Source organism: Corythoichthys intestinalis, chromosome 1, assembly GCF_030265065.1.
Source record: "Corythoichthys intestinalis isolate RoL2023-P3 chromosome 1, ASM3026506v1, whole genome shotgun sequence".
Taxonomy (NCBI): Eukaryota; Metazoa; Chordata; class Actinopteri; order Syngnathiformes; family Syngnathidae; genus Corythoichthys; species Corythoichthys intestinalis.
The window spans coordinates 27,256,858-27,328,946 of record NC_080395.1 but is presented as its reverse complement, the minus strand read 5'-3'; the positions used below and the strand labels follow the sequence as shown (position 1 = coordinate 27,328,946).

The 72,089-nt window shown below is 39.7% G+C and overlaps 1 long non-coding RNA gene across 1 annotated transcript; it reads left to right on the top strand.

The window, feature by feature from the left end:
- Positions 1-40,006: 40,006 nt before the first annotated feature.
- LOC130916034 (uncharacterized) lies at positions 40,007-64,899 on the top strand. The gene is made up of 3 exons (XR_009063221.1): positions 40,007-40,540; positions 43,026-43,254; positions 64,821-64,899. It is a non-coding gene; the product is annotated as an uncharacterized LOC130916034 (long non-coding RNA).
- The last annotated feature ends 7,190 nt before the right edge of the window (positions 64,900-72,089 follow it).

Sequence of the window (72,089 nt, the reverse complement as noted above, 5' to 3'; positions counted from 1 at the left end):
TCGAATGCAGCAACAGTCTGCAGAGTTAAGGCTGGTTTATACTTCTGCGGTGGACCTACGCCGTCAAGGCAGACCCGATTTACGACCCTCCGCCATAGTCTGACATGTACCTCCACAAAATCTTGACTATGCGTCACATCAACACGTGGTGACGTGACGCAAATGGACTGTGATTGGTCCGCTCAGACTGTTTTTTCTTGTTCAGTGCGAAACCACCACCATTTACAAACATTCCTGCACCTACACTCAAAAATGGACCAATCTGATGAAAGGATCATCAAAGAAGTCCGCAAGTACGAGCACCAGTACGGTGTTTCATCAAGGCATTATAAACATTTCCAAATGGCAAGCAATTCGTAGAAGGAGATTGCTGAAAATACGGGGCTGGAGGTCAGCGATTCCATAAAAAAATGGAAGAACCTCCGAGAAAGGTATTGTGTGTTCGGAACCGAATAGCCGCATGAAGCGGTGACCCAGGCGGCTAAAAACTGCCAGCTTTTTATCACTTTATGTCTTATTTTTGGTTGGTGCACGATATCATTTATTTTGTACATATGTTCGCTGTGAGTCTGTGAGCTTTTTACATTTTACACTTCAAGTTTATGAATAATAAAGCACGGGTTTGGTGTCAAAAGAGTTGTTTTGATGTTTAATTTTCAACAACAGACAGTTCACACACTTGATACATCATCACTGATTGAGAGTGCCTCGGTGCTTTTATGATAACGTGTTTACCATCAAGGCTTCAAACACAGTTTGGGAAGTTCCATAACTGCCAAAAATCTGCTATGGCTTCCCACTGGCTAGTTGTAGGCAACGGCAAAGAAATTGGACAAAACGCTGGACAACAAGCTTGCTGGCTTCTACCCGATGCTAGAATTTGTAATTTGACTGCCAGTCTCTGTGCGGCAGCAACAGTCGGACAGACCACCTTCGCAACCGTCTTCTGCATTGCCTCCGCCTCAACATTAGTATAATCAACATTTGTTGTTCAATGTTGATGAGCTGAAGATCAACATTCAAGTGTTCCGTCTGCGTTGCCTTTGTTGTCTAACCGGAAGAAAACTCAAGGAATTCGACAGGAGACCTCCAAAATCGCACAACCACAATGCAATTCCCCTATAGTGGCTTGGCGGTGAATTACAGAGCAACGCGTTCCCTTGACGCAGAACTTCGAATGCTCGTTGATGATGTAGGGTCTACACAGAAGCATAACTTAGGCTTTAACTGACGGCCGGCAACATGGTGAAATGTGCATTTAGAGGCTGTGGAAGCAGAAAAAAGAAATGGGCAAAAGAAAGTCTCCACAAATTCCCTAGAAGAACGAAGAACAATATGGAACTGGTTACTTGCTGCTGGCTATGACATAAATGATCAGCGGAGAAAAAAAACAATGTGATATCACTCCGCTCTGCTCCTCTGCAGAGCTGCTGGATTACAAATGTTGCTGTTCATACTTCAATTAGTGACATGTAATGGTAAATTTTAATAACTTTATTCTGAAAACATGGCCAACAGAATTGATTGCATGGGTCATCAATGATTTTAATGCGTGCATATGTTGTTTTTTATTGGCATGCTAAGACGGGACCTTTGACTTGAAGCTAGTTTAGCCTTTCCGGGGCCCTGAAACTCACAAATAACTAACAAACTACACGGAATTTGTTGAAATCAACTCTACTGACGAATTAAACCCTCGCTAACTCGAAGATTAAGCCTGATGTAAAAAATTATGAACTTCCTATTTAACTCTCTGTAAATGAATTACTTTTACATAAACGTCTACATTGTCTGCATAACATTTGAAGTTGGGCTGTAAAAATGATCGCGTTAACGGGCGGTAATTTTTTTATTTTTATTAATCATGTTAAAATATTTGACGCAATTAACGCACATGCCCCGCTCAAATAGATAAAAATGACAGCACAGTGCAATGTCCACTTGTTACTTCTGTTTTTTGGAGTTTTGTTGCCCTCTGCTGGGTGCGACTGATTTTATGGGCTTCAGCACTCATGAGCATTGTGTTATTATTGACATCATCAATGGCGGGCTACTAGTTTATTTTTTGATTAAAAATTTTACAAATTTTATTAAAACGAAAACATTAAGAGGGGTTTTAATATAAAATTTCTATAACTTGTACTAACATTCGTCTTTTAAGAACTACAAGTCTTTCTATCCATGGATCGCTTTAACAGAATGTTAATGATGTTAATGCCATCTTGTTGATTTATTGTTATAATAAACAAATACAGTTCTTGTGTTCCGTATGTTGAATGTATAAATCCATCTTGTGTCTTATTTTTCCATTCCAACAATAATTTACAGAAAAATATGGCATATTTTATCGATGGTTTGAATTGTGATTAATTAAGATTAATTAATTTTTAAGCTGTAATTAACTCGATTAAAAAAATGTAATCGTTTGACAGCCCTAATTTGAACAAATAGATGTATATTCCTGTAAATGTCATTAAAATGAATGTAAGAGTGTGTTTGAGTGTGTTATACACGCACGCAAGGCTTCACGGCCACAAGCGTGTGCACGCCAACTTGCTCGAGGGAGCGTGGCTGGCTCGCGATAGGCCCTTACGCACGGTGCACTGAAGCCTTTCGCATATATATGGAATTTTTGAATATCTAAACCATTATTTAGCATCCGAATCAGTTCTGCTTGTCTGACTGATGGACAATTTCGGCGTGACCCGGCTCTTTTTTGCATGTGACCTATACAGTGGGGCTGCCTTGCATATATTGTTTGGTGCGTTCAACACGGACGCCGCTCCTCTCCTCTTCTGCCCCCCGACCATTTCTCCTTTTTGATCCTTTTAGCATGCTCTTTGTGTCGGAATTCATGCAATATTCATGGCAGGACCGCGGCTTCTCCGTATCTTTATGTACAATTATTGGCAGGCGTCCCGTTATGTCGAGCCATCTTAATAGTCACTATTGGGTGCGCTTAAGTGTGACTTGAGATTTTTGTGACAGTTTAGCTGGCTGGGGCCTGTGCTATGAATTGATAAGGCAGGGGGCATTATATTTGCAGATTGTGCCAGCGCGACTTCCTTCTTAGCCTGACATTAATATTGATAAAGGTAAATAGCGTGTGTCACGTCACAGACGGAAGATCAGCTCTGGAAAATGACATACTGTATGAAGCATTTATTGTTGGTTTTATTTGGGACAAAAAAGAAGCTTCTTTTCTTGAAATATCATTTTCACATTTCTTCCAGCTTGGAAATGTGGGCTACCAAGGTAAAAACAAGAGCAACTAGCTACAGCTTTTAGGGGAAAAAAATCATGGAAGGATGTATTGACAAGTTTCCGAGGTATAGTGTATCACAAAAGTGAGTACACCCCTCGCATTTCTACAGATATTTGAGTATATCTTTTCATGGGACAACACTGACAATATGACACTTTGACACAATGAAAAGTGGTATGTGTGCAGCTTCCCCTCAAAATAACTAAAAATATAACCATTAATATCTAAACCCCTGGCAACAAAAGTGAGAACACCGCATAGAAACTACGTACATCCCTAAATGTCCAAATTGAGTATTGCTTGTCATTTTCCCTCCAAAATGTCATGTAACTTGTTACAGGAGTGGTATCAGCATTGCTGTAGAGATTGAAGAGGTGGGGGGTCAGCCTATTAGTGCTCAGACTATATGCCGCACTCTACATCAAATTGGTGTGCATGGCTGTCACCTCAGAAGGAAGCCTCTTCTGAAGACGGTACACAAGAAAGCCCACCCGTCTCATCAGACCATAGCACATGGTTCCAGTAATCCATGTGCTTTTTTGACATGTCTTCAGCAAACTGTTTGCAGGCTTTCTTGTGTACCATCTTCAGAAGAGGCTTCCTCCTGGGGTGACAGCCATGCACACACCATGTCATTTTGTCAGTGTTGCCCCATTAAAAGATATACTTAGATATCTGCAGAAATGCGAGGGGTGTACTCACTTTTGTGATACACTGTACATCCGCATTTCCAATCATGACTTCCGTTTTCTACTTTTTCTAACCAATAAACAATGGAGCTGGTGGCATTCCTCATCAAAAATCCTCAAAAAAGACAATTTGGAAATATCACATCCATCTGCCATCATCAAAACATGGGAGGACAACATGAAGGAATGGTTAAGAGTCACCACAACCAAAATATTTTCGTAATTTATTGATTTAATGGCAGTGGATGGAAACGCAATAAGAAACCTGAAAAGCTCTGAGGCATCCAGTACCTACCTGCACAGCAACAAAGTTGAATGTGTCCTGACTCCTGATACATGAATGCGGAAAATTTGTGTTCAGGTAGGCAGATGTGGAACCAAGGCAGTGCCACAAAAAAGTAATAAAAGGTACAGTTATGTTCATTTTGACTACAATTCTGTTTGTTGCGTCACAGCTGACACATCTATAGCTTTGCTAGTTATTCAACGATGATGAAATGGAAAACAAACACTCATCTACTACAAGTCATAAACAGGCTTTTTACCCTAAATGCATAAATGCAAGTGTAACCCGTTCTTTGTTCGTTTGTTAACAGGTGAAAAATTCTGTTAGGGAAGGGAAGACACCTTGATGTGTCTCACAACAACGCTTTTGTTGATGGACATACTGGACTGTCTCAGAAAATTAGAATACACAATATTCTAATTTTCTGAGACAGTCCTGTACATTAATCCACCATTTAAAGCAGGGGTGTCCAAACTTTTTGCAAAGGGGACCAGATTTGGCGTGGTAAAAATGTGGGGGGCCGACCTTGGCTGACGTCCTTTACATAGAACAATATACAGGACTGTCTCAGAAAATTAGAATATTGTGTATTCTAATTTTCTGAGACAGTCCAGTATATCGAGACTACGTGCATTCTACCTTGATTAAAGGCTCAATTTATGCTCCATCTTCGTTAATATTTTTCTAATAATTTTATAAATTGTGATTTATTGACCTGTCTTGCGCATGCACTAATTGTTTTGAATTAGAGATGGAATCATGTTGTCCAAAGTTTTATTGCGATCAATATTGAAGAAGATAGTACCTTTTCACGTAGGCACCATCTATCTGTTTGCATTATTGTAATAAGAATTAAAATATAAGTCATAATACACAGACAAACGCCTTACAAAGCAGGAGGCCAGCGCCGAGTCACCAGTACATTCCATATCAGCCCCTGCCTGATAAGCAAAGGAAAAGACACCATCGGCATTTCTTTGGTGGGGCCAAAACACCCCGGTCTACCAAAGCAACACCCAAGAACAATAAGAACTAAGTTTGATAGCGCGGCGCCTCTCAGACGTCAAGGCAGGCCCAACCTACCACCTTAGTTGCCTTAGCAACCACAACCCAGCAACGAAAGGTGACGCACGAACTTGACCGCCCAAACCCGCAACAGAAGAATTATTCTAAAACAACACCCTTCGCCTGGCCCACCCCACCGCAGCCTGCAAAAGACTGAATGTTTACCTAAGGGTTGCCATTTTTCTTGGAAACCTTTTGTTGACGTGTGATAGGGTGACCTTGTCTCCCCGCCTGAGTGTTTCTGTTTCGCCTTGCCATTTTGATCGCTGTCGACCTGAATAAATTGTTAAGTTGTTTTCGGTGAGCCGCCTTTAAACCTTTCAAAATGGAGTCGGTACAAAGGGTTAAGGCTAAGGTGAATGCGCGGAGTTTGGCCTTCTGGCCGGATTGTTGAGTCCTCGCCGGCCCGGGTCGTTGGAGCTGTGCCAGCACGGGTCCGGCGGTTCAGCTGGAGCGATTCCGGCAGTCTGGCTAGAAGGTCAGATTCCTTTGATATCTGGAATAAAAAAGAATGACAAGCAATTTGTGTTTATACTGTATATACATGTGTAATGACCAGTGTTGGGAATAACGCCATTATAAATAATGCCGTTACATAAGGGCGTTATTTTTTTGAGTAACGGGGTAATCTAACTAATTATTTTTTCCGCCGTTACAATGCCGTCACCGTTAGTGCCGGCAAAAGCGGTGCGTTACTTACTTTGAATAAATTGAAGAAAGTACCAGCCGTAGCGAGTCTACTCTGCTCTGTTTATTTGACATCCAAGACTTTGAGTGCGTTCAGGTTCATGGGAATGAAAATAGTGAACACACATAGCCTACCTTTGCAAGAACGATGGAGTTGTCGTTTGATACGGTCATAATGTGCAGGTCCTGCACCCATCCGCAGCAAAACTGTCCGTAGCTTTGTAGCGATTTGTAATTTCGGAATCACTGATGAGTTTAGTAACATACTCCAAACAATAAATACGGCAGAATGTCCATTTTGCGTAATTGTGGAAGCTCCTCGACATCTTTACTCCATGGTCTTCGGCTTGCTCGTAAGGGTCAACATTGTTCACTTCCTTAAGTTTGATCACCTATCTGTTCTTCGCCTTAGTAACGAGTTTGTCTCTTTATCGAATTGGCAAGTTAAAGTTTAATGTCCCACGAGCCAGACCTGCTTCCAATATGGCTGCGTTGTTGTCAAATCTCACGTGATCCCCCATTCCGGTACGTAAACGCTCGAGCCTAATAGTGCACGTACTTCAGAGCCGGTTATTTATATGTGAATTGTCTCGCCCTATGTTTGTATATGTGTATATGTTGTTAATAAAGTTTGTTAAAAACAAACAAACAAACAAACAACAACAACAAAAAACTTTAGAGCCGATGTTTTCACACACAAACCAGAACAGCTCGTGCGGCAAACACACACACGCAAAACAGATGCAGAGGGATATGATGGCAGAGCATTCAGAGGAAAATTTGTCCTTTACGAGGTGGAGATATAAACACTATTTCAAGTTGGTCGAAATTAAATTAAAGAACGTGCATGTAAAGTGTAATTTATGTCCCGGGGCAAAGCTTTTGTCGACATCTGTGGTAAGCAATTCAAATCTGTTTATTTTTGTTGCACTTCAAGTGTTGGATAAATCTGTTGCTGGTGAGGTGCAATAAATATTACAAGGTTCTATAACACAACTACCTGTCTGTTCTCTTTTCAACTGACTCGAGTAATGCTCAGAAAATTTCAATTTCTTTGACATACAACAACTTCTTTTTAAAGTAACGGAAATAGGTACTTTCCCTGGTAACTAGTTACTTTTACCATAGAGTATTTCATTTACTAACTCAGTTACTTTTTGGAAGAGGTAGTGAGTAACTATAACTAATTACTTATTTAAAGTAACGTGCCCAACACTGGTGATGAGCTCATAAAAAAGTTTCTTTGGGCAAACCAGTCAAGAAAGATTATTTCACAAAAAAAGTAACTTACAGAAAATACAGTATAATGTTACTTCAGTTTCCTACATCAACTTGTTTCCAATTGACTTTCTTCGCATTTGCATTTTCAGGATCAGTCTTGTTTTTGACTTAATTGGTAAAAAAATGAAAAAGAAAAAAAAAGCTAGTCAAACCACATCTGAAAAACACATTACCTTTACATCTACCATTGATTCTGACAGCCTGACTCAACTGCATTTGATACGGATCCATTTATAACACACCACGCTTACTCAAAGGTTCAATAAACAAGGACATGCACTACTGAAATTGTGATGTGGTCGAAAGCAAAGGGTACCATGAGGCCCCACCCTGAAACTGATGAACTATTCAATTGAATTCTGATTCTACAACCACAATATTAATCAGAGTGTTCTTATGGGAGAAAAATACAGGTTTAGTTCCCCTTTAAGTAAAGTAGCATCTATATTTTTTCCTCCCAACTGATAGGAGCCTTTATGTGTTGAACACGATTCTTGAAAGTATGTTTGCGAGGGAGGGAAAAGTGCATTTCAGAAAGCGACCTGTTTGTGCTTCAACGTCTTTGGGATGCCTGTCACCGTCACACGACTTCACCTGGAATGCAACACCGTTGTGCTCCGACGAGCCGGGGAAACATCACAACAAGATCGGGGCGGGGGTAAGAAATGCGTCTCTTTTAACTTCCTGAACTCCTCAAGTTCTCCAAGCGACGTCTTTGCGCCTGCAGCTTTTTTTTTTTTTTTAACGACGGCGCCCCCACCTGCCGCGAAGGAAGAAGAGCTGGCGAGAGAGGAACAATGTAGTCATTACCAGTCATTTTTGTGTCATTTTTGCAGGCGGCAGTCTTCCCTGCTGCTCCGTTTGTGATGTGTACTCTGGATTGCGCCTCCGCTGCACGGCCTTCGTGGCTGCTCTGCGAGATGCGTAAACAAAACAAAAAAACAGAACACAGGTGTCAATTTAGTCTACAACACATGAGTTACGTATTTCAATGTGTTCGTATTTTGAGATGACAAAGTGTGACGATGAGCCATCAAAGGTTTCGTGCTTCTCAGATGGATACACAACAATAAGCTGCGACAACAACACCTGCATAATGTTGGAGTGTAGCTATTTTTCTGCTACGCCCTCAAAATGTGGATTGGCCACTCACAGGGCGACACAAAGTAACAGTCTGAAGCTTTTTAAAGTGTTTGGTGATTTATTCCTTCTCTGAGACAGTTATGGTTAAAAAGGCTTGCTCTGCATGAAGCTAAAAAACTGCCATGCAGGCATTTTGTTATGTTCTAAGGTAGGGATATGAAACTCTTTTTTTGTTGAAGGCCAAGACTGCCTGCCTCGTCCTAACACCCAGGAATGTGGTGAGCAGTGACTTATCTGCATGTCACAGGACCGCCTAGACAAAACAGGCTTAATTCAACCAGGCAAGCAAATCAGTCGTAAGTGTCCAATAATACTTGAATCTAGGTGTGTTTTGCTAAAAGCAATTGAATTTTAAGCCCATACCTGTCAACTGTTATGAACTGTTGTGAAAAAGGTATAAAGCACCTCTTTAAAATTTCCAATCTAACAGTGTCGTCCATTGTGGAAGCATGGCTGAAAAGGCAAAAAAAAAAAAAATCATCAATGATTTCCACTACAAGGGACTTGAACATTTCCATGATTATACACTTTGCGGAAAAAAAAAAAGCATAACAACCAATTACAGTACTAACAGGCTGTTTTAATGCTGTACCTACGGGGACTATAAATAAACATGCCCAAGTGTCTTTGCTGTGAGCCATTTTTGCCTTGATTAACTGCTGAAAGCTCGAGTCATTGGAGGCATTCAAAATGAAATTACACCACATCTCGTGCAGATATTTGTGTTAAAGAGTGACTGGTCTGCGGCTACAATAATCCCCTGTTAATCCTGACCTAATGAGACCAAGCAGAAGAGGAGGTTTAAAAGTTACATGAGCGAGTGGAGGGCAATACAATACAGTACAGTGCACCTGCCCAATCTAATCATCCAACAAAAGAGCTCCCTCAGAAAAATCTGCTATTATGAAAAGTAAGTAATATCAATGCAATGATTTTAGTAATGTATACTAAATTGCTATGCTACTAGATGACAGTTACATTGATGAAGCCCTAATCACAATTAAAAGCGGACAATATGCTGTGTAATTTAATGGAAAGCTTCATACTTTTGCACCAATCTTGTATCCATTTCATCCAGTTGTGCCTCAATCTTACCCACTCAAAGTAAGGTCTAATTCAAACAGTTGCCTCAAACCAAATTACTTCATATAAAGACGTCTTTTTCATTTACAAGCATGGGTTCATAAGGCTAGGCTAATAGGTAATATTTACTAAGTAAAATTGGTTAACTTTACACTATCAAACTGAGTGTAAATTGGAACACTGAGTAAATTATATACAGTGCCCTCCATAATTATTGGCACCCCTGGAAAAGATGTGTTTTTTAGCTTCTAATATTTTTTTTTAATTCAAATAATATGGGACCTTAATGGAAAAAAAGAGAAAAATCCAACCTTCAATACAAGGACATTCATTCAGTGGGGAAAAAATCCCACATAAAGAAAAAATGATTTGACATCAAATAATGTGTGTCACAATTATTAGCACCCCTGGTGTTAATACTTTGTACAACCCCCTTTTGCCAACAAAACAAGGTCTGGGGACTGAGATGGCCATGGGAGGAGCTTGATTTTGTTTCTGGTGAACCATTTCTGTGTAGATTTGGCCATATGTTTAGGGTCATTGTTTTGCTGAAAGACCCAGTGACGACCCATCTTCAGCTTTCAGGCATAGGGCAACAGATTTTGATTTAAAATGTTTGGTCTCATCTGACCAAAGCACACGATCCCAGTTGAAGCCTGGGACCATGTGTATTTTTGTGTGAGACCAAGATTGAGCTTTTTGGCAACAAACACTCTAAGTGGGTCTGGCGTGCCACGAAAGATGCGCATGCTGAAAAGCACCTCATACCCACTGTGAAGTATGGGGGTGGGTCAGTGATGCTGTGGGGCTGTTTTGCTTCCAAAGGCCCTTGGAACCTTGTTAGGGTACATGGCATCATGAATGCTTTGAAATACCAGGACATTTTAAATCAAAATCTGTTGCCCTCTGCCCGTAAGCTGATGATGGGTTGTTACTGGGTCTTTCATCAAGACAATGACCGTAAACATATGGTCAAATCTACACAGAAATGGTTCACCAGACACAAAATCAAGCTCCTCCCATGGCCATCGCAGTCCCCAGGCCTTGTTTTGTTGGAAAAAGGGGGTTGTACAAAGTACTAACACCAGGGGTGCTAATAATTGTGACACACATTATTTGATGTGAAATATTTTTTTTTTCTTTATGTGGGATTTTTTCCCCCACTGAATGAATGCACTTGTATTGAAGGTTGGATTTTTCTCTTTTTTTCCATTAAGGTCCCATATTATTTGAATTTTTTTTTTTTTTTAATTAAACGCTAAAAAACACATCTTTTTCAGGGGTGCCAATAATTATGGAGGGCACTGTAGGTTGTTTTTTTGCAGTGGACATACCCATTCTCTAAACCCCTTATCTTCAATGGGTCACGAGTAAACTGGAGCCTCTTTCAACTGAATTTGTCATTTAGTTTGTAATATATTAATCTTTATTTTATTCCTGGTGACTTTTAAACAGATTTGAAAAAAAAAAATGCAGTTTAGCTAAAACGCAGAGCATGAATACAGTAACGTATTTGTTACTTACTTAAGGTTTACTAAATGCCTGCCCTTGTTGCTGACAATTGGGCCAAATCTTTTACCAATTTTTTCCACAGTGATGATCTCCTCACGTCTTAGACACCGGTCCAAATATAACACAGAGATCAGCATGCTACGTCCTGCTTCCTTCTCTGTTCTTTCACAGACACAGGCTCTGGAGAGAATTATTTCAAATCAGGAAAAATACTTGCATTTTTGTTCTATGTCTTTGAGACGCTGCTAAGATTAAGGGGTATATAAATAAATATGAGTTGAATTGACTTATCATTAATGACCAGGATGAAAGCAATGTTCTTAAAATGTGTGTGTAAGTGTGCATGTGTGTGATCCTGTGTGAATGTGCTCATCTATAGGAAGAGGTGTGTTATCAGACTGGTAATTAAGGTTGGAGTGCTACACGTGCACACACATAAAGTACACAGACACACACGATTTCCAGGACTGTCAGATTATAGCAGTTCCCTAATTTGTGTGACTTTCTGGAGTTTCACTAGCTAATGAGATGGGGCTAATTGCCATCGTTACTGTAATCTCCTGAGGCATACGCAAGAGGGGAGGGCAACACGTTTAAAACATACACTCAAGTGATCACACTTAAAAGATGCCAACACAGCTAAAGGTCATTAGCAGCTATGTGATGGTGAGGCGAGTGTGTTCAACGCCGCCGGGGTTCACCGAGGTTAAAACTTTCATTTGCTAATTCTAGGTATGCACATTGTGAAAAGAAAACACACTGTAATTACAAGAGAGAGAGGAAGAGGCGGGGGGAAAAAGCTTAAGAGGAACACAATGAACAAGAATACAATGGATTTTTACATGGAAACAATTTTCCTGGCAATTTAATAATACTGCATGTCATACTTTTTTAATAAGCTATCTACCATAAATTATACTTACTACTGCTAATAAAATGAATAATATACTATGAACATCATATACAATAGAACTATTACTATTACCATTACTAATGGTGGTCATGATAGTTTTAGTAGTAGTGGTTGGATTATAAATATATCAGTAAAAGGTACATTTAAATTATCACTGCTATGTATAGTATATATATATCTTTATTTACATTCCTTGTTATTTTTGTTAAATTATATTTTGTTTATACTTTTGTCAGTGTCAACATGTCTAAGGCCACAAACAGCCAAAATGTAACTCTCGAGAAATCCTCTTGTCAGCTGTTTACGATACTGCACATTCTGCAATTAACATAATACAGTCACTCATATCACACTAAGCTGGGTCATCATCATGAGAATGCTATCGTCTCTCAAGTCTGGCTGTGTTCCGACATGATGGAATGAGAACAGTAGCTAATGTTAGCGCTAATGTTAGCATTAGTGTTAGTATTCACGACGAAGACGAACGGATTGCGCACACGGCAGCCGGCGCTCATTTGTCCACGTCGAGAGACAGGTGGAACTGCTGAGGTGCCGGCATCAGGTTACACGGGGGGTGCATCCATGTGCGTCAAGCCAACATTAAAACACACACACAAACATATGATTGAAGGTGCTTGGAATGACCTGTTTTCCTCAAGGCTACGTCAATACAATAATATTGCCTCTGTTGCTATTACAACACATGTAAACAAAATATTGTGTTCCTGTTTTCACCAACATTTAGAGGCAGCCAAATCTGTTACACTCCGCACTTAAGCAGATGTACAGAGACGTATCCATAACCTTATAAGGGCCCAAGATCTCAATCAATATTGACTTCACCTCTTTATCTTACTGTGTATGATACATCTATTTACATAGTTGGGTTTGGTGAAGCCGTGACATAGTAGGTAGAACTTACAAGTCATCCAGTGACTGAACTTCATTTTAAACAAGCCCAGCCAGGGTGTGCTTGTCATTACACAGCAAAAAAAGTCATGCATTTTTTTTGGCATGAGATTTTGCTTTGTGATGCAAAAATTTGGTGGGGGAAGTTTGCTTTAGAAAGCTAAGCCCTGCCACCTGTTCACCAGATCCACAGGCTTTATTAAATATTCGTATAAAAGCTTCTTTTTCAAGAAAAGAAAAGAAAGGAAACAAAGCATTTCCTGTGCGCCTGTGGCACAGCATCTGAAGACCTGTCCTATATTTAGGCCAGAGACCCAAGTCTTTTAACTTCAAAGCTGGTGGGACACCCACATGTTTCCAAAACTACATATTCAATTTCAAATTGTGAACAAGTCGGTAAATGAATGTCTCTATGCTTTGACTTCATAATATAGAAATACTTGAAGTAAATACTTATTTGTAACACATTGTCTTATAACAATATGAGTTGTTACCGTATTTTTCGGACTCTAAGTCGCAGTTTTTTCATAGTTTGGCTGGGGGTGTGACTTATACTCAGGAGTGACTTATGTGTGAAATTATTAACACGTTATGATATCATTTCACATGTTATTTTGGTGTTTTGGTAAACGTGTTAACATGTTCTTTATGTTATAACTAACTGAATAACTCCCACGTTCGCATTCTGCCTTTGGCAATGTGTGTTCAATTGTATTATTGACTTTTTATATTGAAATGCATGCTTTTAGTTTGTGGCGCTTTCATGCCCAAGTGGGGGCGCACTCACACTTGTTTACACGGAGAAGAGCACTCACACGGAAGAAGAAGACTGACAGCTATGCAGGGTCTCTGAGCGAGTGGGCAAGAGAGAAAGAGAGAAACACGGCTGCGATCCTACGTTCATTGTTTATGCTTGTAAAATATCTCTACAAAAAAACGGTGTCTGTAAATAGGTCACAGACATCTACCTCATAGCTATCGCTTAATTTTTTTTTTTTTTTGTAACCGTCGCATTTTCCCTGATATTTTAGATGATAAACAATCGATCCAAAAAAGAAAAATTGAAGAAAAAAAAGCATTTTAAGAGGATAAATATTTGAAAAAGAAAATCTCGACCACTCCTTGATGTCTGTGATTTCTGCATTGCGACCCTTGTTATATTATAGTGTTTCACCAATAAAATCCCCCAAAATTCCGGCTGTGGCCATTCACAGCTGTGTCTTGACACTCTTTGAGACATGCTACACAGTTTTTGGATCGAAACAAGGTAAGTATGTGATAATATATTGTTAAAATCATGGTGTCTTTATTTATGCTCTTGCATGCTCTCACCTTCAGTTAGGGTTTAGGTGTTTAATTTTTTTTTAAAGAAAATATAGATTTTAAGCTTTCCAATGATGTATCACACATGCATGTAGGACAATTTAGAAATTTGGCCGAATTGGAGGTCTCAGAGCGGAACTTCAAGTCACCTGAGTGTTTTCCGCCACATGCTGATAAAGCTGCCTGCGCCTCGCGCTCATGTCCATAAGACCAGCGGTTTACCTTACGCCGCAATTCAAACCTCCTCTTCTGTGGCATAGTAAGTGTATTACTTCATCCACAGAATTGTTATTAGAACTGGCCGCAAGAACACATTACTCTTGATGTACTGGTATGCCTATCTTGATGAAGAACTTGTTCACGTAATCTGTGTCGCGGTTTACAATGGGGCGCACTGGCACAGACTGTGACAATAGACATTCAGGGAGTACTTTAGTTATGATGTCCTCGACCTATGACGTTTCAAATTTGCGACACCTGTGCCTCAGCTAATACATAGTGCATGTCCGAGTGTGTGCCCGGAGGATCTTTGCCTTTTTTGTACTCCCATTTTCACATTATGGCACCAATGTAGAATGCTGGGTATTTTAGCCGGGTCCAAAAGAATAGCAATTACCTCGAAAACAAAGCCTAACATCATGGAGAAAAGTGACACTAACGAACATCGGTAAAAACGTATGCAACCAAAGTTAAACTGACGCGAAAACGCCTTGCTCGTCATCAAAAGTAAATCCGTGAAACATATATATATATATATATATATATATATATATATATATATATATATATATATATATACATATATATATATTAGGGCTGTCAAAATTATCGCGTTAACGCGCGGTAATTAATTTTTTAAATTAATCACGTTAAAATATTTGACGCAATTAACGCACATGTCCCACTCAGACAGTATTCTGCCTTTTGGAAAGTTTTACAGCAAGGCTTTTTGTGCTGTCCAACAGCGAACTCTTGTGGTCGCTTTGCGACATGGTTTATTGTTTTCTTGACACTGACAGTTCAATATGGCTGCACGACGTCTCGGGCTGACGCCCACGTTGTACTGTTGTGCTTATATGATCCTTGGACAAGATTTGTCCGTAAGAATGGTTGTTGTAAAGAATGTACATATTATGTTAGTAAGCGAAATGTTATATTTTTTGTATGAAACGCTTTTTGTTTATGTTTAGTGACCCTGTATAGCGTGCTAAGCTAACGTTGTTGCTAATGCAATACTTGTGTACTTTTTTTTTGTAGTTTTACGACGGTCTAAAGAGGACAATGGTTTGAGGCCATTTTATTAATAAATCAGATGAAAAAGGAAGAAGTCTGATTATTAAGGCGTTGTTCACTAGCTGTCTAGCTTTGGAAAAAGTAGACGCTTCGGAGTTAGGACAGCATAGACAGATTTAAATGACAGTAGAGTGAAATGCCCACTACAGTCCTTATGTACCGTATGTTGAATGTATATATCCATCTTGTATCTTATCTTTCCATTCCAGCAATTTATTTTACAGAATATATGTATAATTTACAGAAAAATATGGCATATTTTATAGATGGTTTGAATTGCGATTAATTGCGATTAATTAATTTTTAAGCTGTAATTAACTCGATTAAAAATTGTAATCGTTTGACAGCCCTAATATATATATATATATATATATATATATATATATATATTTTATACAAAGTATTTTGATGGAATTTTGACATTAAAGGTAAAATGTGACTTCAGTGGAAATTCGGGTTCTATCGCCAGTGGAGAAACGGAACTCATTTGTAACTCAAGGACTCCCTGTATTCTAATGTGTTCACAGTGAAGATAAATGCTTTTAAGAGCAATACGGTCTAAACTGTCTAGTCAGCTCATATCGAACATATGCAAAATTGCATGCTTCCAACTTCATAAAGGCCTTCCTGGATGAGCTTACATGGTGTGGAAGAATCTGCAGATTCCCGATGGCCTCTACTCTGAAGTCAAAATGAACTCATCAAACTGCCACAGGCGTTAACCTTGCCACCCTCCTACGGACAATGTTTACAAAGGGCTCTCCGGGAAGAGATGCCAAGTTTGCCTTTCAATCACATATGAGATGCCGTACAAAGTCACGTACCCCTTAGAACGCGTTTCCCCTAACGGACATGAATAAGGGAGAGACGGCTCTAAATAACGCACGGGTGCCACTGAGCCAAAATGGCTGCCGTCCATCATACACAGAACAAAAATAGAGAATCCGCATAGTTAGATCGAGTTCACATGGGCATGCACGCTAGCTAGTGTGCTCATAAATTCAAATAGCTTGTAGTGACAGTGTCAAAACACATTGGCGACTCCTGTTTGCCAGCTACGTACATGTTACCCTCCGCTTCTGCAACGATATGTAGACATAGTTGACACTGAAATAAAAGTACACTGGCTATGAATGAGGTGAGCAACATTTAGTGTTGTAATTGCAACCCTTGACCACCTGTTTTAGCGGTCTGTAATACTGCTGGACCAGTCAGAATACAACCGACACAGTATATCCTCTACGGTTTAACTTTTTGTTTGTTTTCCTAACTGTAAAATGATGAAACAAGAAATATAATTAACCCAGGCCAATTCACAGTCGGTTTGTTAAAAAAAAAATCTTTAGTTTATTTCTTCATCGATTTTCCTGTCTTTCTACTATGTGTAAATATACATGTTACAAACTGTTTGGTCACACACACAGACACACAAGAAAGCAGCCGAACGTCATCTTGAATTTATCGTGATCAGCAATCGTTTAATCGCCCAAGTCCGGTCCTCGAGAGCCCCAAATCCATCTTGTTTTCCATGTCTCCCTCTTCCAGCACACCTACTAAATTAAATAATCAGTATCGTTATCAGGCTCCGGCAGAGCTTGCTGATCATTTGATTCAGGAGTGTTAAAGGAGGGAGACATGGAAAAAAAACCCTGGTTTTGAGGTTGTGGACCCAGAGGTCCTGACTGCAATCTATTCTGTTAAACAGACACAGTATGAAACACATTCCTTTTATTTATTTATTTGTTTATTTATTTATTTATTTTTATTTTATCTGTTGGTTTAAACGTTCATTAAAATCAACCCAAAACTGAAGGGAGAAAACAAATGTAATGAAGGAAAAATCTTTTGTATCACTACATGAAGCCAATCAACTGCTCTACTCTTCGCACGTATAATAGACTAATATTGACTTGAAGGCGGATGGGGGGCAAAAAAAACACCTGGGAGATAAAGTAAGCCACTCTTCTTTCTGCTCTTCAGAAGCATATCTTCCATTTCCTGGCTTCTGTATCAGCTTCAGGAAGCTGCCACTTCAATTCTATTTGCATTCATAGGAAGATACTTGGAATACTTTTTCCTTGAGCTGGATGTACACATGCCAATACTCTGTTCATTTTTATGAGCCTACCTTTCAAACAAGTCAGCAAAAGCCAATCATCGGATGTCTTTTTTTTTTAAAACTGATTTAATTGTGGTATAAAATGAGATTAGGTTGCTCGGTCCAGCTCAATATTGACCACACACATAAGAACTTACAGTCATAACGAGAGATGTCCCGATCGAGCGGGTCCGATCACGTCATTTTCAAAGTATCGGAATCGGCAAAAAAAATATCGGCCATGCCTTTTTTTAATATATATATATATATATATTTTGATTAAATCGTTTTCTAATTGTATTTAACCTTACAGACATAATATGTTACACTCATCCAGAGTCTTTAGTTTAGGCTTAAGGTAGGGTTATCAAATTTATCCCGATAACGGCGGCAATTAATTTTTTAAAAGATGTGTCACGTTAAAATATTTAGCGCAATTAATGCATGCGTTGCACAACCCACTCACTCATTGTGGCGCTCAATCTGTAATGACGCCATTTTACCTATACAGAGAGATAAAAGGCAGCGTAAAATGAGTAGAGTGAATTTTGGCAGCCTTTGGAGCCTTTTTTTAATTGGCTAAAGCCTTGCAATCCCTCTCCCTACGAATAGAAATATGGGAAGCAATGTGTGGAAGCAAGGTGGCAATTGATCTTTGTCTTAACACCTTATGTTATTTCCCAACGCAGAGAAGATATATCAATTGGTAGCACTACGCACAGTCATGGTTCCACTTCCCATCATGCATTTGGGCATGGCCACAGTATCATTTACTGAAAGCTCAACAAATACACTAGATTGCAATATTTAGTCACAATATACAAAGTCACATTTATCCTTTAAGAATTACAAGTCTTTCTATCCGTGGATCCCTCTCACAGAAAGAATGTTAATAATGTAAATGCCATCTTGAGGATTTATTGTCATAATAAACAAATACTGTACTTATGTACTGTATGTTGAATGTATATATTCGTCCGAGTTTTATTCATTTTTTTCTTAATGCACTGCCAAAATGTATATGATCGGAAAAAATTATAGGGAATGATTGGAAATGAATCGGGAGAAAAAAAAAGCAATCGGATCAGGAAATATCGGGATCGGCAGATACTCAAACTAAAACGATCGGGATCAAAAAACATGATCGGAACAACCCTAGTTATAACAAATCAACATGTTTAACCTTTACCATAGACTTCACTATCAGTTGACGAGACAGTGCCTACAGACATTGTGCCACGGCTTCCCGTAGGGGGTGGGCCAGGCAGAGCATCGTGGCAACTTTTAATGCGATAAACTCTAACACACGCTGCATTCCAACGCCGGATTTAGGTGGAAACAAGACGAAGATTTTAGTGCATACAAACAGGCATGGGTTTCCCAACAGTGATTTGCACGAGGATTCAAGGTAATTATTATATAAAATAGCACCATTCATGCGCTTTGAAATGTTGTGAAAACAATTAACTTAATGGAAAAAATTAGCGTAACTTTAGCTTGAAACATTTACATAAAATAAATGATATTATAAAATAATAATATAATATAATGATAACTGCCCGTTTTTTTCCTTTTAACCAAGAATCTAGATTATTTTTTTTAGGGTTGCGTGAGAAAGAAGGGATCCCAGAGCAGACATACAGGGGTGAGATGAGTAATCATTTATTGGCGATCACGAGAATGTGGCTGGGGTGGATGACTTGGCTCAGGGTAGTTGAGCTGGCGTAAGACGAGGAGGCTCGGAAGGAAGGCAGGCGTGGAATCGGACGAGGGGCGCGCAGAAAACAGGACCTGGGACGAGAGCAAGGTAGTCGTAAGCCAGTGATCAAAGATATCATATAGGAATGCGAAATACAACTGACGTGGGAAACAGACGAGTTGATGGAGCGACGAGGTAGAGCGTCTGCTGGGCTTTTATGGCTGGTTGATGTTAACTGCTCTCAGCTGTGGCCGCTCCACCCGTTTGACCTGTAATCAGCTAAAAACATGCACACCTGCCCATGGTGGGTCAGGCCTCAGGAGGGAGGGGCGGAGGCCCTATCAGTTTTACGTTCATATCTATAGAAATTCCGGGATTTATGCTTTTATTTACAAGAGTTTTCAACTTCTGTTCTGTTCAAGTTCTTTTCTTTTTGATGGGTAAAAAAATGAAACGATTGGAAAAAATTAGCGTAACTTTAGCTTGAAACATTTACATAAAATAAATGATAACTGCCCGTTTTTTTCCTTTTAACCAAGAATCTACATTGTTTTGCTTTCATATCTATGGAAATTCCGGGATTTATGCTTTTATTTTCAAGAGTTTTCAACTTAAAAAGTTCTTTCCTTTGTGATGGCCGCCATGTTGGATTTTGTATCCATACACAATAGCGTAACTTTACATTCAAATAATCAGATAATATTCGGCCAACTGCCCGTTTTTTTTGGGCAAGAAATAGGTAATTTAGACATTTCTGCATTCATACAATTTTTTGGGGGCTTTTACGTGTTTTATTTCATGTAACATTTCAATCTAAAAACAACGAGGGCCAGATAGCCACTAGACGCGCTGACACAATAGTGACATCGGAATTCAACCTACCGTAATTTTTGCACTATAAGGCGCACCTGACTATAAGCCGCCACCCACCAAATGTGACACAAAAACGGCATTTGTTCATAGATAAGCCACACTGGACTATAAGCCGCAGCTGTCCTCACTGTATTATGGGATATTTACACCAAAAGATATTAGCCGGTAACACTTCATTAGACAACAGCATCATATGACGGTCAGAAGGCCAAATGAACCACCATGAAGCTTTTAACCAATTGGCTGCAAAGCTTCATTGCTTCAAGAAGCTTCATTTGGCCATCACTGCTTCCTTGGGGGAGACAGTCAACCTTTTATGCCACCTGCTGTCAACTTTTTTGTTGTCCATCATACCTCCTAGCATTCATTGCAGCGCGACAGATGTAAATAACAATCAAAATTCAGGTTCTTTGCTAATTATTTATTCAGTTGCTGTTCCTGTTTGTTTAAATAATTTCTAGTTGCGGTATTTGGTAACACATTATTTGACAGTGGCGCCATAACACTGTCATTTGAAAATTACACATAATTATGACATGACATTGTCATGAGCATTAACGAATGCTTATAACAGTTATCATTCAGTTTTATTCGGCAAATTATCTCACTTTTGAATGGATGTAAAAGATCCGAGCTGGACATAAATGGAGTTGGTAACATAATTTGCTGGATGACACTTAATGACATTTGTCATAAGCATTCAGTAATGCCCATTATAGTGTCATGACATAATTATGATGGTCTTATGACAGTCTTATGACGCCGCTGTGAAATAAAGTGTTAGCAAATACCATACCAAGCAATTAATGAAATAACTGGAACAGTAAATGAATAAATAATTAGCAAAGAACATGGATTTTGATTGTTACTGACATCTGTAGTGCTGCAAGCATGCTGAATATTGATTATTACTTACATCTGTTGTGCTGCAATGCATGCTAGGAGGCATGGGTTGCCTATTAACACAAATAAATCAACAAATAAGCTGCACTGGACTATAAGCCGCAGGATTCAATATGAACGAAAAAAGTAGCGGCTTATAGTCCGGAAATTACGGTAAATAAGTTATAATTGTATACAAAAAAATGCAAAAGTCGCTTCTGTTGAGTAAAATTAAAGAAGATTCTGCATGCTTTTCCCAATTATTAAGTTTGGAATGGGAACATTTAGGGATTTATTTGCTGTTGAAAACTTACAATTGCACAAAAAAAAATAAATAAATAAGTCGCTATTTCGGGCAAAAACTAATATGATATGTTACTGTAAATATTGCTATTGATACTGAAAATATAGGTGATTAGCTCTGGATTTGGTGGTTTATGTGCATCTAGCGTAAAATATGAGAATTTTATAGCCATTTTAGGTTTTGTCATACTTACATAAAAAAATAACTAATCAGGATTTTATTAGGGAACAACTGAAATTTTCGATGCTGCTGCTCATGGAGACTCATTTATGCCTTTGGGAGGTGCCTGTTTTGGTTTTAGTTCACTGGCGGCTTCGGATGTGAAAATATTTGAGTTTTAAGTTTTTGAAACTAGGCCCTTGACGGAGCGGCCCAACGCTCCGTGTCCCGTCAACTGATAGTGAAGTCTATCCCTTTACAATTGTGGACCCTGACTGTTTTTCCTGACCTGGTCAGGGAGAAAAATCCCTTTTAACAACAATGATCTCTCGGGATAATGTTTAGAGACAACCAGGCATGATCCCTTTGCTGACAGAATATAGAGAATAATACTCAGTTTTACTGTAGCGTCTTTGCAGCTAACTTGATTCATTGCCATACAGAGTGGCTAAACACTGTTTGAGCAGGTAATGGACTTACATGCACACGCATTGGCAGAGAAAGGAAAGAGAATTAAGTACCTCCAGTGGTTCCCCTGGTGGAGAGCGAGAGGGAGAGAGAGCGTACAAGAGCCACGGGCTTATAGCTCCATGCCGACTGATTTGTGAATCTCTTCTCCTTAAACAGCTCTGCGCCACTGTGCACACGTTTGGGTAAGAGGGGAGTGGGGGGCTTCCACCTATTTGCACATTAATAAACCTCCCGAAACATTTATTAAACGCTGGGGGGAAAGAATAGACGGTATTTACACGTTGAAGTTCCTCCAGGACTCACGAGAATGAGTTTGTTTGGTGACAGGCAAATGCTAGGCCGCACGCGAGGGAGGATTTCTCTGTCATGATAATGGCGTCTTCTGTCCAATTACCACTACTGCCAGTAACAGTCGTCATGATAGAGGGGAACACACCATTACACCGTTACCTTTCATCGACAAGAGAAAAGCATTTATATCAAACTTCTGTTGAATTGATTAGATGATTGAATTTGATTAAATTCTATTTTTTTAGCGATTGACTCATAATGGAATGGTTACTAAATACTTTTAAATGAGCAGTTGAGTTATTCGTGTTTTTTTATTTTTTAATCATGGAGTGTTTGAGGTGTGCTGCACTTTGTACTATTTCAGAGACTTTTTGTTTGAGATTTTGCTGTAGATTTGGATTGAAGGATTAATTTTATTGTAACAGACTTTTGTTTGACATCTGTACAGTGGTACCTCTACATACGAAGTTAATTCATTCCAGGACCTTGTTTGTAAGTCGAAATGGTCGTATGTCGAGCAGCATTTTCCCATAGGAATACATTATAATTCCATTAATTCGTTCCACATACCCAAATACACTAAATCATTAATAAACACTGCTGGTAGTATTACAAATGGCAATTACGTATACCAAAACAAATAAATTATAAATACAAATTGGAATAATAATATAATAATAATAATAATTCCTGTAATAATGTAACGAATCGGGTCCTAATGTGGCGGACATTTTTTGCTGTGCCTGAACGCACCGCGCGGGTGACGTGTCAGTGAGAGGAAGCGGTGGAGGTTGAGAGTTTCACTTTCACTTTCAATGTTTTGTTGAGAACACCATCAACTTTTGTGTTGGATAAGTTGTGAAGTAAATGATAAAAACCTGACGAAGCTGACGATTTCTTTGGCGATGTTACCACAATAATAACTGTCACCTTAACTTATAAAGTCTGGCGAACGGTGGTCGGAGGAGGACCGCGGAGATGTATTGTTGAGCCAGTTCACGGCTGGCAACCCACGCTCATATTTCTCTATAACTTGCATCTTCATTTAGAATGTAAGCATCACCTTTTGTTTGTTTCACCACCTGTACCAATCTTTTTGAAACCTGAGTTGATTTCTCACACAAGAAAATCCGCTGTGCGTTCGTCTGCGGTGCTATCATGTCGTCGTATTTCGAGCATGTCGTCGGATGTAGAAACAAATGGCGAGTCACAAATTTTAGTGATTTTAGGTGAGGTTATTGACAATATTTACTTTTAATTCGATCAGAATTATAAGTTGTAAAATAGACTGAAATATGAATATAGCTATATATCAATATATTACTATATACAGTGGTACCTCTACTTTTGAAATTAATTTGTTCTGGAAGTAGTTTCAAAAACTGAAAATTCAGTAAGAACAGACATGTTTTGCATGTAAATGCCCTAATCCGTTCCAAGCCCCTGAAAATTATGACATAAATCTTTTATTAAGCATTAAAGTGCATCAAAATATTTTAAAAAGACAAACAGACTACTTTTCATTGTGTCAAAGTGTTATTTTGTATAAAATAATAAAATATCTGCAGAAATGCAGAAATTTGTGATACACTGTATACATAAACTCAACACAGACAGTTGCCAGAGAGAAAAAAAAAACACAACATGTTTTACCACCGCTAGACACACTAAACACGCTGGAGTTAACTCTCGTAGCTGGTGGGAAATGTTCATGACAGTGTTTACTAATCTTAAATTTTTATAAATGCGAAATCATATTGCAGGTATTGCCTTCACGGCAGCCACCCTCGGCAAACATGTTTTGCATGTTGATTGGCTGTCCTCTAAGCCGCGGCTGTCTGTAACTTTCCTGTAGCCAAAATATTCCCATACAGCGGTTTCGTTTTCTTCGATGCGGGGAAAAAGTTCAGGAGTTTCACCTCCTTCAGCCATCGTGTAGCACAGCTGACTCACTGACACTGAGCAACAACCGTTGGGGAGGGCCTTGCAGCTGCAAGTGAGTGATTTCTCCCTGCATTTTTGGGACATAAAAAATAGCTAATACCGTAGTGACAGTATGACAGAAAATTATTGCGGTTTTGAAACCTTGACGTTTTCATACCACGGTATACCTTGAAACCGGTAATCGGCACATAACTAATGCCAACACAGATGCTTTCTATACAGTTGCTTTCACTCACTCACTCACTCACTCACTCACTCACTCACTCACTCACTCACTCACTCACTCACTCACTCACTCACTCACTCACTCACTCACTCACTCACTCACTCACTCACTCACTCACTCACACACACACACACACAGCCTCTTTAAAGCCTCGCTCAAACATCCCTAACCCACTATTCCATCCCTCGTGTGAAAGATGTGAGGGGGTGCTGTCCATAAGGAGGCAGTGGTCCTCTCCTCTCAGTGTGCCACATCAAGCTCTATAAAGGGAATCATTTATGTGCCACTCCCCATTACTGAACAGCATGGAGACAGCTAATGAGGGCCGAGGCAAAAGGAATATATCCACCACTTTGCTGGCAGGGGAAGAAAACCGGCGGTCTTTGGGGAGTCATTGTTTTCAAGGAGGTGGGGGGGACAAAAGGAATGTGTGTGTGCATGTGTGCACCCGATTCATCTCACCTTTTATCTATTTATTTGCCGCCTCAACAGCTTGAGGTGAAGAGTCTGCAAAACACACATCATTTTGTGCACGGGTATTTACGCCTGTGTGTGTGTTTCGGCGGTAATGTGTAAATAAAATACCCCAGTGGTGAGTGCGTGTGAGCTAACGGACACCTCCGTGCGTTTGCAATGCATGCTGGGACACACACACATACACATGCGCTGATATAAAAAAAAAAAGTAGGTAGCTGTGACATTTCCAATTTGCCATGCACCAGCCCACTCCATTTTCTTCCCTGCTGCCTCTTACATGCTAGAGTAAGCCTCCAGGATTGACAATAATTACAGCCCGCATAAAATGAAGAGGGTAATATGAACACAGCTTTGCCATAATTGCCTTTTCATTATTTGCTAACAGTGAGCTATTCAGTCATAAGAAAGAGATTGCATAGTAATTGGCTGACAAAGGGAGGCTGCGGCTCTTTTCAGAAGTTTTTTTGTGTGTGTGTGTGTGTGTTTCTTTGAAGGATTTCTCCTTTTTTATATGATTATTAAAAATCTCAAGCATTAAAGTGTAATTTAAAACTACAATTTTCAGCCGTGAATGGAAATCTGGGTATTAACATGAGCCTCCTATTTAGAGTGGAACATCCTATTAGCAGTATTACCACTATTTTTGGTAACTTTCCATATCGGGGCTGCCGCTCAGCACAAATGGGATTTGGAGACAGCTTTGTTTCTGATCAACAACCACACAGTCTTGTTTATATGCTACTACTGCTAATTTATTGGCTAACGTGTGCTTACTCAGTGTTAAGTGAGCATTTGGCAGTGGAAACGCAGCCTCGGTGCACAAAGGAACACACAGCTTTAAGTGAAGGGTGATCACAAATGGTAATGTTGCCATTTTAAAGAAGAGAGACTCACTTTCATCATCCCAGGCAATATGACAAAAGGGCTTAAGAGTGCATGGCAAAAACATTCACTTTGGGATACTGAAAAGTTGTATCTTGTTTTATTTTATGTTCTTGCATATAATATTTATGCATTTTTGTGGATTTTTTCCTTTTCTTACAAACATTAAGTTAAGTTAAACTTAAATCAGTTATGCAGTTCATGGTCATTATTAAATACCGTCAAATGCTAATTTGCCTTGCATATTATTTTTACTATTTATGCGTCACGCAGAAGTTGAAGAATTTGGGTGAAAATATCAGCATCTGTCGCTGAAACATGTAATCAATTTACACTTCACTCTACGCTCACAATGTTTCCACTCGTTCCTCCCTAGGGAATTTGGCCTCTAGTTGTCCCCAGTAGTCGTAACTATGAAACCAAACGTCAGGGATGATTGTACTGCAATTCAGGCCAGAATTTTGTTTCAAATATTCCAATTGCGTCACGAGCTATTGCAGCCATCTTTAAATGATCTCAGTAATAGCAACTGCAAGTAATTCACATTTTATACCAGTTAAATTCTTATACCCTTTACTTTATGTTTTGTATGTTAGTTGTCTATAAACTGTACATAAAACCGATGGTCGGGAGCCGATGTGGCCAGATAGCAGTAATTGAGCACTCTCAAATCATTTTTTTTTTCAGTTGATGCTATTCAAAAACAGTACAGGGCACACGTTTGGACATACCTCATTCAAAGCAACAAAGATGATAGTCCCAGTTCCATAGATAAAAGCAAGACATTCGACAAATTAATACTGATAAGAAATACCTGTGACTAGCGTATCGCACGAATGCTCTTTTTAGACAACAACGTCGCCATCTTAACGCGGAAGTGGGACATTATGGACATGCCCTCGCATACAAACCATCTTATTTCTGCTTGTTTTATCCAGTAATCTTTCAAAAAAGAACAAGCCGATTAAACACTTCTGCTATGGAACTTGTAGAAATGACTCTAGACCTTACGACATATGAAGGATGTTTTCTTCCTATGTTTCCCCAAACCAAAAACTCGTATGAAAAAATGTGACGAATGGATCCACTTGCACGGACATCCAAAAGACCATTTCAACGCCAACAATGTGAAGCCATTCACATTTCATATGCAGTAAACATTTTGTTGGGGGCCATGGTCCTTCAGAGGATGAAAAGGTAAGCCATTTTGATATTTTTACTTAATTTTTAGCGTGGTGTTTTGCCGTGTTGCTTCTGTCTGACAATGAATGACCTGGAAAAAAAACTAAAAGGACATCTGACTGCCACTGTTACCTATTACCTGTTACCTACTGTTACCTAAAAAAAAAAAAAAAAACTTTAGTAACGGGGAAGTGTAAATAAATTATAAAATCAAGATTTGTTATTAATGAAAAAATTAAAACTATTCGTTGGCTGTCACTGAGTAGCGTTTGCGATCGCTACACAAAAATAGCAATGTAAATTGCCCCCATGAACGGTCAGAGACGTAAGACAACCAGAGGATATAATATATAAGAAAGACAGGGCATATGGTGGTAAAGGATAGATTATTGAAATAGGAGAATGTCATTGTCAGTGGCATAAGGCAATGCACACAAGAAAAAGGTGTTGATATGAAAGCTAACTCTGGATCAAGTCGGGTCTTTTTCAGCCCTTGACACTCAAACCATCTCTTTAACTGAACATCTGTATATTCTTCTACATCTTTACCAGTGGATTTGGCACCAGGGACATCATTTTCGGACAGAATTGGTAGGTTTAGCTCAGTAAACATCTCGTTCCTACACTATTTCCATTCATTTACTATTGGGGACAAACGGGAAGTTGGTCCGCAAAGCCACAATTGCAAACATCATGAATATTAATGAGCAAAAGTCACGTGTTGCTTGCGGTATGCCATTGAAAACCATTTCAGGTGACTACCTCTTGAAGCTCATCGAGAGAATGTCAAGAGTGTTCAAAAATGTAATCAGAGCAAAGGCTGGCTATGTTGAAGATATTAGAATATAAAACATGTTTTCAGTTATTTCACCTTTTTTGCTAAATACATAATTCCACGTGTATGTTCATAGTTTTGATACCTTTAGTGAGAATTCACAATGTAAATAGTCATGAAAATAAAGAAAACATGCGAATGAGAAGGTGTGTCCAAACATTTTGCCTGCACTGTATATTCAAGATCTTTTCATGTAATATTAACTCCTTAAATGATACAAAATAGTGTTTAACAGTAAATATGAGGGTCATTCAAAAAATAAGGTGAATTTTTCAGGATAAGGACTTTCCTTTTTTTTTTTTCCAATGTAGTCTTTCAGCACGTTTCCTATCTGTGCACAAATGTCCGTATTCCCTCAGCGTAAAAATCTTTGGATGTCTCAGCCAGTCACTCACAACACTTTTGACTTTGTCACTAAAAACTTCATGCCATTTTCTTGGTTGAAATGTGGGAAAAAAATGACATTCTCCTACGAATTTCAACTGTTTTGCACCTTTCAGTTACCAAAAACTTGATAACTGACCACTGTTCAATTCTGGAGCATGCTTCTTGGTCGGCCAACTTTGTTAAACACCAATACTCTCAAAGTTTTTTTTTAATCTGCAAAATAATTTAAATCTATGCTAAAAAGAAGCAAAACAGGGAAAAAAGTAAGCTTCTATCTGTCCTTATACCGAAAAATTCACCTCATTTATTGAATCACCAATCACCCTCGTACATGACTTTTTAGCATTTTACCTGATGCTTTGAAAGTTTTGATCAACATACCTATTATGAGTGGGGCAAATATATAGTACATTTTCAAAAATTTCTTTGTACAAATAAAAGCTTGTCTCAAAGAATACAATTACATAAAGGTTTCAGAAAATCTTTCATCTAGTTAACTAAAGTATCCTTGCCCCGATCATTGAGTCAAACACTCCAAGCCCATCAATAAGTATCTCCTACAGAAAGCTCTACACTTGCTCGCCATTATCGTTTAATTCGAGTTATTGCCTGATTGGTGAATAAATTACATTTTCAGAATTGCAATGGTACCATTGGCCATTGACCACCTAGGCATTAGCACAGATTTACATGTTGCCACACAAAAAAAATAATTATCAATAGAGGTGCGCTTACACCAGTGCTTCTCAATTATTTTCTGTTACGCCCCCCCAAGGAAGACGTAAATGTTTCGCGCCCCCCCCCAACTCTCTGCCGCCACTGTAAATAGTATCATTCGTCTATATTACTATTATAAGTACGCCTCAGCCTAACATTGTGTCCTTTTTTTTCTATTAAAGAAAAAAAGTAACATAGATGAACTTATAATACAGTATAACTTTTTTAACATTGTGTTGTTTGTAACAGAAAAGACTTAATGCGCATCAATTTGCCTGAAGTTAAAAAAAAACAAACAAAAAAAAAAAAAAGTCACATCCAAACTGTAAAAATACACTCAAGGTACATTTTTGACCATTTGATACTGAAAAATAAAATGTAATAAAATCAGTAAATAATAACAAATTCAAATTGATTAGAAACATTTACTCTTCAGGACAACATGCCAAAAAATTTGACCGAAAAAAAAACAAAACTGAATAGAAGGGGGGAAAAAGGTCTCTGGACAGAAGGAAAGTTTTTATTTTCGCTGATTCACCACAGTGCTCACTGGTTTACTGATATAACACTGACAAAGCGGGACGATTGTGACAATTGGCAATATTCGGCACATTTTCGCTGAAAAACAATCAAGCGGCTTGTCAATGAGATTGAGGTCTAATGTCTTTAAGTGGCGTCTTAACTGATTTGGCTTCTCCGCTATAATCATTTTTAGACTCAGTAAACAGTGGTCTTTCCTCATTTCCCACTATATTAAAAGTCAAAGGCAAACGGCCCGAAAAAAGCGCATTCTCGGCGGCCGAGGGAGAACCGTAGGTGAGGGCGGTGGTCGTGACGATCCCAAGCCGAAAACGGCACTTCTCGGCCGGACACGTGAGAAAGACAGTGGGTCGCTGCGTGAGTCCAGCTCTGCATGAGTCTCTTCCGTGTGCTCTTGCTTACTTCAAAAATACTGCACGCACTTTGAAAATGAGAGCGCCACTGCCACCCACGGAGTGGATGTGCAAGTACACTTTATTCTAGTACGGCAAAAAAAAAAAAAAAAAAAAAGCATGTTCCCCGAGGTCACTCGCGCCCCCCCTGGCATCGCTCTGCGCCCCCCTGGGGGGGCGCGCCCCACCATTTGAGAAGTACTGGCTTACACCAAGCTAAGAAAGAAAGTAAGTGGAGGTTAATGTTACCGTGTAAAACTTAAAACCAAACGATCATTAATTAAAGGTGCACAATGTAATATTGATGGCCAAAAATGGTACTGCAACTAGATGAAAATACTGTATTGACTAGCACACAAAGCCCTCTCCCTTCGGATGGACAGAATACCACTTTACATTGACGTGCAGGAAAAGCAGGAAAAGAAGTGGTAAGCGACAAGTCCTCTGCAGAAGGTATATCTTATTTTTAATATTCATGCAAGATTTTTTCAATGTAATAATACCTATATTTAGTAATGACGATAAAAAGAGCCGTGATATGAGGTCCAAGTTACTCTATGACCGTTACTCATGACCGTAGTGAGGGAGGGCTGCTTTTCTCAAGGTATAAGCACACTTGCAAAGAAATAATATAATTTGGGATTGTATTGACAGCATACACAAAGACAATTTAATTGCTCCAACCATCAAGTACCGACTAAATATATGCACACGTAAAGGCTTTATCTTAGCCCGGTTAATGGATCCACATGCCAAAAAGTGTATCATCGGTCAATGGATCCACATTCTAAGTAATGTAGCACAACCATCCCAAATGAATGCATATCCTTGTTTTGCTTCATCCTTTGAGATTTGTAACGACATTTTTTTTTTTTTTTTTTGCTTGAGTAGTAGACGTTATTCAGACTGTCAAAGTTGGCGCAACCTTAAGGGTAATTCACACCGCCTGCTGCTGCGACGAGATTGGCTACGTTCACGACATCGTAGGTATTTGCAAGCATACTAATCTATATGACAATTTCCACCGACTGCGGAATCGTCTACGACCTGCCATAAGAAATCGTAGGCTTGATGCAGAAGTCTATTACCGTATTGGCCCGAATATAAGACGGCCCTGATTATAAGCCGACACCCTCTTTTTCAAGACTCAAGTTTGAAAGACTTTTTGAATACCAAATTAATTTTATACAGAAAATAATTACAGTATATCCGAAACAAATGATTATAACAATATATTTGAGAGAAAAAGCATGTTATTTTGCCTCATTCAAACCTTATTATCTCAACATATGTGAACTAAAGTGCAATCACATTCCTAAATGAATGCCTTCTGGTTTTTGAAATGTAAATAATCCACTCTATTGTGATAAAACAACAAAATTGCAATAACTGCATTAACCATCAAAGTGAAGTCTAACTGTAACTAGTCTTGAAACAAATCTTAATAAGGAAAATCATTGCAATAAAATAATGCAAACTGGTTAAACTTGAGAGAAGCTGAGATCTGTCATGACAGAACATCGCTTCAATGATATCTGGCGCCATCTAGCGTCGTGAATGGGGAGAGTAGCTGAGATCTGTCATAACAGAACATCGCTTCAATCATATCTGGCGCCATCTAGCGTCGTGAATGGGTATAATGTCTAGACCGCGAATATAAGACGACCCCCTCTTTTTCAATGTTATTTCAATGCAAAAAACAGCGTCTGGTATTCGGGCCAATAAGGTACTTCCGAACGGCGTAGCCGGACCACATGAAGTTGCAACAATACCGCCATGCTGAGAAGGACATTTAGCAATGATACAAAATAAAACTACCGGTTTCCTTTCAAAATAAAGCACTTTTGTCAATGAGGATCACGGTTATTATATTCACTTCGAGGTGAAATGTTATGTAAAACTATTTTATTTTCCATACTTTTCATTATCATGAGCAGATAAAATATTCTATTTACATTTTTCATGAGCTTATAATATCCTCATGCAGAAAAAGGACAACCTCAGTCGATAATTTATATTTTCTTATTTGTGTCATGATAAAAAAACAAAAAACTAATGTTGCACATATTACCCATCGTTTATTCTCAAGTGTCTGTACGTTGGGACGTACTACATAGTACATATAAGTAAGTAAATAAGTTCCTCTGTCAGATTGCAACAGACATTCGTAGCGCAAACGCAACCAGTAGAAATTGACCTGCAATGTTTTCGTAGTCGTCACGCAACCGTGTCCTAGCCGCAGGCGGTGTGAATTTGGGGTTAGTTTACGGGGCATATTGAGCTGTGGCAACCCGGAAGGAGACTGGAAACTGTTCTTGTGATTGGCTGATGATTAACACGGAAGCAAAACAAGCAAAAATTTGCGGTGCATGAGTCTTATTTTAAAGTGGTAAAATGTCCACTTAACCATTCAGAAATGTTTCGGAAGTATTTCCAAAACATGTTTCTTTGATGTCTATTGAAATATTATGGCCATTTCATGAATAATTGAAGTGAAACTCTTACACTTTGCCCCTTTAAACTATCTACAGCAGTGGTCTTCAACCCGGTTCTCAAAGGCCTGCTGTTGGTGCAGGATTTTATTCCAACCAGACAAACGACAACATTTTTTCACCAATCTGGTGTTTTACAACTGCAATCAGTTGATTGCAGTCAGGTGCTGCTTGTTTTAGCGGAAACCTTATTGGTTCAACTATCTGTGCTGGATCGGCAGAAACAAAAGCCACGACCCACAGCAGGCTTCTGAGGACCGGGTTGGAGACCAGTGACCTACAGTACAAGTTGAATTGACCTACTGTAAATCTTTGCAAAATACTAACTACGATACACATTTTTAATTAGCTAGCACAATGCGAATTTCTGTGAAACTTGCCTTCATAAATGTCAATAAAAGTTGACAGCCAGCATCTTGTACCCCAGCTCTCGTATACTCCAGGGAACAGAGCACCCATTTCTGACGAGTCTGTGGACGTCTGAAATGGTAATATTTGGCAGGTCTTCTATTGGTTATTGGTGAGTTAAATATATAATTGCTGGTGTTTGTTTGAGCTCCGACTGGCGTAAGTAGCTGGCTAATAGTAATTGCTTAACACCAGCTCTCAATTTAATTGAGCACATTTGAGATGTGGTGGAATCAACAGCAACTGTGTGATGCTATCATGTCAATATACAGTAGACCAAAATCTCTGAGGAATGTTTTCAGTACCTTGCTGAATCTATGCCACAAAGGATTAAGGCAGTTCTGAAGGCACAAAGGGTGGTAACACTTTATAATAACTATCCGGTCTACTAGTTAATAGATCATTAGTAAACTTGATAAATGATTTATTGTTGATTTGTGAAGTATTTGTTAAAAGTTTGTTAAGCATTTACAGGGTGTTCTTAACCTGTAACACAGTTTGTGTAGAAACGTTTCAAGTTTTTGTGTGTAACGTTTGGCATTTCTATCTTTTCAGGTTAAGAAAAGCCGTTCACTTCAAAAGAAAAGGCATTTTGATAAGGCATTTTGCAGGCAGCGCTCATGTTGCACATTTATGAAAATCTGCCATAGAACCAACAAATATTTGTACTTTTCTTTGTATATTTAACCAATAAAACTTATGACCTTCAACATAAAGTGTATATAGTTTTATTAAGATCCATCAACTAGCATGGGCATTTAGAATGGGGTCAACCATATTGGAACACCCTCTAAATGCTTAACAAACTGTTGACAAATACTTCACAAATCAACAATATCATTTAACAACAATTTACTAATGATCTCTTAACTAGTAAAACGGATAGTTATTATAAAGTGTTACCAAAAGGGTTCCAGCTCTGTAATAGTAATGTGTACCTAACAAAGTGACCGCTACTGTATATCACCATAGCTGAAAAGAAATGGTGAATGTGAGTGTTATTTTTTGTTTGTTTGTTTGTTTTCCTCAGTGTTCCCCAATATTTATGAAAAAGCAACGTTTTTAATCGTAAAATGTCTACACATGTCCAATAACTGCACATCCCACCAAGTCCATGCCCATGACCAAGCCCCTCCAACCCCGCACCCACACACGAATACACACATGCGTTCACCTTCCACCTACTAACATACTTATAGAAGGGCAGCCATGCGAGGGGCTCCTGTGTGTTGTTTGAGGTGAGAGTTAGTGTCATAATTATCTAACACAACGGGGTTGCTGCTCTTATTAGTAATTAGCTCCCACCAAAACTGAGTGCTACCACCCCTCCATCCCCTTCCCCACTCATCCCTTTTAATGTTTAAACATTTACTTTGTGCTTGAAGGATTTGTTTGTATATATCTCGTGTGTGATGAGCGCTTTTCAAGTAATTGGCTCCTGGGGGACGCCACTTTCCCAACAGTTAAAGAATAATTACAGCCCCTATGAAATGTTAAACTGCCCCGACTGTCTTTTTCGCCGGCGCTTAATTGCATGCAACAAGTTCGAAGGCAGCCTTTTCATTTTGTTCCAGCGTTGCGATTGATGGGACTGAACTTTCGCAAAAATAAATAAATAAATGCACGCTTTTTTTTTTTTTTGCAGGCTTGTAAATAGCCTCTCATGTGCTAATTTAGCAGGACACCAAAGGCGAAGCAATCATTGAAAGTGATGCAGTGGGTTGTTTTTATTAGTTTGTTTGTATTTTGTTTGTTTTAATCATGTTGCAGAAAGCAAGGGCTTGGTGCTGTCTGCATTTCTTTGCTCTAATGGACTTTTGTATTTATTTGTCGTTTTTAAAGGGGAACAACATAATAAATGCGGAAACTAAGAGAATTTGTGGCTTTCGGTTAATGTTTGATATGGTTCGTGTAAATACAAAACCCTTAAAATAAGTTTTGCTCACGAAATAAATATGTAAAAAACATGTAATGTCATAATTTAACACATCCGGTTGTTAGTTTCATAATTAAAATAGCAGATTGTTAAATTACCATTCTTGTGCAGAAAATCATGTGCCCTTTAGCTAATCATACAGGAAACATTTTGGGTAAAATATTAACTATGGATTCATCCACTTGCCTTTGTAGTTTAGATTTTGTAGATTTGTCAAGCATGTATTTGTGTCTGACACTTAGGGCGTCCATGTGGAAACTCCTGCAGCTGTACTCCGGTTACGTATGCAACGCTTATAATACATTCTATGAGGGAATAATATTAATAAAACAAATCAAAACTGTACACAAGTGAACAGAGCCGAACATGCAAAAACCGACCTGTTACATCCGCAAATTACGTATTATTCCATAACAACCTTCAAGCCACTCTCTGGACGCTCTCAATTGAATAAATAGCAAGGAGGCCTTTCACCTCCTTGTCGCTCCACAGAGAATTTGCTTGCTCCATTTTTGTGTCTTATTGTATGACACAAGAGCGGTTAGACTACAGTTTTTTTTTTTTTTTCTTTCTTTTTTTTTTTAAATAGGGTGACTGCTTGAGAAGCTAGAGCAGGGGTCGGGAACCTTTTTGGCTGAGAGAGCAATGAACACCACATATTTTTAAATGTAATTCCGTGAGAGCCATACAATATGTTTAAAACTAAAAATACAGTACAAGTAATGTGTGCATTTTATATAATTTCAACACTTTTAAAGTACAAAAAGTCTCTGAATTCTTTTTAATAACATTGTTATGCTGTTGCTAATCAATGATGAGTATCACTTACCATTAACGTGACTTTTGGTGCTGCATGGTTTTGCTGATGGCTTTGTAGTCTAGTTGATATTTGGTGGGGTTACGCTTCATGCAGGCGTTGAGAAACTTATGCACGGAGCACCAGTGCAGACCAGAACAAGTTTATCCATTGGTACATTTTTTTCTTTGGCGAATTCAGTGAAGGACTCGAATAAATCCTCCCCTCTTGTTGTCCCTTTCATATGTAACCCAAGGGAAAAAACACTACACTGTTTCAATAATTAGTTAATAAATTAATAAATAGTTAAGATATAAATAAAGCAGCATAAAAATTAAATAAGAATTAAAAATAAATAAGTTCTAAAATGTTGTTCAAGAATGTTAAAATGTTGATTATAATCCATTTCCACCATGATGATGTCATATTGTTGGTCAGTAATGTCTGTTGAGCAGTTTTTTTTTCTCTCTTCTTTCCAACTGTCATTCATCTCATTTCAGCCTGTTGATTGGTTATTTATTTGTATGTGGCCTGATGTTTTATACCAATGGGGAGAACTACAAGGAGGAGGGATTTTCGGGCTAGAACGAGGTAAATGGACGAGCGAAGCAGTCGTAGTGACGGGAAAAGTCGTTCACCTGAGGAAACGAATCAATTCCGGTTCGTTCAGTAAAAAGATTCGTTCAAACAAATCGTTCAACGAATCGTTTGCCCTCCTCATCCCCACCTAGCCTGGTACACCAGACTCAACGCTGTTCCAGCTATTGAGTCTGGCCACCATTCCCACGGAAATAATTTCCAGGGCGGAGCAAGCCACAGCAAACAGACAGCGGAGTGGACCAATCAGCGACGGGCAGACGTGACGTTAGTAAAATGGCGACAGCAGAACGAGGGACTTGCGCACGGAAGTAAACATACGAAGAGAGCGGCGTTTATTCGACATGGCTAGCGCGAGACAGACTGTTGTCAATGACTAGTGTCGATGTGTTTTTGGTCATTTAAAACTGATTTTACCATGGATTGGAACATATTCTCGGCTCTACCGTTCACCATCTGTGTTGTTGAAGAGACGACTTTCGACGCGCAAGAGTGACGTTGCTCGTGAAGAGCACGTCACACAAATAAACGAATCTGATTTGTCGATTGATTTTGTATCTGGTCGAAAAGGCCGTTAATGGGATGGTTCTCAGACTATTTCTCTCAGTGTTTGAAAAATACAGGGAGAATAGTCTGGCAGAGCCAGGCTAATCCCCACCACCCACAACCGCCCAAATGAATCGTTCGGTCAGTGAACGGGAAGTGACGTTGCCAAACGAATCACCAAAAGACCACTTAGCATATATAACTGAACAGGAAGGCTTGGTCCCTCCCCCTCTTGCAAAGTACACAGGCTTTTCATTGGCCGCTCTCTTCGTAGATTCAGAAGTGAGTGACAGACTGTGTTTTTCTGTTTTTTTTTTTCACTGCCTTGTCTTTGCCGGCGCCCGGGTCTCCCCAGCCGCTGCAGCAATGAGAATTTCCGCGTCTATCATATTTCTATGGGATCAAAGCCATGGCTTGTGCTTGCTTCACTTTGATATAGGAAACGGTTAAACATTTCCCCTTTTTTTTAAGCACAAACTTTTTCAATCACGCTAAATTGCGTGTACGCTCCCTTCCGTATTCGTAGCTTAAACGCGTGTTTACGTGAGCTGGCTGCTCGTGAAAGCCACTTGATATACCACCAAATCATTTTGGCTGAAGAACAAATAAATGTGGAATTTAAATAAACTGTCTTCGGCTATTTTTTTCGGTTGAGTGAGATTTATTGCACACAAATAAGAAAATATAAAAAATATTAATAAATAATCAATTTATAATGTATATTAATAATATATTAAATCGGCGTTATAAATAAAATTTATTATTATTATTATTATTTGGCTTCTCTGACACGAAAATAAATAAATAAAACAACACTCGAAAAAATATTACCTAAAAATCGTGTTGAAATGTCATTTTTGCACTGGTATTAATATATAAATAATCCCATCAACTCCACGCAGTCATCCCCTCCCGATCTCATATCGCCAAATGCTGACGAAAAAATAATTGTTTGCTCTTTACAATGTAACCATTCCACTCTCATTGGTATGTTAAGAAAATGGAGACATACATGTATATATATACACATCCTACGTCCCCGCGTTTAATTTTTGGACGCTTTAGTCGCACAGGATGGACTGATGGACTCAACGTTAATTAATTTGCGCCCCAACCCGACAAACTCTCGGAAAAATATGTCATGAAACTACCGTTTCATAGCAAATCAGTATTATGGTGATCATACTAAATAGTTATTTTCCATGGGCACAGATTAGATAAATTTCGCTGCCATGAAGTCCAGCTAGTCTCTTGACAGCTTTCTCGCCCGCCCCCGCGACGTCTCCATAGCTCAGCCTTATCGCCTTGTAGCTACTGGCGAAAGTTTTAACGTACTGTAAAGTGGATACAATGTCGTCATATGTATGTCTCGAGTCTGTTGAGAAAAGCACAGTAAACTTTGCTCACTGTGTTTATTAAAGATACACGATAATATCGGCTACCGATAATTATCGGCTGATAATGGCAATTATGACATCACACAGATAATACAGATAATAAAAAAATCAACCGATAATGCAATCCGATAATTATATACTTGATTTAGCCTCCAAATGTGCACAACCAAGCAGTTTTCTCCACTTCTTCACTGCCGCCTGCTCAACCCCTCCCCTCTCTGAAGCCCCTGTGGGAGGAGGGTTTTAGGAGTACGGCGTCATAGAGGAGGCGGTGTTACACATCAGTGTTGACACTGTTGAGGCGCTCTCACTAGCGTGCGTTGCTTTTCCCGTGTGTGAAATGAAATAAGTGATGCTCTCGCCATCTACAAAACAGTTCCTCAAGGCCTAAAGAAAGCGTCCTCATTGAACACCACTAGCACTAACCCAGCAGCCATTTAAAACTGCATCACAATGATTTTTGGAACGAATATGAGGCTGCTGCTAGCATGAATGCTAAAGCTATTGTTAACAAATAAACTATAAAGGAAGCTACGGGGCTTGTGACGATACAGAGACGCTGCGGTCCTCCCGGAGTCGGGGTGTTTGGGAATGCAGCCCAAAGCGAGTGGTAAACTCCCATCTATGGCTAAACACCTCACGAGATCGATAGTTGACAAGTAGCTGTCTTCCGACGGAGCCCGCCGGTCCGGCAGGCCGCCGCCGCCTCGCCCTAGGCGGGTAGAAGATGAGAGCAGAGCCATGCACCGAATGCGCTGCAGCGAGCCGGCCGGGGCGGGCGGATATCCGGTACGAACTTAGCTGCCGCCGCCACTCCGGTTAAAGACAGAGGCCTGGCGCGGGTGCTAATTTGGCAGCCGGGCGGACTGAAGGGCACAGGCGGGAGGAAATTCCCGAAATGACCCGATAGCCAAATCCCTGGATGAAAAAATAATGCAGTTTATACGACCACGATTCTTCGTGAAAGACATGCCGATCACATCAGTTTTACCACGGACATTTACACAGGTGATGTCAACAAACCATGTTTATCATGACGGCACAGTGGTTAGTTGATAATTGTAACATGCACCAAACGACACAAAGAAGTCATCCAGTCAGTAATGCATTCAGTACGCTTTAAATTTATGACGTCTTAATCAGATCATTCTTCTTAAATCTAGTCAAATAATTTTCCCCAGCTTGTTTGAGTGTTGAAGACTAGTTGAATGCGCCAGATTATTCCACTTACTTGAACTAAATATTGCAATTTGTTCTTATTAAGCCCAAACATCTAAAAAAAATAAGGTCATGTTCACCTAAGAAAAAAATTGCTTTCAAATAATGTTTTGAACCTTACATATTCTTGAATAAAGAACATTTCTGACAAGTTTTTTTTTTTTTTTTTTGGATTATGTATAATAATTTATTGCTTAAAATAAGGCTGTTAATCTTATTTTCAGCTGGCCATTTTTCTTCAAGAAATCTGAGTGAAATATACTTGAAGTGCTGGCAGTTAATTTAACTTATTTCCAATAGATTTACACTGAAAACAAGGGACTTTAACTAGTCTTAAGGAGCTGTGTTTTTGCTGTGTAGTAATGTTATACTTTACGAATGGCATACTTTTAAAGCCATTTTTGTGCAACTTATGTATTTACTCTGTAAGTAATTGTTGCCAAACGTTTACCATTACACAATGTCAGACAATCTGTCTTTATTTAGATGTTGGAATTTACTACTACTACTACTTGTTCACATTTGATGTTGAAAAAAAAGAGCAATATTATTTTTGCACAGCAATATTTTCTCTTGTGTATACTTTAAAATTTTACATAAATCTTTAATAAAATTATCGGCTTGACATTATCGGTTATCGGTTGGAACGAGGAGGAAATTATCGGTTATCGGTATCGGCTGAAAAATGCATTATCGTGCATCACTAGTGTTTATGTGGTGATTTTTGTGCATTTGAGTAGCATATGATAGGTTCAACATGAAAGAATATGTGATAAAGCCCTTTCCTTTCAGTCCTTAGCTCGTTCACTGCCGCAGCGCTGCTGCGTGACTGCCGGTGTAGGCGCACTATAAATTAGCGTAGCAGTCTAGCAGAACGAATCATCTAAGCATTCTCGGTAGGACGGAGAGTCAGTGAACGGGAAGTGACATAACTCAGTCTTGCCCCCTGCCTGCACGCTGGCTGCTTATTGGCCACACGTGGAAGTGAGTGACAGACGCCCTGATTCTGTTTCCGCTCCCTCCCCTGCCCGCGATGAGGCTGGCGTCTGATTGGTCGTGTGCTATGTCAGTAGACGCTGCCGCTTGCTCAACGCCCTCCCACGCAGATAACAAGGCAAGCCCCAACTTCATAGAACGAATCAGTGCAGAAGGTGATTAGTTCGGTCTCGTTCACCCAAACAATTCGTTCAAAAAGAACGAATCGTTCACGACCGATACAACACTAAGCAGTCGAGCAGAGCGTACATGAATGAGGAAAAACATCTGTCCTAGAGTTTTTAGCGTCACACGGCGATAAATGCGGAAATTATCTGCAATGTGTGGACCCTAAATCCTCACGGAGGTAAGTTAAAAGGAGCAATGTAACTCATGTTGCTTTTATTTGCTAAAAGAATAAGCTAACCGTTATTAGCGATTAGCGCGTGCTAACATGCTAGCACGAGTGAAAACCTTATTTCCTTGTAATAGGGAATGGGACGTACTACGTCATTGTTTGGACGCGCCTCCATGCTGGCAATATGATTCACTTCCGGGTCGGCAGACTCAATGCGGATTGTAACGTGTGGTCGTGCTAAGCTAACTCTTTCGGTGTTTTAGAAAGAAATTATGGGTGTGTATTGTTGTGTTACCGGGTGCAACAGCTTCTCCTACGACTAAAAAAAGGGCGAGGAAAACTGGACTCACTTTTCACCGTTTTCCTGCATGGAGGACCAAATATCAGATCACGAAGGCACGACAGATGGCTGGGGCGCAGCGGTTCGTTGGAAAAGCATTTCTCTTGATCATATTTCTGCTGGAATGAGAGTGTATTCCCCTCATCTCTACTCTTGTAAGTTGAATGATTTATCCGTTTTGGTTTCAATACGTTTTTTTTTTTGTTTGTTTTTTTTACTGTTGTGTAAATCTGCCTCGGTAGCAATGCTAACCTTCTCCTCCTCCTCACCTACCTGTTGTGTTACTAGGAAAACCTGCATATGAAATGCTGACAACACATCCCGATTGGTCACCATATCTCTTCTTGGGTTATTCTGAGGTCAAGCGCACCACATCGGAGCGTTATGAGAGGTTGGAAAGGCGAAGAGTGCACGCTGAAACTTCAGTTTGCTCTGCTCTTACAAACACGATCCCAAGTGTTGTTGTGAAAAGTCAATAAAATATGAATACCAAAACATGACTTGAACAACTTCTTGACAAACTGTAACTGCTTGTTGTTTACTTCAGGTCTTCATAATAAACAGGTGTAATAATTACAAAGTCAGGTGACTTAATTTTGTTATTCTATTTGGAATATGCATTGACAAGTTTTGGACAGTGTTGTAGACAAGAACTGGGACTGATAAGTTGCAATAGATTTATTTCAAGTAATGCAATTTCTCCAATACGATATTTGAATTGACAGTTTAAAATCTTTAAATTAGTGCAAACAAGGCCCACCCTCTGACGGTGGCAGCAAATATTATATAATTATAAGTAATACACAAATACAAGATCACAATAAACGTGTCTTTGTCAAAGCAGTTTAAAACACTATTTACTGGCCTTGGGTAAATTGCCAGACAGGATAAATATGTGCTTTAAAGTTCTTGCATTTCCATTTTAAGTATTGCAAGTACTAGTCTCCAACACAGTATTTGAACTGACAGTTTAAAATCCTTTTAGTACAAAATGGCCCACACTCTGGCAGGGGGCAGCAAATATTATAATACATAATACATTATAAAAAGCTATATACTATATAAATACAAGATCACAACAAAACCTGTATTTTTTCAAAGCAGTTAAAAAACATCCAGTGGCCTTAGGTAAATAAAGGTGTATAAATATGTACTTTACAGTTCTTGCATTTCTATTTTAGGTATTGCAACTTTTCCAACACTATTTGAATTGACAGTCTAAAGTCTCCATAAGTGCAAATAAGAATATTATAATTTAAAAATAATAATAGAATATATAAATTCAACATTACAATGAAACGTGTCTTTGTCAAAGTGGTTTAAAAAAAAAAAAAAAAAAACGTCACTGGCCATAGTTAAATAGCCAGGCAGAATAAATATGTGCATTAAAGTTCTTGCATTTTCACAAGTTAAAAGCCCGCAGTTCATCGACGAGAAGGGCAGACCCAGATGGCGTCTGCTGCAGGGGCTTGTTTGAGTCCGACACAGGACAAATGGAACCACTCCATTGAACAAATTTTCTTTGTCAAATGATCCAAGAAGAGAGATGGTGACCAATCGGGATGTGTTGGCAGCAGGTTTACCTAGGAACACAACAGGTAGGTGAGTCGTAGTAGGCGAGCATTGCTACCGAGGCAGATTTACACAACGGTGTAAAAAAACAAAAACGTATTGAAACCAAAAGTGGATAAAGCGTTCAACTTACAAGAGTAGAGATGACAGGAACACACTCTCATTCCAGCAGAAATATGATCATAAATGCTTTTCCGACGAACCGCTGCAATCCAGCCATCCGTCGTACCTTCGTGATCTGATATTTGGTCCTCCATGCAGGAAAACGGTGAAAAGTGAGTCCATTTTTCCTAACCCCTTTTTTTGTCGTAGGAGACGCTGTTGCACCCGGTAACGCAACAATAAGCACCCACATTTTCTTTCTAAAACACCGAAAGAGTTAGCTTAATACTACCACACGTTACAATCCGCATTGACTCTGCCGGCCCGGAAGTGAATCATATTGCCAGCATGGAGGCGCGTCCAAACAATGACGTAGTACGTCCCATTCCCTATAGTGTGTGTACATTTTGCCGTTTTTGAACTCTGAAAGACTGCACTGATTATTTTACGCTGGCTAAGTGTAAATATCTGTTTGTCAAGGGACACGACGTGCGGGCTCCTTGGACATTTTTCGTTATTTCGATAATTTGCTTGAGGACCACCGGAGGGGAAAAACAGGCGTCGACGACGTGTCGGGCTGCGTGCATCTTCTCAGCGTTCTCAACGGCCATCAGCCATCTTGCCATCCACTAGAGCCCCATCTCTCATCTGTTTTTCTTCTTCTTTCTAACTTTTCCATCGATCTCTATCTCAAGAACATCATCTCACTGTGAGTACTGAGACAAATAGAAAGTGCACGTTACCGGTATTTTGTTTGATGTTAAAGCGAAACTGTCACTAAGTTTTTGGCCTCAACGTTCCCAAGCATCGACTCAGGCCTGCAACGTTTTTTTTTTTTTATGGGTGGGAAGTGTTTTTCCTTTATACATTATTTGATTTTCTGTGTTTATATGTGAGTAAATGACAAGTTCCAAGTATTTCTGTTGTGTGAGTTAAAAGAAAATATACGTTTTTATTTAATCAAAGACTGAAACTTTATCATTATTTCTTAGTAGGGTAAATATTAGGGGAGGTACGTACCTTGGTGTTGAGGTCACGGTTCGGTTCATTTTCGGTACAGTAAGAAAACAAAATGCAAAATATAAATGTGTTAGTTGTTTATTGCACACCTTTGTGCTTTCAACAATGGGAACATTAGCCTATACAAAGCTAGAATTCTGCTAAAAAAATAGCGGGTATTGAAAGATAATCCATCAACAATTTGCCTTTCAGAACCTGTATATTGGTTAGCTTTCTTTCTGAAACAAAGAAGAAAAAAGAATTCCTGTGCTAAAGAGAAAAGCAATCCCAATGACAAAGATTTTAACATGTATTTTACAAATGAAATGCCTCAATGAATCATTTTTTTCCTTATGAACGGTTTTCAAAAGCTTTATTGGTGGATTTTCTCAAGTTAAAGCACCACACAGAAATTAATAAATTTAATTCTGTAATTCTGTGTTTTAGCTCATTTCAATTTATTTTATTTAAATGGGCTATTATTTATTTTATTATGTGTTTATATTTTACAAATGTGATGTAGTATTCAATTATATTGTATATTTTATGTTGTATAACTTTAGTTCCTATGTGAATATTAGTTCCTACTTGTTTTGTTGTGGTAGGAGGGTTTTGTATTGAACACGGGGCCGTGTTGGTTATTATTATAGCAGAGAAGACAGCAGTAAATCAACAAAGACAAGTCAACTGTGCCCCGATCTACCACTCAAGAGATCTGATGTACTCAATAAGTAGGTTACGCTTGCATATTAGTTTGAAAATTGACTGGATCCACCGTATTTTTACACGAGTGACTTCTGGTCTGCCCGATCCTAGCTACCGGTAGTAGTATTGAAGCAGGAGGGTCGCGTCTCGCTTCAAATAATCAACTCTGCTGTTCTTTTCGCGTGCGTCATGTTGAGCCGCTTCTGGGACGCGTCTAACACGCGGCCACACTGCGACTGGTGTGCATTGGCTGATTGACTTTAACGCCCGCGTTTCACTGCATTCTCGCGGCGGCCACGTTGTCGCGCCGTTGACGTTTCTGGGTTATACTGTCCTACCGTGTTGGTCGTCATTATGTAGAGAAGACGGAGTAAATATAATCTACGCAAAGAAACTAACCCGATCGACTCACAGCCTCGAAAAGTAAGGGTTACATTACGTCAAAAACTCGTTGGGTACGCCTCCGTTCCGAACCGAGCACCACGTACCGAAAGGGTTCAATACAAATACATGTACCGTTACACCCTTAGTAAATATATTAAAAATTCTACTAAGTGGCGGCACCAAACCATTTAAGTTGTTTTTCCATATTTTTTCCATTCTAGAAACTGCACCACTTTCACTAAAAATTCGAACCCAGAGCCCGCCCAGCGTTTCACGTGGGTAGGGGCAACACCTAGTCAAAACCTTGCAATCACTCTGAATTGAGATAAATAGCTTACGTCTGTTGACTCATCCAAAGCCAGAGAAAAAAACGGTGCCGCATTTATGTCCTTATGTCCTGCTGAAAAGTACGATACTCCTCCTCTTTTCTTTTTGCCATCTTCTCAAAGGGGTTTCTAAAATTAGATGACAATTCGGAAAACGAAACTGAAAATGAGGAAAGTTTACTTCCTGATCACACGCACATTTTCGAAAGCAAAATACAGCAACCCCACTTGAACAGTGTCTCTGCCTCATCTGCGGCGCCTATGGTTGATAGATAAATAGATAGATAGACACAAAAACATGTATGTTTGCCACTATCCCACAAAAATTACTGCGAACCGGCTTTCTAATTGTTGGTTTTAGTATATGGACTACTTGTCCCATGATCACCCTGGGCTCACGCAGCCAATGGCATGGGACTTGGGGGGGATCTAACAAAGCACATCTAGGTTGCTATTTGATGATATCTTGTGCGAAGTGCGCGAGTGTTGTCGGAGCATTAAATAAGTTAACATACACCGTAGAAGTCAAGTCTGCTCATGACTGCACAACACCAGCGTATGAAATGTGACCGTCGACGTTTTCGTGCAATGCACAAAGGAGTACAACAAAACTTTTTTTTTTTTTTTTAATAATTAAAGATTTGTCCGCGATCCAGATGCAGCCGTCAAAAGAGCTATGGCTCGCAAGCCATAGGTTCCCGACCCCTGCGCTAGCGTACGGAAGGCGCGCAGCTGCAGATTTCAGCGAATCACCAAAACAGTTATGTAATCGAGTTCCTACGGCACCACTGAAAGTCCCTACCTCAGAGTAGGGACTAAAAAGGTTCTCAGAACTCGAGTTCTTGGTCCCTAGTTCCTACATATGTGAACACGCAAAATGACGTCATTGTCCCTCAAAAGGTTCTAGGAACTGTGGAGAGTTCCTACTGTGCGAAAGCGGTTATAGTTAACATTAGGAACCGATATATAGAGCCTACCCACCAACGTCATAAAACCACGTGCTCGCTGTATGGTTCCGCCCACTTGTCCGTCATTTTGACTCTGTATTAGCATTGTTTTCAATTGATGGCAGAATTTAAAATGCATTTCATGGAAGACCCGTTGCTTTCTGATGCCGCAAACTCACTGGATCTGTTGCATAAAAGGCGTTATGAGGAAAAGCTTCGTTCTATACAGTCGCCAGATCCATATTTGATGCCCAAATCGATATTTTTCGACCCACTGTCTTCGCCCTGTCTGCCTGACATCTGCTACGCTGATATTTACAATTATCTTGTCCACACAAAATAAGCCTATTCCCACGAAAATTTGAAAAACTTCAAGAGCTTGGAGGCTTATAAATACTTCGTTGCTGGTTGGGTGAAACAGGTCCTCGTTCGGCAGGAATCTATCTTGTGCTTGGAAAGGTGAGTTACGAAATTTTCAATTCAAAATCTTTTGTTATTGCTAACATCCACTGTCAAGTCTAATGTATTTCATGTCGTTTGTCAATGGAGTTAAGGCTTTTAATGTTTATATGGTTTAGCGATAGCACTTTCACGACATACATACGTGTATGTTGTCGGCGATTAGCCTAGCAATGATCTTAATTGTGGTTATTTGTCAGCCCCGTAGACGAGGCCAGTTTCTTTCACTTGGTACCAGCTAAATATTATTAAAAAAAATAACGATGGTGGAAGAAAGGGAAGTCACAAACATCTTGAATTTGAAACTATGTCGTACTACGTCGTATGTTGTCGGCGATTAGCCTCGCAATGATCTTAATTGTGGTTATTTGTCAGCTCCGTAGACGAGGCCAGTTTCTTTCACTTGGTACCAGCTAAATATTATTCAAAAAATAACGATGGTGGAAGAAAGGGAAGTCACAAACATCTTGAATTTGAAACTATGTCGTACTACGTCGTATGTTGTCGGCGATTAGCCTCGCAATGATCTTAATTGTGGTTATTTGTCAGCCCCGTAGACGAGGCCAGTTTCTTTCACTTGGTACCAGCTAAATATTATTAAAAAAAATAACGATGGTGGAAGAAAGGGAAGTCACAAACATCTTGAATTTGAAACTATGTCGTACTACGTCGTATGTTGTCGGCGATTAGCCTCGCAATGATCTTAATTGTGGTTATTTGTCAGCTCCGTAGACGAAGCCAGTTTCTTTCACTTGGTACCAGCTAAATATTATTCAAAAAATAACGATGGTGGAAGAAAGGGAAGTCACAAACATCTTGAATTTGAAACTATGTCGTACTACGTTGTATGTTGTCGGCGATTAGCCTCGCAATGATCTTAATTGTGGTTATTTGTCAGCCCAAAACCCCCTAAGTATATCTTAAATGCATCTTACCGGATATAAAATGACTACTACATAGTCTGTGGTGATTTTTTGGTGCCCAGTTTTCACGTCGAATTGCAGCCGTCCATTTCGCTCTCCTCTTTGGATCCCTCGGAATACGGTAAAACTTCAAGTCTCTCCTTCCATCTTCTGTTAGTGCAACCAACAGCCACACACGCCTTCACCATTTTGATTATTAATGTTAAGGAGCAGAAAAACACGCCGTAAATAGGAGAAATGTACGTAGCCGTAACAGGTTAACACTATGTTTTGACGGACAAGTGGGCGGTACCATTCAGGAGAGCGGAGCTGTGACGTCACGTGGGTAGGGTCTATAAAAAAGAGGTAGGTGGTAGCTGTGCCAATAACAGTGAAAGATTTCCAATTCATTTCAACTGAGGGCAATGACTACTGCCAGGCCTCCCAGTTCAAAAGAAAGAACAAGAAAATATGATTTAAGTCTACTCTGATCAATATTGGATCACCCCAAGTGTAATCTCATCATCACAGCATGGGTAACATCACTTGTGTTTGTTGCAGCTGGTAATGATTCAATGCATACAAGCTAACAGTTTTTGTTAGTACTCTGACATTCCCAATAATGATCAATGTAAGGGCTGTTAAAAATCTTCTGTTACAATCCCTTCATTTTATTAATCCCCACATCTCATCCAGGAATTTCTTTGCTGATTCCTAGCTGATTGCGGGATTAGGTTTTTGCATGATATGTTATCAATCAACTATCATCTCACTATGTTATCTGTTCACTTTATAGCATACTAGTATGATATGCTTTCAAAGCATGGCCTTGATTTTTCCAGTACTGACACGCATTGTGCCCAAAGGGGACCTCAATAAAATGCTATTCAAATCCTGGATGTTACATGCCCTCGTTGGTGCCACATTGCCAAGAGATTGCGTAGATATTTGAATGAGAGATTAGGCGGTGGGACTCAATCAGCCTCCGGAATGCCACGCTTCCTTTAGAAGTGATTAGGAGGAGAACGCACCATGCAGAACTCTCCTGCAGCTTTCAGCTCACGGATTTTAGGTTTTGATAATCTCTTATTTGGCTTAATTAGCAGATAGGCGTGCCATGCACTCAGTCAGGTATGTGTTGTACTAACAGAGATGAACCGTTCTGGAAAATGTATTTGCCTTTAATTGTTTCTCCTGTTGTTTCCCCTCTACCTTTTTAACACACAAAGGCAAGACGGGTTACCTTTTTCTCCTACTGATTTTGACTTCACTGTCTGATAATGAGATCGAAATCTCTAACTAAACATACTGCGGATTTTCAATTTCATCAAATACCCGAAGGATCCGGATTTACTGTACAGTAATCCCTCGCGACTATGCCGTTAACGTTTCGCGAATTTAGTGCATAGCGGGGTTTTAAACAATCTTCATCAAAAAATACAAATGGAAAAATACGCATCGTTTCATTTTGAGGTGCACGCATTTGCTGCGTTCATTGTTTCGCAGCAAGGCAGACATGACTCGGGCTTTGTACATACCCACGGGCACTCATAGAAGGTGATTGGTTCCTGCTGCGAGATTGACACTTTAGAGCACCATTGCAGCCTCTCCGACCAATGAGACCGCCAATAAGAGCTGATTGGCTGTGCACTATCGCAGCCTCCCCCATTTTGACAGACTGACGAGTCCACCAATAAAAGTGGCTTCATCTCATGAGCTGATTGGTTGCGTACCATCGCAGCTTCCCCTATGCTGATTGACAAACCATAGGACAAATAGGAGTGGATTTATTCCGTGAGCTGATTGGCTTTGCACATCACAGCTTTACCCAGCCTCTTTCCTTGTTTTATCTCCAGTCTCACTGGGGAATTTCAATAAGAAGACTTCCCGGGTCATTTTCAGTGGTACTTTTCTCCGTGTTTACCCACTTTGAGGGCACCCAAAGCCCACTACAAAACTCTACACACTCTGGGGGAATTTTAACCTTTTTTATATTATCATAAAAATTTAGGCGAGAGATGGGGAAAGACATTTATTTTTGCATTTACATTTTAGATGTAGTGAGATTATCCAGAAATCTTCAACAATAACACAACTACCGGTATTTACTTATTCATTACCAAAGATGTTGTCAAGTTCAAATATAAATCCTTCGAATCATGCACAAAATAAGGAGAGGCACTCAACTTGTTTGAACAGCTTGCAAGGAGAATGGCGGGAAGCTATACAATGCAATACTAAGACTACACGATACAGTTTCCACAATTGTTCTAATCCCAAACCCTCTGTTCCCTTTCTTTTTATTTGGGATGTCCCTAACTACAAAGGCGCGTCTTACCTTAAAATGAATTGAGGAGCAAAGCGAGAACGGCACCCAGTGGATGTTTTTCAATGTGTGCGCATGTAGGTGGAATTAGTACAGGTGTGTTAAAACATTTAAACGTGGCAAAACGCATTTTGCAAATCAACTAACCAACATCTGCCGGTTTGAACCGGTGTTACGACAAAGCAATTTTTATTAAGAGCAAAGCATATTTTTTTTAAGGCAATCATTGTTTTAAGCAAAAATATAAAAATGCTTTATAATGATCTCATCATTTCCCTCCTTTTGCGACAAAAGCATCATCAGAAAGACCCTCCTAAAAACGCTTTATTCAATCGAATCATTAAACTTTTCAGCGCGTATTCTCAAAAATGGGTGGAAGTGGTGGCTGGAACAGGAACTCAGGAAGAGAAATGTCATCGTTATCATCATCATCATCATCATTGAATGGGACTTCAAACTTGACAACGGCAGTATGGGCACCTGTGTCATAGTCATTATTTTGGAGAAGTAATGGATACACTTTTTGCGATCTAGAATTTGTTGGGGCCATAGCAATTTTAATAAGTCTGTTAAGCATTGCAAGAATGCAGGGAATACAAAAACCACATAATATAAGAACCACAAGAAACACAGCGACAGAGACAAGGAAAAAAAAAATACAAGAGACTTATATTTTCCAAAAGTCACCTCCTACCGCTCAGACAATGCGGGGGTGGTAATCCCAGAGTGCTCCTTCATCTTTCGGTTCAGGGTGCCCAAGGTTCCGAAGGCCTTGGTCAGAGACCCGTCAGGGGCTATGCTATCAGGGATACATGTACAACACTGGTCTCCGAACATGGACACAACAGACACCCTCCTTTTCAGCCAAGAGCATGTCAATCGCAACGCAACAATGTTGTTTATGACGTTCAACTGCTCCTGACTAAAAAATGAAAAAGAGTAGAAACAAACTTTTTTGTTGTTTTTTTTTTACAATGAAAGATGGTAATTTAATCTTTGTGTAAATTCTGTGTTCATGTAGCCATAGAACACTGTGTTCATGTAGCCATAGAACTCAGTATTTCTGTGGTACTTGATAGAAGGGGATGTCTTGTGACATGTTTTGTGGTGAATGAGTTCATATGAAACAAATGTTGTTTTTTTTTCTTTTAAAGGTTGCTAGTGCATTCAGAGAAGTTTCTGACTTTGCAACACTAAGTACAGTACAGTGTTGTTTCCGTCAACGATGACTGTCATGAAAATATTTCGTCAACACATTTTTTCATGACGATGACGACACGATGACGCGCTAAAAACGTGTCTTTGGAAATTATAACATGACGAGATGGATGCCAGTTGTCATCTGACGAGACGAGAACAAGATGAAAATTCACCTTAGTTTCCGTCATAGGTTCACAATGTGTGACATTTTCTTATCGTTTGTGTGGTAAGCACGCATTTTAGCAGTGTTTGGTCGTTTCACTTATGTGATGTGCTGCGCCCCCCGCCCCACACACCGGAGAGTTAGCGTGTGCCCATTCCAGGCTCCTTTTGTGAAATGTGTCAGGTGCTGCTTGGTAAGTTTTGCTTTCTTATCTTGGCTAGATCTGCCATGTTGCTTTAGCCTTTAGATATACAGTGGGGAGAACAAGTATTTGATACACTGCCAATGGGAAAACCATCAAATACTTGTTTTCCCCACTGTATGTGATAAGTGATCATCATACACTAAACTAACTTGTTGAGTTAGCATAGCGTTTGCGTTAGTGTAAGCATAATGTTTGCATTAGCATTTAGCACACTGAGTGTCTTCTTAGACAGCTCGAAAACGTTTTACATACAGTCCGTGGCGTCCAAGTGAGCTTAATTAATTGCAAATAATGTGCTGTTTTCCTGCTGAGTGTGTATCATCATCATGAAGAATGTGATGTCCTTGTAGACTACAATATGTGCTCGTCTGTCAATGTCAAACCTTTTATCTACGAAATTTGTCAGAGTTTGTCAACTAAAACTAGGCGAAGACGAACACATTTTGAAAATATGACGAAGACTAATATGTGTTTCCATCCAAAAGACTAAGACAAAAATTAAAAGGGCTGCCATAAACAATACTTGTACAGTAGCTCTGTTAATTTGGGATAATCTACAATTGTCCATGCAGTTTTCAAAACAAAAGTCAATGAAAGAGGTGTGATAAAAAAAGAAATCATATTTTTAACCTCTTATCAGTATTAAAATAGTTTCATTCGCTGTTAGTGTGATAGTAAAAATATGTGGATAAGTTATTCTGCCAGACATAAAAAAACAACAAAAAAAACTATTGTATTTCTGGCAATTTGTGATAGTACAACTTCAAGAAATATGATCATTGGTAATTACAGTATTTCAAATTTACAATTAAGCTTGCTTTTGAACGTCATTACAACGGACTCATGAATGTAGCCAAAACCAAACATGACGTTTCACACTTTTCATTCCACATACTAACAGTTTTTTGAGGTTGAGTGTGCACATTTTAAACATGGATCCAACGTCATCATTTGGTTTTGTAATCCAATTTGATTGAGGGCATTCCTGTTGAACCAGGGCTGCTCGTGCTAACTCGATGGGGCCCTGTGATCCAGATGGGAAGCAACACAGCCCTTGGCTAAACAAATCCTCCTTTGTTTTGGGTGTGTGTGTATGTGTGCTGAGTGATCTCCATTGAGAGGGGGGGACTGGTAAACACTGTGAGCTCTATGGAGCTACACATTGTAAACACACAGCGCTCATTAACTATAATGAGATGTTATGAGCAAGCCTTGAGCTCATTGTGTGCCTTCTACTGAAGAACCTGCCTTGCTATTGTTGTTGTTGTTGTTTATGCAAAGTGAATCGTGGGTTTTAAGCATGGGGGGTAGGAAAAAAAACAACAACAAAAGAAACAGTGCATTCCTCTCATAGTTTTCGTGCACTAATCAGCAACATCAGGGGAGCTGGTTTAGAAACACCTCACTTGCTCTCCACGGCTACCTTTCATGCCCTCTCTATGCCCCTTTCAAGTCATATTCGCTGCTATTCATGTATCCTAATTCCTGACTAGGTTTTAAAAGCACAATTTCAGCAGTCATGAACATCTACTCTTCTTCCAACAGTTAATTAGAGCTTGGTTTTTTTTTCTTCCTTTTTTAATGACGATGACACCGACCCATGCCGGGCCACCGTGACCTTTCTTTGGATCTCCAACCCTGGTGGCATTCCAGCCGATCATGCCCTGCTTATCGTATTTCCTCAAATAGCGGCTGTGGGGGTGTTTAAGTACTCAGCAGCAGAGAGGTGTTCATTTGAAAGGCTGAGTTTACGGTATTTGAGAGGAGTATTTTATTGTGTTATTATACAATGGATTGTAAATTAACTTCCCATTTTAATTCATTATGAAGTATTGGTTCCAATCAATAAAAATGCAGTAAATTAAAAGACCATGCAATGTGTATTAATTCATCAATCGTTCACTTCACCGAGGTTAGATAGTCAAATATTTACTCTAGCCTTCAGTTGTGTAGTTTTTCCTGTGCTGTTTGGGTCATCGCGTTGTTAGTAACGGCGTTAGAGTATAACGGCGTTTCTAACAGTGTTATTTTTTTTTTCAGTAGTGAGTCATCTAATTAGTTCGTTTCCCCATCTTTGCAACACTGTTACCATTACTGTGGATATGAAGGGGGGGGGGGGTGTTGCAGCGTTACTACACACAGCTCACAACCGCCTGTGTGAGAAGAGCAGAGCAGGAGGGGGAGGAGGGAAGGTGGGTCGTGACGCTGTTGCAAACGCAATGATGATTGGCTAAGAGCATTAGCATAGCATTCGCGTTAGCATTCGCATTTAGTGTGGTGAGTGTCATCTTAAAAGTGTGGGTAACTTTTTATTTTTTATTTTTTATTTTCTTTTTATACAGAGCATTTGTGACATCCCGGTGAGTACAATTAATTCAAAATAATGTATTGCTTTTCCACTGATTGTGCAGTATCATCACCAAGTTGGCGTTGTCCTTTTAGACGCTACTATATACATAGTAGTGTATATACAGTGCCTTGCAAAAGTATTCGGCCCCCTTGAATCTTGCAGCCTTTCGCCACATTTCAGGCTTCAAACAAAAAGATATGAAATTTAATTTTTTTGTCAAGAATCAACAACAAGTAGATGCAGCCAAGAGGCCCATGATCACTCTGGATAAACTGCAGAGATCTACAGCTGAGGTGGGAGAGTCTGTCCATAGGACAACAATCAGTCGTACACTGCACAAATCTGGCCTTTATGGAAGAGTGGCAAGAAGAAAGCCATTTCTCAAAGATATCCATAAAAAGTCTCGTTTGAAGTTTGCCACAAGCCACCTGGGAGACACACCAAACATGTGGAAGAAGGTGCTCTGGTCAGATGAAACCAAAATTGAACTTTTTGGCCACAATGCAAAACGATATGTTTGGCGTAAAAGCAACACAGCTCATCACCCTGAACACACCATCCCCACTGTCAAACATGGTGGTGGCAGCATCATGGTTTGGGCCTGCTTTTCTTCAGCAGGGACAGGGAAGATGGTTAAAATTGACGGGAAGATGGATGCAGCCAAATACAGGAACATTCTGGAAGAAAACCTGTTGGTATCTGCACAAGACCTGAGACTGGGACGGAGATTTATCTTCCAACAGGACAATGATCCAAAACATAAAGCCAAATCTACAATGGAATGGTTAAAAAATAAACGTATCCAGTTGTTAGAATGGCCAAGTCAAAGTCCAGACCTGAATCCAATCGAGAATCTGTGGAAAGAGCTGAAGACTGCTGTTCACAAACACTCTCCATCCAACCTCACTGAGCTCGAGCTGTTTTGCAAGGAAGAATGGGCAAGAATGTCAGTCTCTCGATGTGCCAAACTGATAGAAACATACCCCAAGCGACTTGCAGCTGTAATTGGAGCAAAAGGTGGCGCTACAAAGTATTAACGCAAGGGGGCCAAATAATATTGCACGCCCCACTTTTCAGTTTTTTATTTGTTAAAAAAGTTTAAATTATCCAATAAATTTTGTTCCACTTCACGATTGTGTCCCACTTGTTGTTGATTCTTGACAAAAAAAATTAAAATGTTATATCTTTATGTTTGAAGCCTGAAATGTGGCGAAAGGTTGCAAGGTTCAAGGGGGCCGAATACTTTTGCAAGGCACTGTATATATATATGTATATATATTAGGGCTGCAGCTATCGAATATTTTAGTTATCGAGTAATCGACTGAAAATGCTATCGATTAATCAAGTAATCTGATAAAAACATTTTAGCAATTATATTAAATTAATTATATTAGAGCAATTATGAATATAGATGAGAAAACAAGACATTTCATTTAATATTGAACCATTTTCAGGCAATCAATGTCTTTATTTTCGATGTACATTGTTGAAAACAGCCAACAATTGCATCTTAAATTTGACAAAAAAAAAGACTAATTCACTGCTTTCACTCAAAAAACTTTTAGAGCTTATAAAAAAAAAAAAAAATGTCTTACCTAAAAACGTCATTACGCTTGATAAAACACATCACTTAAAAGTTAGGTGTTGTTCCCACGTGTTTCAATTGAATTTCCACCTGTGTCAAGCTTAGACGTTCTAGTTAAGTTATAATTTAGTCTAAACTGTAAGTCCTGATAGGATTTTGAGTTTTTGCAGTGTTCAAAATAAATGCTGTGCTGTATTGGCGCACATTAGGCACCAGTGCTACTTGGTGTTTTATCCAGAAATGACTAGTGAGCTAAAATTGACAGCATTATTAAGTTTTTATTTTACACCCTAAACACTCTACAGCGCAGTTTTCACAGATTAAATAAAGCCTGTATGTAAGAGCTAGCCACGCATCGACAGTGGTCATAATGAATAGAAACCTAGCCCTCCGCAGGGATAAGGTTACGTGAGCGAGTGACAGTAACGTTAATCTTATTTATGGGCGCTGAGAAATGTACTGCTTTAAGATGGCGGCTGTTTTATTAACGCCGCTGGGTCGGTCATTTCGCATCTAGTTCTACGTACATGTGATATCTATGACACGCATCAAGACGCTACCTGCTACCACCGTAGCAACATGCGGGTGTAGTTTTTAGCAATGTCGGCGCAGTTTGTAACGGCTGTCGGCTACAGTGTTTTTTTTAAATTTATTTTTATTTTTTATTGCTTCTTCCTATACACACGTGACAGCGTTGTCCTGCATGAAAAGTAGTCTGGGCAAAACGTGATGCTTAGAGCTGGCAAAATTAAACGATTCCTCGAGGTGGATAAAATTACTCGGATCAGTTTTTAAACTCGAGTTACTCGAGTTGCTCAAGTATTCGTTTCAGCTCTAATATAATGGCTAATTGTATTGTGAACCCCCACTGGATGCCATAATAATGATAAATGTAACAACTTCAGGGATTTCCAAATAAACATTCTGGGAAAAATAAGTGATCAACTTCAACTGAAGTTATGGAAAAAGTGCCTATATTGCACCACTATGTTTATTTTATAATTCATTATTTTTAAATCATTTGTTGTTTATTAGAGGTGCACGATAATTATGGGTCCGATAATATGAATTATTATGCAATCCCAATAAATCTGATAACATTATTAATAGGCCTGATAATATATAATATTTTTGGCACAGTGTCAGTGGATTGGGATGTGTGCGTTTGTTTCCAATCCTGTTTTGCCATTATGCAAAGTTTGGTTACTGTTTATAGAGGCCGAATTTTTCCATCACTGAGTGATAAACCTTACTATGACAATTGGCAAATGTTTGGGTTTTACAATGTTATGTTTACAAGTTTTTGAGTGGCCTTTTGGTTATGGATAGGCTTGGTTTCCGATATAATTTCCTATTAAGAAAGTTGTTTCATGGACCAAGACCACAAAAGTCTCCTTTCCTGTTGCACCAAATGTTTTATCTGCTGACAAAGCACAATACCTGTTGGGTTTATGTTTGTTTTAGTTCAGTGCTCATTGTTCAGGGGAACACATCATCAATGATATTGACTGATTGATTGTGACTGACTCAAATTATATTTGAAAAAAAAAAATATGGGCACTTGATTTGAAGTCAAAACTGTTCTTGTCTTTGCTTTGGTCATTATAATAATGTTTATGTCATCATGAAAATTCTGGTTAGGTAAAAGGCAAATCTATGCTGAATCTACCACTAGAATTGACCTACAGGTTTTCAAAAATCCCAGGTGAATATACATTTAAAATTATATATATACAGTATATTATTGGTTATCATATTGGCCTTGAGGAGCAGGAAGTTATCGATATGGGTATCGGTTTCAAAAAATGGATATCGTGCACCCCTATTGTTTATTTAAATTTTTGCACCATGAATGCAAACGCTCTGCTCACATAACAAATCCCAAGCATTTTAATTTGAAGACATCTAATGGTCAATAAGCATTACTGCTTTGCTAAGCTGTGACTGACCTTTGCACCTAGGCAGAAGGCTTATACTAGTACATTCACTTTGAAGGCAACATGCATATTGTCGCAAAACCGATAATCAAAAACCAATGTCGATATTTTCAATATTTTATCGGCGATATTATCGGCACCCATTACATCGGACAACTCGAGTTATGACTTTATATATTTTCTGAGTAACTCTACTGGCTTAAAATGAAATGCATTTATTTATTCAACTACAAGACACTCCCAGCAATTAAATTGAGACACGGCTGATATTTCAGAATATACCAAAGCTCTCTTGGTAATGACACCTTTCCCAGCATGCTCCCCTGCATTCGTCATTTAGAGACACTCAGGGGGGCTCTCCGCTGTTGCATTTACGGGCCTAATTACCCCAAAAGTGCCACAGGACTCTCGCACGTAACAGAGAGGGGTCTGGGCATCACCACACACGGCTGGCCAACGAGTGGCTGCACCTTAGGCCGTTAATTGCCACCCCCTGCACCATTCTCTGTTTTTTCCACCAACTGGACCCCTTCCCCTCCTAAACTGATTGGGGAGAGCTCAGAATAAGCTGACAGTTGGCTGCGATTCCTCAGCCACATGCAGCCTGACGCCCGCTAATTAGATGCTCCTATAGGATGGTTTACATTAGAAAAACATTTGTGCAAGACCATGAGAGATGCCAGCTTTTGTTTGGAGAGCTCGCGCACACAAACACACATACACACAAAAGGAGACATTTCCAGACTTTGTGCGTGCTTTCTGCGTGGATTTGTATATCTGTGCACATAATGAATTTTAAATCCTGTCCCAGAGATGGCTCTTTGGAAATAAAACCTCCTTAAAGTTAATTGGCTTCATGAACATCATTAACATATTCAGACTTTGGCTTTGGTACCTCCGCCAAGCATGAAAGCATGTCATGACAATAATGACAGTATTGTTTGTCACTCACTGGTATGTGTGTGTTAGCATGATTGTGCTAAAACTGCAAAACTGGTTTTCACAGTGCTTTGTGGTTAGGACCATGTACTAGTCCTTCTAAAAAAATAGCATATTGTGATAAAGTTCATTATTTTCTGTAATGTACTGATAAACCTTAGACTTTCATATATTTTAGTTTCATTACACACAACTGAAGTAGTTCAAGCCTTTTATTGTTTTAATATTGATGATTTTGGCAAAAAAATTAGCATATCGTGAAAAGGTACTCTAAAGAAGCTACTAACCTAATCATCTTAATCAATGAATTAACTCAAAACCCCTGCGAAAGATTCCTGAGGCTTTTAAAAACTCCCAGCCTGGTTCATTACTCAAAACTGCAATCATTAGCAAGACTGCCGACCTGACTGTTGTCCAGAAGGCCATCATTGACACACTCAAGCAAGAGGCTAAGACACATAAAGAAATTTCTGAGCGAATAGGCTGTTCCCAGAGTGCTGTATCAAGGCACTCAGTGGGATGTCTGTGGGAAGGAAAAAATGTGGCAGGAAACTCTGCTCAACCAAAAGAGGTGACCGCACCCTGAGAAAGATTGTGGAGAAGGGCTGATTCCAGACCTTCGGGGACCTGCAGAAACAGTGGACTGAGTCTGGAATAGAAACATCCAGAGCCACCGTGCACAGGTGTGTGCTGGAAATGGGCTACAGGTGCCGCATTCCCCAGGTCAAGCCACATTTGAACCTGAAAGAGCAGCAGAAGCGCCTGATCTGGGCTACAGAGAAGCAGCACTGGACTGTTGCTCAGTGGTCCAAAGTACTTTTTTCAGATGAAAGCAAATTTGCATGTCATTCGGAAATCAAGGTGCCAGAGTTTGGAGGAAGACTGGGGAGAAGGAAATGCCAGAATTCCAGTGTCAAGTACCCACAGTCAGTGATGGTCTGGGGTGCCATGCCAGCTGCTGGTGTTGGTCTACTGTGTTTTATCAAGGGCAGGGTCAATGCAGCTAGCTAACAGGAGATTTTGGAGCACTTCATGCTTCCATCTGCTGAAAAGTTTTATGGAGATGAATATTTCATTTTTCAGCACGACCTGGCACCTGCTCACAGTGCCAAAACCACTGGTACATGGTTTACTGACCATGGCATTACTGTGCTCAATTGGCCTGCCAACTCTCCTGACCTGAACCCCATAGAGAATCCGTGGGATATTGGGAAGATGAAGTTGAGAGACAGACCAAACTAGGTGGATGAGCTTAAGGCCGCTATTGAAGCATCCTGGGCCTCCATAACACCTCAGCAGTGCCACAGGTTGATGCCGCGGCCACGCCACGCCGCATTGAAGCAGTCATTTCTGCAAAAGGATTCCCAACCAAGTATTGAGTTGAGCTGATATAATTAATTGAAGGTTGACTTTTTTGTATCAAAAAACTTTTTTTGTATTGGTCGGATGAAATATGCTAATTTTTTGAGATAGGGATTTTTGTTTTTTCTTGACTTTTTTGCCAAAATCATCAATATTAAAACAATAAAAGGCTTGAACTACTTCAGTTGTGTGTAATGAATCTAAAATATATGAAAGTCTAATGTTTATCGGTACATTACAGAAAATAATGAACTTCATCACAATATGTTAATTTTTTTAGAAGGACTACATAATGACAAGTCACAGTTTTGGGTTTTAGCAATGGAAGTATCACACCACCATTTGACTTTCCTCACCCCAAGGTTGTTACACTTCTGAAAAACTAACAAAACGTAACCTTGGTACTGCAGCTTTGAGTATGTGTAGTGTATTTCATGACCCCCTTCATAACGTTGCACAGCATGATACTCTTTCACTTGCAAATCATGTCCAAAAAAAGTTACTGTATTTGTTTTAGACAAGGCAGAATGGTTGACAAGTGGTCAGCACGTCTAATTTACAGTGAGGTTCAGGCTTCCATCTTCAGTTTTGGCTTGTGTGTGTAAATTTATGTGGGTTTTTTCTATTCTGGCCTCTTCCCACATTTTTTAAATGTGGATGTTTGTTTCATTGAAATTCTAAATTGGCTACAGTTGTGAACTTGAGGGATTTTCAGAATGTACTAGTATATGTGCCATTGGTTGGGCTTTGAATCACAAGCATTTGACCTTGGTGTGTTCTCTTTAGTTTTTATTGAAGTGCGTTTTTATCATTTTGCCAACTAAAAGCCATGGTGGTGTATAGATCCTTTGCCTTTGTCCACCATGCTTTTTGATACTCACATAAGTGTCCCGTAACAATACGCTTCACACCAGTGAGGCCGTATTTCCATTAGGTCTACCTTTATTTTCTATTAAATTTTCTGAATAAAAGCACAAACCTTCCCCGACGTACCTTTTCTTGCTTATCAGCCCAGCCATCGTTGGCCCTTTCAAAGCCAACAAACCCAGTTTCAAATGGGCTTGTTCGGCAGGTGACAAGATGTAGCTCATTTCACTCACCGACCCGCAGCAAGGTCATCGCTCTCCCGGGTTCATTTTGTAGGAGGAGGACCGAAGGGAGGGGGAGGCTGCCACAGAAAAAGGGCTTGTCCTATTGCCTGGAGGTCATTCCCAAAGCCAGTCATCATATTCAGCCGGATAAGGGAATTGCTGAGATAAGTGTGTCTGTGGATGTGTTTCAAATTATATATAGACACTGCGGCTATACATGCATACAGTACACACTTCTCAGGTTTGGCTGCTTTGGTCTGCCAGAATTTTTGTGATTGCGATGCCTGTATGGATTAACAAAGTCAGTCAGTTATTAGCATATCCCCACCGTTGGCTATTCTGGGGATTTTCTGTAATAAGAGGCCCTTTTGTACTTTTGCCTGTCCTCTTGTGTGGCTGCCGGGCTTGTCAGCCTGATAGTTTAATCAGCCGACATGTCACAACCGATGCTTGAGTGGAACTCCGGCCCTGTAAATGCAGATTTATATCTAAGTTACATCATTGAATTACATTTTCTGTCTAAATAGAGAGGGGGAAAGCTTGTGGAGGGGATGTAATAAAACTAATCTACATACAGCTTTGGGTGGATAATCACATCTAATAAATGGAGACTCACGCCCCTATTAGCAGGAAAACGGCGTGGGAATGACGGAGGACATTTTGAGGAGTCAGCTGTGCTTGCTAATTGTCTCATTCACCCGACGCCCGAGTGTGTTTGTGTGAAGACTGTGCGGCCCACGGAAGTTCCACCACATGTGTGCGGCAGACCCCACTCTAAAGCCCGCCTCACTCATTTGTCAGGGTGGCTTAGGATCAATAAGCTTGATTTATTGCCAGTGAAGATGCACCCACTCTCTCAGTGTTCACATGTTTTAAGTACTCAGTGGTAAGTCAAAGTTTGGAAAAAAAACTCCAACTCATTTGGAGTGATTTGTTCCAGAAGTCAATATTGCCACCAAAACAAATGCTTTTTAACAGCGCTGTAAGTAATGTTAACAAATAAAGTCACCAGATCCTTCATTCTCACAAGTTTAAAGCAGATGGATTCAAATGCACAGCACCAAATATAAAATAATGTTAAAAAAAAAAAAAGTTGGTCAATACGATATCTTCCAGAAACCCTGTGTTCATCCTCCGATTGCTTGAATTGGATCATATACAGTGAATCACAAAGTGGGTACACCTCTCGCATTTCTGCAGATATTTATATGTTTTCATGGGACAACACTCATAAAATGACACTTTGACACAATGAAAAGTAGTGTGTGTGCAGCTTATATAATAGTTAATTTATTTTCCTCTCAAAATAACTCAAAATATAGCCACTAATACCCAAACCCCTGGCAACAAAAGTGAGTACAAACCTTAGTAAATACGTACATCCCTAAATGTCCAATTTGAGTACTGCTTGTCATTTTCCTCCCAAAATGTCATGTGACTCGTTACAGGAGTGCTGTCAGCATTACTGAAGAGATTGAAGAGGTGGGGGGTCAGCCTATTAGTGCTCAGACCATACGCCGCAATCTACATCAAATTGGTGTGCATGGCTGTCACCCCAGAAGGAAGCCTCTTCTGAAGACGGTACACAACAAAGCCCGCCCGTGTCATCAGACCATAGGACATGGTTCCAGTAATCCTTGTGCTTTGTTGACATGTCTTCAGCAAACTGTTTGCAGGTTTGCAGTTTACAGTAACAATGTAAGAGAAAATGGCCTGTCACATGACCATTGTACAGCAGGGGCAGATGGGTAATAATTGTCTCCTTGGCCCTAAATGTCTGAATTTCTGACTTGTGTGACACAGCTGTCGACATGCGAGCCTTCACTCAACAACAGCACATGCTTGTCTTCACCTTAAGCCATTTAAGCTATCTCAATTCCCTCTTTTGCTTTGCTCTCTGATAACAAATGAGTTTAAAAAAGGGAGGACCATCTGACCCTTGGTGTGTTTAGAAGACTTTGGAAGTCTGTGTTTCTCAACATTACCACCATAACCGAGGGGGTGCACACCCCACAGAGATTAAAAAATAATCAATTTTTGTGAGACAGACAATGATGAGGGAACAGTTTACACGGCAGACGCGGCGACAACGGCGTCATCTTGCAATAGTCGTGTAAACAAATTGTTACTTTGCTATCAAAAGCTATATTTTTCTTGTTCATTATATTTTGTAAAAGGAAAACATTATTCATATTTTTGGGATGTAACTAATGCAAAAAAAAGCTGTGTTGAAATCAAAGTTATGTTTGAAATGTATGCATTTACAAAAAGCTCATTTTCTCAGTTTTTTCATCAGAAATTGGAAAACTGCTCAAACCAAGCTATTTTCTAATGCTGATTTCTAAAGAATAGAAAAAGATATGAACTTACTTTTTTCTGCTGAAAGAAGAGAGTCTAATCTTTCTTTTGGTGGGGTCCATGTTTATATAGCAATAGAACAGAATTTTCTGCGGGCCTTGCAAAATCAGTCAAAATCCAGAAAAACGGCCGCGAGTGAAGGGCCTTGCTCTGGTGAAAATGGCTGGAAGTGAATGAGTTAATTTCTCCCTTTGATTTTTTTCACGTTTCAAAATGCATGCATGGTACTAAAAATATAAATATCACCTTAATTACCTAATTACCTTAATTACCTAATCCCCGAACAAATCACTCCTGAGACAATCTTTCCTGTTGGTATGTGGTACAACTTTCTTACTTTTTCAACTCAATGCTGCGTGTGTGTGTTTGTGAATAGCTCCTCTTAATGTGAGCAGCCCCCTGCTTCAAGGGGAGACGCAGTATTTGCCCGAAGTGACCTGTCAATACCATTTTGAGGTCTATGGTGGAATATTGTCTGATCAACTTTCACACCTCTATTCTTTGTCGTTAATTGTTTGTATATGATAGAGACAAGGGGAAATGTGACAAAATGCCTTTTACTGGAAGTGTGGAAGCTTTTCCTCATTACCTCCAAAACTAGAAAATGGTTGGCTCAGCTTCATCCCTGCCTCACTCCATGCTATAGTGCTGTTTAGATAATTGATTGACAGAGTGACAGGTGTTCTACTCATTTAAAGGCTTTAGCTTTTAATCGTATAGCCCTTTGTATTTCCCAACCATTGGCCTGTGGGCTACAAATGGGTTGAAAAACACTTGCCAAAGTGATGGAAAAAAACAAATCCTGGTCTTTGGTTGAGATTCACACACAACATCGCACACAGAACACTGAATTATTCAGCGGCCGCCTCATGTCGTTTTACATTAATGACAATATGATAGGGATTTAATGAGGCATTATCCATTTATGATTTTTTTTTCCACCTGACTTATTAACACCACACCCACCAGGTAAAAGTTAGCTTTTTAATTGGCGGACAAGCATTAGGAACATGATCTTCATGGCTACTTAATCACTGCTCGTCATCAATTATTGACTGTAAATGCTTCCACTGAGACACCCCCCACCCCACACGCACACTAGACTCACGCTCCCTCACTCAAACACTCTCGCTCTCAAACTCTCTCCTCACACACACACATTTATGTGAATGCACACATACAGGCACGACACAGGCCTCTGTGCTTCAAAATGACACGTTTGGGTGAAATTCACAGCGACATTATCATCATCTCAGCTAAGTGGGCAATCTCGAGGCTCCAGTGTGCCGTTAGAGCGCATTTTTTTTTTTGTTTTTTTTACCCCAATTGAACTGTCGAGAAGCAATGCAAGGCGATGCGAGGCGTGGCGAGGCCCCCCGGGCATGCTGTCGCTGCATTACCTCGCTAACTGGAGACTCCTGTTTCACCAGAGAGCTATCACATTTCATAACATGGAAAAATAACACTTTAGCAAGCAGGAGGGGTCAGGTGGGAAAATGGCACCTCTAAATGAGGGTTAAGGCCGTATCATTGTCTTGCTCACCGCCGCTCGCTACCGCCTCCAATAATTCCACTGACCTTCGGCGGCATGAGGCTGGTTCGACATGGAGGGGTGAACTGCCGGGGAGGCGATCCTTTTCACGGTGCTCCACTCCCCTCAAAATGGCTTTTTTCTTTTCGCAGACAATCATCTGATACGCGGGCTGAATAAAATCACAGATTACATAAGAAAAGGTCCTCACTGCCGCACACTACCATGATAAGGCTGCACCTGAAGTGACTGCTCTCACCGAGCAGTCATCATCTCCCTTATCTGCTCCCCTTCCTTCCTGCTTCCTTTTCTTCCGCCTATTAACCTCCACTCTTGATTTAGAACACCCTGATGGTGCCCGGCCAAGCAGATTAATATGTAAATGTCTGTAAAGCTTTATAATTACAGAAGATTAACTGTATTGTGGTATAATACAGGAGAGAGATGCTGAATTCTGTTCATTCCCAGGTACATAATGATCTTTTTTCCCTCTTTTTTTGCCAAAGGAAATACTTCAAGTCAAGCTCTTAATCACAAACAAGTACTGGGCCTTGAAGGCTACAATATGACAGAGACTGGCAACATTCCCTGATCTGTTCGGTAAGGAAAAAAAGTAACAGTAAAACAGGCCTACATGTGGTTTGACTAAATGTCAGAGTACAAAAATAAGTCTTAAATTGAGATTTAAATATTTCTATATACTTTAGCTCTTATATCCATTTATATGGCATTCCAGAGTTCAGGAGTAGGAATAGAGAATGCTCTACAACAGTGGTCTCCAAACTATTCCACATAGGGCCGCAGTGGGTGTAGGATTTCATTCCAACAAAACAAGACCACACCTTTTCACCAATCTGGTGTTTTATAAGTGTAATCAGTTAATTTGCAGTCAGGTGCTGCTTGTTATCGTAGAAACCACATTGGTTAAAAGGTCTGTGCTTGATTGGTATGAACAAAAACCAGGACCCACAGCGGCCCTGTTTGGACTGGTTTGGAGACCCCTGCTCTACAACATGTGTAGCGTACTTCTTTCAGATCTTGGAGTAACTACAAGACTATTTGGAATGAAACATCCAGTACAGGTAATCCCCGGGTTTCGAACGAGTTCCGTTCCTTGGCTGATAATGTAACCTGAATTTCAGCGCAAGTCGGAATTAACCCTTTAAGTACTCAGGAAACCCCCATAAACCTTCAAATAACTGTCCCAAAACATGTATCAGGGTTTCCCCTACAAAGAAAAGATCGTGGCGCACCGCCACACCAAAGTAAAAGCCGCCACGCATTGCAAATGAGAATTTTTTTTTTTTTCAGATTTATGGATACATTCGAATGTATAATTTATGATTTGTATAATTTAAAATGACGTCAAAAAGAATATATACATATATGGCGGAAAACAAAGACAAGACTGAAAAAGCAGTATCTGCTCTTATACTCTTTTTAAGAAACTGCTGTATTCTTAGCCAAAGCAACTGTTGTGTTTGATGGAACAATGTCTATATGCTGCCATAGCAAATTCATGGCACATTAAGCCCCCAAACTATTTTAAATGTGTCTGTTTTACCATGAAAACCCCCGTTTACAGATGTCGCGCAACCGCTTTTGTTTCAACCCAGCCATAAAACGAAGGTAATTAATTATATTTTTTATTCAAAATGTCTGCCGTTTTTCGCTTAGAATCATTAATTGATGTCTCATAGTTGTTTAAAAAAAAAAAAAAAAAAAAAAAAACATTTATTCACTCACAAATTTTAACCTTTTAAACAAATTAAGTCACAATGAAAAAAAATAGCATCTGTAAAAAAGTCACGGATATCTACCTCATAACTAAAGTCAAAGTCAAAGTTTGCTTTATTGTCAATTCTACCACATGTGCAAGGACAGACAGAGAATTGAAATTGCGTGACTCTCTAACCTCAGTGGCAGTAAAGATGAAATAAAAGAAATAAATATATATAAAAATAGACAACTGTACAATCTGACAATGTGAAACACACGAAATAAAAACAGGTACTGGAAAAGTAGCAGACTGCAATAGTGCAAATGTTTTGTCCTATACACACACACGCGCGCACACACACACACGTATACATACATACATACATACCAACATGTATGATTGTGCAAAAAGGGTTATATAAAGTGACTAGATGACTATTTATAAATGACTATTATAAAGTGAGTATAAAGTAACTGTTTTAAGGTGCCTATTGTAAAGTGACTGCGTGCAAAATGACTGTTGCTTGTGAAGTGGGACTGGGAAGTCAGAGTCCAGATGGAGCGGATGTGAGGAGCGAGGGCAGAGCAGGGAGAGAGTTGAGAATCCTGACAGCCTGGTGGATGAAACTGTCCCTCAGTCTGCTGGTTCTGGCTCGCAGACTCCGCAGTCTCCTGCCTGATGGCAGCAGGCTGAAGAGGCTGTGTGATGGATGGGTGGAGTCTCTCGCAATGCAGAGGGCTTTGCGGGTGAGGCGAGAGGTATACAGTTCTCCAAGAGAGGGGAGAGAGGTACCCATGATCTTTTCAGCGGCTCTCACCATGCGCTGGAGGACCTTCTTACAGGAGCTGGAACAGGCTCCGTACCACACGGTGATGCCGCTGGTCAGGATGCTCTCAATAGTACCTCTGTAGAAGGTCCGCATGATGTGGGCCGGGGCCCTGGCTCTCCTCAATTTGCGGAGGAAGTAGAGGCGCTGGTTGGCTTTCTTGGCCAGTGATGCGGTGTTGGTGGTCCAGGAGAGGTCTTCAGTGACATGCACCCCCAGAAACTTGGTGCTGCTCACCCTCTCGACCACCGCACCGTTGATGGTCAGGGGTGCATGCTGAGGGCGTGTTCTCCTGAAGTCCACAACAATCTCTTTTGTCTTCTCCACGTTTAGAGAGAGATTGTTGCGGTCACACCACAGGGCCAGGCGGCTCACCTCGCTCCGATATTTGGTCTCGTCGTTGTTGCTGATGAGGCCCGCCACAGTCGTGTCATCGGCGAACTTGACGAGAAGGTTGGAGCTGTGCAGTGCTGTGCAGTAGTGCTGTGCTTAACTGTAGTTTTTTTTTGTTACTGTCGCACTTTCTCCGATACGTTAGATGATAAATAATCGATCAAAACAAAAAACAAAAAAACAAACAAAAAAAAAAAAAACGTGCATAAGGGTAAATATAGGAAAAAGAAAATCTCAACCACTCCTTGATGTCTGCAATTTCTGCATCGCGATGCTTGTTATATTACCATGTTTAACCCATAAAATCCCAAAAAATCCAGCTGTGGCATGACACTCAGTTGAACATTCTACATGGAGTTTTTGGATTGAAATAAGGTAAGTACTCAATAATATCTCGTTAAAGTCATGGCGTCTATAATTCTGCTCTTGCGTGCTCTCACCTCCAGATGGGTTTTGCTGTTTAAAAAAACATAAAAAAAAAAAAGTGCCCTCCGGTTCAAAAAGATTCTTCCCCCAGAAAATTGAGATTTTAAGCTTTACAATGATGTATCACACATGCATATCGGACAATTTTGAAAGTTGGCTAAATTGGGGTTTCGGAGCGGAACTTCAAGTCACCTGAGTGTTTTCTGCCATGTACAGTATGTAATCTCATTGTTTGTGCACTATTTGCCATAAGTCGTCTGAAATACTACCTGAAATACAAATTGTTCCTTTACAAGCCTTATTTTGAAAATCATATCGGTTCTCCTGTTATTAACTTGCGCCTGAGTTTGTCGGCACGGAGTCTTGAACCCTTGTGGTTTAAGACAATGAAAACGAACTTAACATGGACATTGACGTTACGTTTAAGTTCTTTATGGAGGCTTCAACCGGAATTAGCCAACAGGGAATCTGGCTGGGACACAACATGGACAGAAATGGCAAAGTTCAAGCCCTGGCAGTATCACACAAATCAAGGTGAGTGTTGAAAAAGGTTCACTGTTTATAAATTGGCATATTCCTTAACCAAAATTACAAAACACATGGCGAAATAAATATTTTTCATCTTATTGAAACGTTGATAAATTGATTTAATATAATCTGTGAAAACATGGGATTGAAACAGTGTAGTCCTAATGACTAATCCATGGAATGTTTTTCAGAATATGGACCAGGTCATCATGATGGCATCACTGACTGATAAATGGGGAGGGCTGTACCCTTGCTTGAGCCAACAGTGGGCCATTGCGTTGACAGTGCCCATCTCAAAAGTGAACTGTGAGAGAGATTTCTCTGCAATGAACACAGTGAGGCATTTGGTCAACTTTACAATGTACAGAACTGTACAATGTCAGTAAGAGATGCTTGTACAGTGCCTTGCAAAAGTATTCGGCCCCCTTGAATCTTGCAACCTTTCGCCACATTTCAGGCTTCAAACATAAAGATATGAAATTTAATTTTTTTGTCAAGAATCAACAACAAGTGGGACACAATCGTGAAGTGGAACAACATTTATTGGATAATTTAAACTTTTTTAACAAATAAAAAACTGAAAAGTGGGGCGTGCAATATTATTCGGCCCCTTTACTTTCAGTGCAGCAAACTCACTCCAGAAGTTCAGTGAGGATCTCTGAATGATCCAATGTTGTCCTAAATGACCGATGATGATAAATAGAATCCACCTGTGTGTAATCAAGTCTCCGTATAAATGCGCCTGCTCTGTGATAGTCTCAGGGTTCTGTTTAAAGTGCAGAGAGCATTATGAAAACCAAGGAACACACCAGGCAGGTCCGAGATACTGTTGTGGAGAAGTTTAAAGCCGGATTTGGATACAAAAAGATTTCCCAAGCTTTAAACATCTCAAGGAGCACTGTGCAAGCCATCATATTGAAATGAAAGGAGCATCAGTCCACTGCAAATCTACCAAGACCCGGCCGTCCTTTCAAACTTTCTTCTCAAACAAGGAGAAAACTGATCAGAGATGCAGCCAAGAGTCCCATGATCACTCTGGATGAACTGCAGAGATCTACAGCTGAGGTGGGAGAGTCTGTCCATAGGACAACAATCAGTCGTACACTACACAAATCTGGCCTTTATGGAAGAGTGGCAAGAAGAAAGCCATTTCTGAAAGATATCCATAAAAAGTCTCGTTTAAAGTTTGCCACAAGCCACCTGGGAGACACACCAAACATGTGGAAGAAGGTGCTCTGGTCAGATGAAACCAACATTGAACTTTTTGGCCACAATGCAAAACGATATGTTTGGCGTAAAAGCAACACAGCTCATCACCCTGAACACACCATCCCCACTGTCAAACATGGTGGTGGCAGCATCATGGTTTGGGCCTGCTTTTCTTCAGCAGGGACAGGGAAGATGGTTAAAATTGGCGGGAAGATGGATGCAGCCAAATACAGGAACATTCTGGAAGAAAAACTGTTGGTATCTGCACAAGACCTGAGACTGGGACGGAGATTTATCTTCCAACAGGACAATGATCCAAAACATAAAGCCAAATCTACAATGGAATGGTTGAAAAATAAACGTATCCAGGTGTTAGAATGGCCAAGTCAAAGTCCAGACCTGAATCCAATCGAGAATCTGTGGAAAGAGCTGAAGACTGCTGTTCACAAACACTCTCCATCCAACCTCACTGAGCTCGAGCTGTTTTGCAAGGAAAAATGGGCAAGAATGTCAGTCTCTCGATGTGCAAAACTGATAGAAACATACCCCAAGCGACTTGCAGCTGTAATTGGAGCAAAAGGTGGCGCTACAAAGTATTAACGCAAGGGGGCCGAATAATATTGTACGCCCCACTTTTCAGTTTTTTATTTGTTAAAAAAGTTTAAATTATCCAATAAATGTTGTTCCACTTCACGATTGTGTCCCACTTGTTGTTGATTCTTGACAAAAAATTAAAATTTTATATCTTTATGTTTGAAGCCTGAAATGTGGCGAAAGGTTGCAAGGTTCAAGGGGGCCGAATACTTTTGCAAGGCACTGTATGTCTTCATTTCCTAGATGGCTCTCTTTTTATTTTATTTTATTATTCTTGTGTAGGTGAAGACAGACCTGAGGAACCGGCTGCAGGGGAACTAGAAGCATGCCTTACATTGACTATAAATGTGACCACCGATTGCTGATTTCCCTAATGAAAGATCCCTCCATTGTTTTTTAAAAAAAATCCAGAAAAATCAAGTGCAGGCAGAATCCAAACTTTGCAAATAGGTCTTTGTTATGGTTATTCTTGGGAAAAAAAAAATGTTATTGAAAAAAAATCTTATCTGTAATGATATGAAACAATTTCGCCCCACCACGCTGTCTGACTCACCAGCCCACCACCACCTCAGATTTAAAAAAAATCCTAGGCGAAACCCTGATGTATTATACGTCATATTAATATGATAAAGTAAAAAATAAGATACTGTGAGACACTCTGTCTTAAAAGGGTGCTGTGGAAAGAGTAGGGAGGCGACGCCATCAGAAACTGCAGGATGGCATCGACGCTGCTGGGGGAGGACGGGATCCTGACATGGCAAGAACTAGGTACAGTTGACACACACACAAAAAAAAAAAAAAAAGACTGGAGACAGAATGGCGGACGAGACTCCGGTGTCGTAAAGTCGAAATCACGTAAGTCGGGTATGTCGTAACCTGGCGACTCCCTTTACTACTATCTGTACAAGATAAAGTAGGAAAGCACTAAGCCATGTAATCATTTGCTGTACCAAAACTTTAAAGTCGCACCTCAAGTGGACACTTTTCCTTTTCTTCCCAACAAAGTGTTAAAAACGGCATGATATGCATTATACGTTTTAGAATAAAAATTCATGTTACTGTGTGTGACAGAAAGACAGCGAGAGGGAAGGAGATCGACAGAGAGGGAGAGAGCGAGGGAGAGAGATGAGAAGACTTCTATTGATCTTGGATTTCATTCATTTCCAAGGCCATCGCTAAACCGTTTTTAGGTGGACACGATGAATTAAAAAAGATATATTTTAATATTCTCCTGCATAAGGTGTTCTTCAAGTATATTCCAACTAGATCTAAATGAAGAGCTTCTGTGATAAAACGTTTGAATGGAATCAGAAAGCTACACCAATGCCAGGGAGCTTAATTAAACCCGCACACACCCTCACATATGCACTAACATTTGATGTCGTGTAAAGCAGACAGAATGAAGGGGGTGACTCATAAAATGAAAGGCATTGAGAGGCATCGCGACACCCTGTGGGCTGGAGGGACATGTACAATATTAACCAAATTACAGCTACAATACAATGTTTGTTAAGTGGGCAAACTAAATGCAAAAAAATGTCTGTGTGCGGATAATATGCTTTCAGGGGATTCCATGTTTCCTTTTCTGCTAATCACATACACTAAGATACACCTTTGATGGTATCAGGCATTAAACCAATGAGAAAGTGAAAGGCTTTATAGCATACTGGACTGTCTCAGAAAATTAGAATACACAATATTCTAATTTTTTGAGACAGTCCTGTGTATATATACAGGACTGTCTCAGGAAATTAGAATACACAATATTCTAATTTCCTCAGGAATACACAATATTCTAATTTCCTCAGGAAATTAGAATATTGTGTATTCTAATTTCCTGAGACAGTCCTGTATATATACACAGGACTGTCTCAAAAAATTAGAATATTGTGTATTCTAATTTTCTGAGACAGTCCAGTACCTGTCAATCCGAGGCCGTTGGCAATCTTACAAATAGGCACGTATGCCCTTACAAATTGGTGACTAATCTTACGTTTTATGTAGCGTGCAATATGAAACAAAACTCAATTTTTAAAATAATATGAATTTATTGGTAATATTGTCAGAAATAACCCGGTG